Source organism: Hetaerina americana, unplaced genomic scaffold, assembly GCF_022747635.1.
Source record: "Hetaerina americana unplaced genomic scaffold, ioHetAmer1.1.p SCAF_1, whole genome shotgun sequence".
Classification (NCBI taxonomy): Eukaryota; Metazoa; Arthropoda; class Insecta; order Odonata; family Calopterygidae; genus Hetaerina; species Hetaerina americana.
In genome coordinates, this window is record NW_027286069.1 from 42,977,105 (window position 1) to 43,038,052 (window position 60,948).

Sequence of the window (60,948 nt, forward strand, 5' to 3'; positions counted from 1 at the left end):
TAAGATGCTCTTTATTGATAATATAGCGTATGGTTTAAATCAATGTTTATTTTGACTATTTCTATAATTAGCTCTGAAGAGTATTTTCAGTCATCGTGTGTTTATTTACACGGTAGGGGTATGTTTTATTTCATCCTTGGGTTCATTTTTAGTCCATAAATTACGAATGAAGTTTTAAGCAGATTTTTTTATCTAGTTCAATTGAAAATTCCTCGAAATAGCATTTAGTAACGTTGTTCTTTTAATATAACTTATGATTAAGATTTTTAGTCATAGTTTTTATGCATTGCCATATAGTCGTTATAGGTATTATGAGGCATGATATCTATTTTACCATACGCAGTAATCGATAGAGCACAATTACAAGTATTGTAATAAATTATGTTTACGGCTTTTAGTGCCTGATTATAGTCTTTTAAACAATTGCTCTTTGCCTTCAGAGTAAAATGACTTGAAATATCAATTTTATATCTCAAGTATTTTTTACCATCCATTAACTAATGATTCAAATGTTGGAATATATATATTCCTAGTTGATTTTGCATTTAAACACTATTCATATATTCTTTGCTTAGCATATTTTGTACAGCATGCCCACAGAATTTAACCCTACATTTGCATGTTTTGTGATAATTATATATTTTTACCTAGCATCAACCGAATTTATCAAATAAAATCCCTCCTCTTCACCAATTCCAAAGACCAGAAAGAGAATAACAAAATTCAAAAAGCTAGAAGAACCACTGAAAAGCCCCACACCTGATATAATTCTCAATGGATATCATCAGTTGAAGGATATCTTTCTATCGCAATGATTTGAGTTTGTGCGTATTGCCTACCAAAGACCACGGACGGAATGTTAGAGCATGCCGTCCATGCTGTAACAACTCTCTCCTAGATGACATAAAAAAACTCTCCATCCACAACAAAATTTAAGTGAGCACTTCACAAGTTAATTTTCCTCAGTTACAAAACTTAACCAGTATACCCTCCCTCATTTCACTCAGCTGCTAAACTGATCAACGTTTCTTCTTTTTCTTTTGCCATCTAAAGCAGTAGGATTTTGCATCACTATGTTTAGTTTATGTTGTGTTTCTCATTTCGCCTCATGTGTGGTTAATGTAATTAATTTCTTCATTTCAATTTCGGTATCATAATAAAATCTATACTATAGGAAAAAAAATGTTGAAAAATGGACATGTATCTATTCTCTGATTCACAGTATTTTCGCAGGTTTTTTACACCCCTCTCCTCTTCGTGAGTGTTTACCCACGTGGGTTTGTACTAGGCGAGCAATGCCACGCTCCCCATAGCTTTTCCCACTAACTTCATTCTATGCTTAGAATTTCTCTATTTTATTGTTGCCTTTCTTCACTGAGTGCGCGTGTAGGTGTAAATTTATATATGTACATATATAAATATATATATATATATGCATGTGTATATACAGGACATATATGTATATATATATATATAACCATTGTCCGGAAAAACTCATACGAGCGGCACAATAATGGGCTGACACAACATAACACAAATAGAAAAGAATAGACACATATAAAAGAACACACGGTAAATTGTTCGAGCTTTCGGCCCTCTCAGGGGCCTTCTTCAAGAGAGACTCTATATATATATATATATATATATATATATATATATATATATATATATATATATATATATATATATATATATACATATATATATATATATACATATATATATATATATACGATATATGTATGTATATATATATATATGTATGTATATATATATACATACATCCTCGTATATATATATATATACGAGGATGGTCTGAAAAGTTTCCTACCTCAAAAATTTCAGAAAAAATGACTTGTATCTTTGTTAGGTTGGAAATTTTTCTGACCACCTACACACACACACACACACACATATATATATATATATATATATATATATATATATATATATATATATATATATATATATATACATATATATATATATATATATATAAGTGTGTGTGTATGTATATATATTCTTTTCTTTTTTGTCGATGTGCAAATCTGTGCATAATGTATGTATGTCTATATGTACTGATGTTGATTCCTGTAATAGACTAATATAATATGTATACGACGATATGTTAATGGAAGAAGGAACCATTTTGTCTCAATTTCGTTCAAATAAAGACCACTATCTATCTATCTATTACTAATGATTTCGGCGGATGGTGACAAAGGCTTATTGCTACTATATATAATTTAATGTTTAGTTATAACTACTTGGAAAAATGGTTTGAATAATAAGAGGTAAGTATACACGTCAAAGAGAGCCACGTCAAAGGGCACCTTTTTATTGATAAAGACAATCTGTGATGTTCTCCTTTTTAATTTGAAAATTAGATTTTTGATGATTACCCCAAAGTAGAAGCCAAAATCGAATATAAAAAAACTATTTTGTGCAAATCCCACGCAATTTTTCTATTTAATATGGTTGTGGACTTAAATAAAATAATAGGACTCGAAATAGCAGTTATACAAATAAATCCATCGCAGGGATAGATATAATCCTTATTAAAGGGGAAAAAAGAATGCCTCGCCTTAATAAGTAGTCGATCTAGATCTAGAAAACCTCTTAGGCAGGAAATTTTCTCATGAACTAAAGTTATATTCTTTTTCCAACAAAATAAATTGAAAGTAACGCTAAATTTGTAATTAATCGCAATAATATACTGACCACAATAAAGCCTGCCGTATATAATTTTATAATCAGGGAACAACAGGTAAGGAAAATTCGTGTTGGACAAATGATATTAGTTTCGAACTTAATTAAAGCGAAAAATAGTCCCTAGGGTGGGTACACGGTTCTCCTCCCCCCTTTGGGAAAGCCCCTTCCTCTAACAGCAAGATTCAACTGGCGACTTAACAAGAAGCGAGTCTTACCTACTCTAGAGTTTGCCAACTCTTCACTAATATACTCTTCTATCTTTTGAGTTAACCTTACCAGGGAAGGCTTCCTCGTTATATGTTAGCAAGGCCCGACCTTATTGTTGGTTGTTAAAGCAAGAGGTCGGCCAGCTGGGTCAAGTAGACTCGCTAGCTGAGTTGGGGAAAATTAGACTGACTTGAGGGTAAAATAATTTCGGCTGAGCCTGCAAGATTTTCTTCGTCACTTTCTATAATCACAGTTCCCATTGCCTACTTATTCTCATATTTCAATTTTGGCCATCCACCGAGTTTTCCCAACTAGTGTTGCTTTTATAACTGCCCTGAGGAAACGTTTATGCTTCTTCATGGGGTTTCAGATTTTTTTCTCATAATATTCAAAGGTTGGTGGTGATTCCTTTCCTTCCTTCATTTTCTTTATCATTATATTTATATTCATTCCGATATCTTCCCTGAATTTCCTAATATCTGCATGTATACCTGACTCATAGATAGCTATGCTTCCAATAAATATTTTTATATGACAATATACTAATGTATGAATGATTAAATTATTATAATACACGTACATTTTTAATGAAGTCAGAGTTTAATTTTCAGGAAACAAGCTTATTTCATCTGACCCAGTTTTTGCTACCCTAGTTAAATATTGGCATGTTCTCCTTGTCTTCTTCTTATGATGAATTATTTCGGGTAATGAATATTTATCTCTCAACCGCATTTCTCACATTATCTTCTCAATGGAGATCAAGGTCTTTGTCAGATATTTTCTCTTCTCTAGTAAAACTCATTGTTCATCAGCAAAGTGCAGCATTCTGATGTCCCAAGATAAAGATTTTATTGTACTCCTTCTATTTCTAAATTTCTCTAAGCATTATTTCAAAACATCTCGCTTTATATTTGTAATATGTTTAATGTTGTCTTTTTCTCTTTATTAGCATCTTAAAGTTATACAGAAAGTATTAGCTGTGTCAACCTTTATCTGTCACTAATTAACTTGTAGTTCTTTTCGTATTTTTCATTTACCTTCCCTGGCCCTCCTTCCTTTTTGTCTAACTATATTCTTGTTCATTTTGTTAATCTTTGTCCTTCATAGGTTCAGGTATATTTTATATTTTTCTCATTAGATTGAATTCTTCTTCTGTAACACACGCTCTCTATCCCGCTTTAACTTCTGGGATTTTGTTTTCATATTATTCTTCGGCATTTTCACCAAACTTATTAGTCATTTGGGTGATTATTATTATTTAGCATTCCATTTAAGGTTGGTTTTGGATAGATAGAGGCTGAATAACGATAAATACCTTGTAATTTCCTAATTAAACACGACCTAGGACTGAAATAAACCCTTATTCAATTCCGCATACTTGTCTCCTCACTTCATTCTATCAAGGATGCCTCTCATATTCGTACCCCTTCCTCACTTATCATTGTCTCCCATGTATCACCGTATTCAACAATCCATAACCAATCAAAATGCTCTGTTTCCATTTTTCTGCCCCTGAATTTCTACAAACAATATATTCTCCTCCCCCATCACTAGCATACCCTTATTTCTTTTTTGTCCATTTAACCTTTCCCAGCCTTCTCCACGCTCATGTTTCGAAAGCTTCCATCCTACGTCTATCATCTTGCCTCAATTACTATGTCTCCTTGCCGTACAAAAACTACGCTCCATATCAAAGAATTGACGAGTCATTCCTAAACATCCTTATTCAACGTGCCTGTCGTCCATTTTCTCCTCCTTGTAGAAGTTTCTGTGGCTAACACAATTCTTCTTTTTATGTCCAGAGTATTCGAATAGTTTCGAGTAGTCGATTCAAGTTTATTCGAGTAGTTTCATCATCTTGACTCAAAACACTGCTCAGTTAGGTAAACAACTCAAAGGGCTCTATTTTTTACCCTCCCTTTTTTAAAGGCCGGGTGGTAATGAACACCCTTGTCTCACTTCACTGGCTAGCACTACCCATTCCGAATTTTCATCCGTCACTTGTATTAGAATAGTCTCATTCGAATGCAACTCGGATATAAACAGCCTGTTTTTGGGCAAATGAAAATTGTCCAAGGCTTAACCTTAGTCTAAATTAATTCATCTAGATTGAGAATGAATCACTTTTTGCAAATTACAAGTTGAATTTTGTTAATAAACACCTACTTAGCTATGTTATATTTCCTTACGTTATTTCGCTTAAAGGTTGTTTATAATTTTTCACTTGCGGATTCTGTCAAACACAAATTTAATGAGCCAACAATATTATTAACTATTATATTTTTCAATCTATTGATAATATGAAATGAACGATAACTTCACGCTTCCTTTCGAAGCTATGATGCAACCTCCGGGGAGCTGGCGTAGGTATTAATATACGTTCATATATGGTTCATTTCAGTCACATAGGCGTAGTATATTTTTTCTTTAATTATATAAAGTAGACTCGGAGGAGATATTTTAGTAATATATGGTCATATTAGTACAGAAATAAACAAACCGTGTAATACGTGCCTACCATGTCACGGGGCGTTTTCCTTGCGTGGATGGTTCAAAAACTGAACACCGAAAGATATCAAATTCGAGTTGGATAACCTTATGGCACACATCTGCTCCTGTGTTTTAGGCTGTTTAGAATTGGGTAAAGGAGTCAAAATGTTGCCCTTCATCCTTAAATGATAGACATTGTTCGGAACGTCCATTGCAAGTAACTACCGCCGAAATGTCTTAAAAAATCCACGATATGATTTTGAGTGATGGACGAATCAAAGTTGATGCAACAGTCATATCACACGGTAATTTTTCAATTTTGCACGAAAAAATTGGTGCTCAAAAATCTCGGCCTGATGGTCAGTGCGTTTGTTATTAGTAGAGAATAAGCGCAGTCTATACGACAGTCGACTCGCAGGGTCGGTTTGACGATTTTCCGTCGCAATCCTGACGAGGTATAGCTGTGAATGAAATATGGATGCACTCTACACTCCATAGATAAAAGAACAGTCGCTAAACAGTAGCTTTCAAGAGGTGTTCCAGCTTCAAAGAAGGCGAAGACGGTTAAATTGGCCGACAAGGAAATGGCCACAGTTTTGGGGGATGCACGCGGGATCATCTGCATCGATGACTTGCAAGAAGGAAAAACGATAGTCAACGGAGAGTATTTTGTTTCATTATTGCACCGGTTGAGCAAGAAAATTAAGAAAAAATGTCCTCATTTTGCAAAGAAAAAAAATCTCTTTCGCCAAGACAATACACGATGTGCACACTTGCGCCATTTTAGTGGTGAAGAGTATGAAATAAAAGTTCTTATTATTATAAAATTCACCATATTCACTACATTTGGCCCCCAGAGACTTTTCAATTCCTAAAACTTGAAAAACTGACACTGTGGAAAACAATTCACATAGAACGAGGCCATCACCAACGCAGATGCCTATTTCGAGGACCTTCCAAAAGCCTACTTTTTGAGTGGATTAAAAAAGTTGATTAAACTCTAGGAAAAAATATCGTGGTAAAAAGAGAATATATTGAAAAAGAAAAAAAATTTCCCAAAATAATTTATATTTCTGTTTTTCCTAAGGACTTAAACTATGGAATACACTAGAGTTATTAGGTACAACTGGCTTGTACTCACTTTGATATATCCCGCACAAAGAACCGAATGTAGAATTGTTTGTTTTGGAATATGTTACCAGCATTCAGAGTCATACAATTCAAGATACCGCACTTCTCCCTTTTAAAAATATGCACATGGACTTGTGTGGAAATTGCATGAGAATCGTACCTGAGGTGGCTTAGAAAGAGTTTGGAGAAGGCTCTATTTTACCGAATGATTTCAATTAACTACCTATTAGAAGTGAGCATGTGGTATGATTGTTAATCATGTCTTCTGTTCGAACGATTCTCAAGGGGAAATGGGTGGCTATGATACACAAACATAAATAAAAGCTGGAATAAGGACGCCACAGAAATTTTGTATCCACCTCCTAACGAGGGAAGAATACCCATGCCTTTAAGCTGCATATATTTCAATAAGCCTTTCCGTCACCTCACAAAAATTCCTCGGAGATATTTCCTAGACGAAACGGTGCGTTAAAACTTGTCTCGTATGTCACGGCCTTGAGAGAGAATGCTATCAAGTATTCCGTTCAATCGACGCAAGTGAAAAAATGTGGCAAAAACCTTTCATTGATCGTGAAAATATTGTATTGTTCTTGTTTCCACCCTTATCACAGTACTGCTGCTGCTAAAGTAATTTTTATCGTGGCCGCAATAAAATGAGCGTTACCGCATCGATTACTTCTTCACTCATATGAAGAAAGACTGCTACCCACCCCCGCCGGATTATTGACGGAGGTCACTCTTCAAGTCACGCCACCATTATAGAGTTTAGAGGTATTTTTAGGTCGCATTACCCAAGGATAGACATCGACGCCCTCCGAGTTTTGCCGGTTATTGCCCATGACTGTTTATTCGCACAGTGCACGCCCTCGCTTATTTCGCAGTTAACCTTCAAGTCTAGATATTGACCCACACCCCCGTAGCCCAGCGAATGCACTTAGCAACTTTAAGCATAACTCTTTGGGAATAGACGCATATCAAAGTGCGCACTTTAAGTTTACAGTGGAGTTTTTAAAAATCTTCTTCTGTATTACAAAACGTTATTGCAGATGTAGGCCGTTAATACATTCCTGCAAAAAGCAGCGTTTATGGATATTTTGGAGCCGTAAGATGTATTATTTCAAGCCACGTCAAGTCTTTCACCTGATCTCGATAAAAAATATCTTCCCGAAAGCGAATTCATTGACTTTCAAATGATAGCTAAACAAACTCTATCTCGTGATGCATGCTATACTTTAATGACAGTGAGAATAGTATTCTTGCTACCCAGTCAAAGAGTTAAAACTATTATCAAGAAAAATTCCATTGGGCTAGGGAAAAATTGTTACTAGATTTGATTATCTTAAACAAAAAGAAATGAAATGTTGAGACTTCTGTCTCAACATTCCAGTTCTTTTCGTTTAGCATTTAATTGGGTACGGCAGAGGATATGCATAACTACAACGACTATGCTATCTATCTACTATGAGGAAATGCTATGAGTATGGACAATAGGGGCAGCAGAGAAAAGAATAATAATAAAAATAAAATAGAGATACAGAATAACCAACAGGAAAGGTACTTTGACCAAAGAAACCGATGGTGGAACCGGAGGGAAATTAATTGGAATCATCGTGAGTAAACTGAAGAATGAAGAATTTCTGTGTTATCATTGAAGAAGTAATATAAATACCATGTCAAACAAAATTTAGGTCCATGCATTACACTAAGTTTGTGATCAAGGTAACGTTCATTTGAATGCATAACTGAAGCCATGCAGTAATTCTTAACCAGCATGGTACATCTATCAAATTTAAAAAAGGTAAAATAATTTAGTACAGAATTCTCGGTTACTTCAGGAAACAATTTTTATCTGACTGACACCAGTAAAATACGGCCCTTATTTTTGTCGATCGAGATATAAACAAAACTTTTTCTCCCTATGAAAAGTCAGACTCGAATCCTGTGCTTATACCTTAACTTTTCTTGCTACTTTTTATTGAATAATTGCTAACTGATAACAGTCCTTAATACAATGAATGTTAGTGCCCAGTCGTAAAGAGAAAAACTGACATTCACTGGTTGATGTCAGAGGTTCATGTTTGCATTAGTAAAAGAGTGTACTATACAAGAGCTAAAAATTACTTGCAACTTATACCCGATGAATTCCGTCATTTATAAACAAAATTCAAAGATATATAGGCATAAATTTTGCGCATGAACGCCCGATGGGTAACGCAGAGGAGCTCAAAATACCGAGTGCTAAGCACCTGCCACTACCTCGGTAAAACTTGGGAGACCAAAGCCTTCCGGGGAAAAGGCTCTTCAAGGTGAAAAGTGGACTGTGAAGGGGGAATTGACACAAAGAAACACGAGGTGGCGCTTGTTTCTTAGGTGAGGGGCGGCTACCAAATGCGTCCGTCTCCGGTGTCAAGGGCGTCCTAAACAAAAACGGAAGGCAACTGGAAACCACTGCCGAAATTTCCCCAGAGAAATGTGTTACGAGGCTTCGGGATAAACACTATGGATTTCTGGAATGCTAAATCCACAGACGAAGGTAAAAATCCATTCGGATCTTTGTATAGGAGAGGGAGTGTGAGGAGATGCCATGGTAGGAAAAAAAGGAACAGACAGTGACAAGGTTAAGATAAGAAACTTGGAATGTAAGGAGTGTTTTTGAAGAATGAAAAAGCCAGGAAGCCTTAGGTAAGAGATGATTAAAAATAACACGGGTGTGATAAGAGTAAGCGGAGTATGATGGGAGGCTTCTTGCTAAGACGCCACATTTTCCTTCTACAGTTGCGAAAGATGAAATATTGATGTAGTTTCTTTTGTTAATTAATTAATGTTTTTTACTCTTTTGTTAATTGACCTTAAGGCTGGTGTTATCAAAGGTATATATGACTGCTATAGATTGCTATCTGAAGATATTTACGGAATAATAAAGATCATCTAGCGATCCAATATCCATTAATGGCTATAAGCGTCACAATTTGAGAGACTAGAGGAAGTAATGAAAGAAAAAATCCGGGTATTCTTTAAGCACGTGATGGGTTCTCGAATTTGAGTTTAGAAGAGAAAGTGAGAGTATTTGCGGAGCAATACGTTGTACCATAATGAGCCAAGAGAAAGAGGTAGTTGTAGTCTCAAAAGGAAACAAATGTGATCATTACTAATACCTAATTTTAAAATCATAAAACAGAAGTATGCACCAAAATGTGATTCGGTATGAAGAAATTCAAAATAGAATATGGACTGCATGGTAAATATGTGTGATCTTGCTTTTCTTTAGCAGAATTGGAGGTTAAAATGAGAAGAGTAAAGAGGGAAAATGGTGTCCGGAGATACTTTTTGAATTAATCAAGAAGGAAATCACGGGAAATAATAATAAAAGTCAATGGGATTAACTTGGTGAGAAAAAGCAAGCAACAAACTTTTCGAGCAACTTTGGAGGTTAAGAGGCAGAAAAATGCATTAATTTCTAGCATTTTCTACCCCGAAACCTTGATAAAATAAACCCCATACTAAATGATCATCATCATCCCCAGACGAATAGCTAAGTTTGCATTAAAAATAGCGATAAACGTATCCCCATAAACCTTTGTGAATAGAAATTTGATATGCTTAAGGTCATAAAATGTAACCACCAATGAAGTAACACCGTCATAATCAGCCCACATTCTGAAGTGCATAGCCTTTAGTAATTCGACAGCCGTTTTTACGTTCTAAAAATTCTTTTTCTTTCTATTTTGTCGTATCTATCTTGCTTGCTCTCTTTACCGATCTTTTCTTAATAGTTCATATGACCTCCGTTCGCCCCTCATCGCCGCCGCAAGCCCTAGATTGCCGTCACTACCTCCTCACCTTTATGCTTCCCTTCTTCCCCCGCTCCTTCAATCGCCTGCCTCCCATTGATTATCTTCGCCCACGAACCGTTCAACTCCTGCTTCCTGCCCCGTTCCCACCTCAGCTTGCAAGTACATATATTCCACTGTTCTCATGTCCGCCGGATTCTGATAAAACGACCCACTCCTCCCCTAACCCAGATAAAATTCAAGTGATTTGCAAAGTCAAAGCAGTTATCCTACTCATTTCTGGGGGAACTGTGTAAAGATATGACCTTAAGTGTGCCCGGTAGCTCTTTTTTTTATCTTGGACAGCTTGCTATTCATACCACGCCCCGAGAATAAAGGCGTCGTAAAATTGTTCCCAACTTCATTTTGAATTCTCTTCAACAGTTTAACTGCTCATTCAATGTTTTTCTCCCCCAAAAGATTCAGAGACTAACATAGCCACTCAAAACAAAATTGAACTTAGAACTTAGATTTTCAGATCGCATTTTACAGTTTATACGATTAAATGTGGGAATTCAGATTCAATGATTAGCTTATAATTGTTTGAATTTGTAGTCTCGATGATGAATATGTACCATTTGGCTATTTTTTCCCGAGAAAATTGAGTAGTGATTCTTAGTAATATTAGTATTAGCTGGAGAAAAAAACTGCCTCTATAAAAATTTGGAATAAGCTCTTCAGCCGTTTTGGGATCATAATTCCAATGGGATACGGTGCCTCACTTTTGGCCACTGGAAAGCTCATTTCAAAAAAGAATCGTATCTAGGCAGATTTTATAAGTACTGTGAAAATTTTTGCTTGGATATTTAGAATTATACCACGTGGATGATTGCTGCAAAGCCATACTTTGCATGACACCCGTGACTTATTTTAAATTGTACATTATTTGAATTATTGTTATTATTGAAAAATTGTAGATTATTTGCCAAACTAAGACAAAAATGTCCACCCGGGAAGGACTTGAGTAAAATGGTGGTAATAGAAGAGGTAAGAAAAGAGGCCGATCTCCTCGAAACTTGTGCAAGTATTTCATTGTTATTCCCAAAATAAGTTATTATCGCAATAATGTCGAGTTCAAGGATACTATGAAGCCCACTTTTTAACCAAATATATCGTTCAAATTCCTTTGATCGGATAAAGCATAAAAATTATTAAATGAGTAATGAAAATGTAATTTGTAACGAAAGTGAACCACAAAAACGCATGAAAAAGTAATTAGTCAATTTAATCTATAAAAATGTCAATTAAGCATTTTAGTAGAACATTAAAAATCACGACCAAAGTTTTTGGTAGCCTACGCCAAGCAGAGAAATTCAATATCTGATGTGGGCAATAGAAATGCTGACCCAGGAAAAGTCATCGTGCTTTCTGGCTTGATTCTAGAGGGAATATACTAGGTTTTCAAATTCAGCAATAGAAAAGAAAATATTTTTCCTTCGTCCTCCGAAAATATATACATATACCTTGATCAAAAAGTTTCCGGAATAACCACCGTGTGGCGCTCCCATCGTTCCGATTTGAGTTCTGTTTTTTTTGTTTAATTGGTACATCTGTTGTTGATATTCCCTTTAAATCTTAGTGTCATAACTTGACATTTGCAAAAGTTACGTAGCCAAGAGTACATCTATCTCTGTGTGTGTTGGCGATTTTTTACAATTGCAGAAATGGATTTAAATTTGCAACAACGAACTTGTATTAAATTTTGCGTAAAAACGGATTTAGTGGCGCACGGACGTTGGAAATGTTGGAAAAGTGTTTCGGCAACGATTCTCTAAAAAAAACGGTCGTTTACCAGTGGCACGAGCGGTTCAGAAGTGGTCGTGAGTCAATCGAAGATGATGAACGCAGTGGCAGACCATCGACATCGAAAGTCGGTGAAAAATTTGATAAAGTAAAAGAAATGTTGGTCAATAACCGCAAATTAACCATCAGAGAAATAGCGGAGGACTTGAACATTGCCTATGGATCCGCCCAAGACATTGTGGTTAATGATTTGGGTTTCCGTCGTGTAGCATGCCAAAAGACCTCAATTTCATGCAAAAAAGAGACCGTGTTGACGTCGCAAAAGACATGATTTGCGAGGCTGAATCCGATCCCACATTCATCAAAAGGATCATTACTGGAGACGAGACGTGGGTTTATGAGTACGACACGCAATCCAGACATCAGGCAAGTGAATGGCGTTCACCAAATGAGCCGAGACCAAAAAAACCACGTCGTTTTCAGTCAAAAAAGAAGGCAATGCTGACGGTTTTCATGGATAACAACCAACGGTGTAGTGCATCATGAATTTTTGCCAGAAGGCCAGACAGTAAACAAAGAGTATTATTTGGGCGTTATGAGACGTTTGCGTGAAGCAATTCGCCGAAAGAGACCAGAAATGTGGGCAGAAAACTCGTGGATTTTGCACCATGATAACGCACCGTCGCACAGTGCTATCATTATTCGTAATTTTTTGACGAAAAATGCAACAAATACCATCCAACAGCCACCGAATTCACCTGATTTGGCTCCCTGTGACTTCTTTCTGTTCAATCGAGTTAAAAAACCATTACGGGGAACGCGTTTTAGCAGCCGAGAGGAAGTAATGGAAAAATCGCAGGAAGCACTGATGGACATACCGAAAACCGAATATAAAAAATGTTTCGAGGATTGGATCAAGCGCTGGCATAAGTGTGTTGCAGTCGATTGGGATTACTTTGAAGGGGACAATATAGATTTAGATGAATAAACTTGTATTTTTAATTTTCTGAATAAATTCCGGGAAATTTTTGATCAAGGTAGTATATCTTCTTATCCCTTTTCCTTATATCTGTTTCTATATAAATGAGTATTTGTTCGCTGTTTGGCCGATATATATATATATATATATATATATATATATGTACATACACCCCTGTACAAATATATATATACATATTTATTTATATAGAATGTATTTCATAAATATATTGAATTTACCATGGTGGGCATGTATAAAAAAAGCACACGAAAAAACAATCAAATGACTTTGATTCAATTCCCCCGAGTTCCTCATGGAAGACTTCATGAGATGGTTATGCCTCTTTCCCCTACCGTAGTCCTCTTCCCATCCTCTCGCACACTTTATGTGTGTGCTTCTCGCTCTTAACCTGTCCACCCATGATGATACCCCCGCTCGCACCTCTGTTCCCCCATCCACATGCAGTTCCGCCACATCTCACTTGTAACCCGCTCGCACGTCGTGAAAATCACCTCGCAAAGAATGTCAGCCGTCTTTCTTTCCCGCCCTTGTTATGTGATCCCGCAACGCTAGCAGAGATACATCATTTGCATAATGCGCATTTAGATCTGAGTGCCCATCCCTTCCTTCACTCATGAGCTCCATCCCTAGATCAGATGAAATTAATATGACCGTTGCGCACAGTTTATTCGTTCCCATGTGTCAGACGAAAAAATTCTGTAGCGTTTCCCGGGTTACTTTATGTTTTTGAAATCCATTCGGAGCATATCGTGAAAACGATGATGCTCAAAACTGTGGTTGACACCCTTCTTCAAATGAAATTTTGAATTATAAATTATCCTTGAGACTTAAGTATCAAAACTCCAACGTGTTATCAACTGTAGGTGAGTTTACTGGGAATACTTGGATAGCTATCGGATCAACCGAAAATTCGAATAGAATGATGGATTCGGCTCCTACGATATTACTTCTACACTCAAACCTAAGATTTTTCGAGGATAACCCAGGATCCGAGAAACTTTAAGGTACGTGATTTCTCTTTGGAGAAGAAAGAAGAATTTTTCTATGCCTTTGAAGAGCATAATAAATTGCAAAAGGAAGAGAACAGGTGTGTTGGACTGTGAAAAGGAAATTAGGAAATGTAAGAAATTAATGACCTCTTGAGAGTCAATTCTCTAGAATATTGAATGATTCACATTACTCTTCTCAATTTCCTTGTAATGGATGACGAAACGAATGAAAGGATTGCTGAATGAAGAATGTTATTGATTTCAGCAACGGGATAGAGGAGAACGAATCTGTGCCCCCAATTCTTTATGGATGTGTATGAAACGAAATGGAAGTGCTTGGGTACACCAACCCTCATCCAAGGCAAGACATCCCAATATCAATGAGATCGAACAACAAGTTTGGCGAGTATCATTTAAAAAAGTGGTCCTTGGAGACCATGCATTTGGGAAAAAGAGGAAGGCTTCTCCATTGCTCTTACCCTCTTTCCGCGATTTCAAACAGGCATTTACCACCTGAAACATCCTTAACAAAGAACCGTGAAGCAAGAATGGAACAGAGAGGGGAGAAAGGAAAAAATAACGAGTAAAAAAGGGAGGTTAACGAGGAAGAGGGAATGAACGAGAAAGATGAAGGGGAGAAGAAACACCTCCACGACATCCAACAACATCTTCAGACACGCCGCCATGAATTTTAATGGCGCAATTGACGTGGTCGTCGGCCCACGGTCGGACGAACTGCTAGCAGGACGCGGGACGCGCGACAAACTGGGAGAGATGAGCCGTGGGAGGATGGAGGAGACGAAGAGAGAAGGAAGAGAGAGGGAGAGACGAAAAAAAATTTCAAAAGTCGGTCCTCACAAAAATTTTATGATTGGTGGCCACCATTTCGCACGGAAGCACATCCGACAGAATCTCTTACCATTAAGACGGGAGGATCTGCCCCGGCGGGCAGGGGCGGACGGTTAGAGGGGACGCAGAGAAGAGGGCAGAGGGAGACAGGGCTCAAGAATGTGAGGCTTTACGTGGGGAATGAGAAAGAAAAAGAGGCAGGAAGGGTGCGGCTGTGGGTGTGGGATGACCCATGACAAGGAGTGGAGCAGGGATATCCGACTGTCGTCCCGGAAGAAGGGAGAGGAGAGAGGAAAAGGAAGGAAGGAAAGAGGTTAAATCGTCTTGACGACCAAAAAAATCTCGGGTAATGAAAATATCGTTAACCTCCTTCAACCTCTCCAGTCTGCCTCTTCATCTATCTCCCTTTCATTCTCCCTCTCTCTCTCGTCTTCGAGAAAATTTGCATTTTTCCACCCTGAGAAGCGGCTAGATGTAGAAGTTAAAAAACGTTGCTTGTACGCTTGCGTAAGATTTCATGAGACATTCTATGCTTTCGAGGAAATTCTCATTCCCCTCCAGCGGATTTAGGTTCTTGAAATACTAGAGCTTAAGAAGGGAAGGAACAACAAAAACTTCTACCAGAGGGAACTTGAACAGAGTGGAGAATCAGGAGCAGAGAAATTTTCACGCCAAAAGCATTGTTACAGCAAGAGTTATTCGCTCATTCTCCATAAAAAGACAAGAGTCCTCATTTTATCTCAAGAAAATTACACATGGATATAAGTATGCATGCCGAAATGTTAAGGAGTGAAATATTTTTCAACAGAAAAAATTATTCTCTTTTCCCTCAAAACTACACCCACCCCATGAAGTAATTTAGCAACGTCTACCAAATTCTTTCTGCATGGAAAGAGGCAGTTACTCTGCATTGCTACGTGGAAGATTGCATTTATCAGTATTTCCATTGAACTCACGAATATGAAGTGATATGCACGTCATGACAACTCGAGGACTGCCCTGAATTCTTGAAACTTTCTGAAAACCAGTTTTCTTTTCCATGAATATTATTTTAATCCCAGAAACCAAGAGCATAAAAAGAGCCTGCTCTGGTAAAACTAGAGCCGACAAAGACGATACTAGATTTTAAGAGGAAGCAAAACTTTGACCCAAACCCAAGTTTCGTTCACTATTTTTAGAACCTTTACAGATTTTTCAGTGAAAAAATAAGAAGGTTCCCATCTCCTATTCCTCAATTTGTCTTGCCTGAGATAAATGCACTGGGCTTATCTATTTATAATTATCAGATGTAACAAATTAACGCGACGAGTATGACGCAGATCACAATGAAACGATGAAAAATTCAATCCTTAGGAAATATAAATAGTTTAATGGGTTCATTCGGATTACGTTCTACTCCCACCAATACATTGGTTCAAAATATATTCCTTCACATTTTCCATTAACTTTTTACATTAATGTTGCCAATACAGGCTGTTTTTAGCGACGCATATTTTATAATGAAACCACGATTATACGCACGAGGGAAGCAAAAGACCAAGCTTTATTTTAAATGACCGATCTCTACTTAAATTGATGAAAGGAGATGACTGCAAACAGCCCAAAACAAGTCGGTGAATCATTTCGAGCGATACTGTGCACGACTATTCAATCACTTCCCTCGCTCAAAGAACGTGATCCATCCCTCGGGTAAAACATCTCCCGGACGAAGCATTTTCACTATTTTTTTGGCGAGATAAAAGCGAGAATGCCTGTTGGCGCCGTCAGAAAAGAAAAAGAGCAAAGGGGTGCGGGGGAAGGGAAAGGAAGGGTGCGTGGGTGTTACCTCGGTCGTTTGGCCGCGTCTACCGCCCACTCGCCCACAAACATTATGTCCGCTCACGCTAATGGCGCCGTCCCGGGGCGATCCCACCCGCCACCGCCATCCCACCCGTTTGCTGTTAACTACGTTCGTTTCCTCACACCGCCAGCGGACATCGGTCAGGCCAGCATGGGAAGGGGCGCAACTGCTCAAATGTCGCAAGCCCCTGAGCGAAAATGCGAGTCAGGCGTAGGGGATCACTTCACTTTGGAGTCCGACAGGGGTTCAAAATGTCACCAGAGTCGACAGTTGGATTTGAGCTGAAATGTCGTGGGTTCAAATCTCAGGGCCAGGGAGGCTATTGAGACGAGTCGGAAAGGAAAATCAATCTCTTCCAGGGGGAGAATCAGTTTTGGTCCAACAGAGTTTTTTTTTTACTGGCGGTGCTGGAGATCATTTCCATTTCTCGGACACATCTATCCTATGCCTGGCGAGATACCAGGAAATCGTATGGCAAGAGGCGTTATGACACCTGGAGGTGAAAATATAAATGCCCGACGACCTGTAAATCGGATGTTGGTATTAATTTGTCACTGAATCGTTCATTGTCTTGTAATCGTGAATTACGTTCAAGTGAAAAATGATACCTTAAAACCATCTTGAATATTCAAAAGACAATCTCTCTAATATTTTCACTGTCAGACAACCTGTCTTTTCGAGGTATGTCCAACTACGCGAACTGAGGCCATAAAAACGTTATTTTGCAAAATTTAGTCTACATCCATTTTGTCCCCTCCTAAGGACTCTCCATTCATTGCAATAGACTTATTCAATCTTCCTTTCCACTGTTTAAAGGACCCTTGGAAGTCCTCGGCAGTTAGGCTTTTTAGTTTTCTAATCGATTCTTGCTTTATAGTGTCAACATCTTCCCAGTGATGTCTTCTCATCACATTTTCGCATTTTGGGAATAGAAAAAAGTTGCAGTGGGTGAGATCTGGCGAATAAGGAAAATGATCAAGGATGGTGTTAGCATTTATTGCCGAAAACTGGCGAACAATCAATGCTGAATGTGCAGGTGCATTGTCATGGTGAATGATCCAACCATCGCCTTGAGTCAAATTTGGTCGCACACGACGCACGCGATCTCTCAAACGCTTGAGAATTGAAAGGTAGAACTCAGCATTTACTGTTTATCCTTCAGGAAGAAATTCATGATGAAAAACCTTCGACATCAAAGAAAACCGGGAGCATGACTTTGATTTTCAATCGGCTTTTTCTTGATTTTTTTGATTTGATTAAATCCACTTGAAAACGGATATTTCTTCAGAGTATTATCACTGTAAACACCTGTCAACATTTCAGTGATTTCTTGAGAAATTTTACTGCACTTCATCAAAAAAATGTATGTTGATTCATTGCTCCGTTATTTCGTCAATTTCCATTTTGACTAACAGTAAAAACAAGGACAACAGAAACTGGCTGGCAACATGCACAGATCTCGCCTATCCGCTAAGCACAGACGACTCATTGGGTCTAATAAAACTAGCGCCACAAGTGTGTGGGGCTATAGTCCGCTTCATGGCAGCCAGATTGCACAAATTCACGTATTTATTGAATATTCCTTGTATAGTGAGATATTTTAATTATTTTCTTGATGAAAATGTAAGTAAAATCCCTATACTGATGCATTTATATCAAGTTTACTACAGCACTGGACTATCAAATCATTATGGCAGGTTAAAGAACTTTCAAATACAAATCAATAAGCTTTGAATAAAACTCTGTCTTCCACCAGAACCTGTAATGTTATCTAGAATCTGAATCGCTATTATCTTAGCCACCACATCTTACGAGGGCGATTCGAAAAGTAAGGTCTCCTTTTTTTCATGAAAAATCAAATTTATTGTCAACTTTGCGTGCATCGTAGGAAAGGCTGAACATTTAGCTATTTTTCTATCTAGTTGCCATGACGATCAATGACTTTTTGCATCCTTAGAACCAGCTTTTCAATACCGGTGACGTGCCTTCCTCCCGCCGCGTCACGAAGCCAACTGACGACTGCATCTTCGACTTCCTCGTCTTACTTGAATTTCTGTCCTCCAAGGCGTTTTTTGAGAGCGGTAAATAAATGGTAGCCACTGGGGGTAACGTCTGGGCTGTAAGGAGGGTGGTCGATGATATCCCAGCCGAGTTCATTGGGTAAAGTGGCCGTTTGATGTGACACGTGCATGTTGGTGTGGACGTGCATTGTCATGATGCAAACACACTCCTTTGGTGAGACACCTTGTTGTAACCGAGGACCTACGACACAATATTCTGCACGGAGAAGTAGCCACTCTCTACATTAAGGCCTTCTTTTATCTCATGAAGGGTAATTCTCCGGTTATTGTGCACCATCTCCTCAATTGGAGCCATCGTTGATTCCGGCAAACTCGGCAGCCCCGACCGCTGCTCATCGTGGACGTTTTCCCGGCCATCAAAAAACTCCCTGCACCACTTTCGCTCGTTTTTGATGTCCATACACTTCTCATCTTACACTTCCACCGAATGGCGATGAATTTATATCAGAGAAGCAGTCGTCAGTTGGCTTCGCGACGCGGCGGGAGAAAGCTACGACGCTGGCATTACAAAGCTGCTTAAAAGGATGCAAAAAGTGATTCATCGTCAAGGCGACTATGTAGAAAATTAGCTAAATCCTCAGCCTTTCCAACGATGTACGAAAAGTTGAGAATAAATTTGATTTTTCATGAAAAAAAGTAGGAGACCTTAATTTTCGAATCGCCCTAATTGCCAGCAAAATTGTAAAATGGAATAATGAAAAGTGTATCCACCCAAAATAGGTAACATTGCAAGTAAGTGATCACAGGGTGCTGTATATTCGGATACCTCACTGGATCGTATAACTGACTTTGATCATTCTGAAAGCTATGCTGGTGAACAGAGTAAAGCATACCTAATGCGTCTTGGCCACCGATATAACTTAAATAAAATAAAAGTTTCTACGAAAGATCATGTCACATCCCCAAAAACTTTTAGTTACATGCCACAGCAATCATGCGATGATATGGTGAAGATTGAATGTCATACATAATTAATGAAGATTATCTCAAATATTATCTCTCACACCCCATTGGTGACTTTAGGATGAGGTGATGACTGTCGAAGGCCATGGATGATATCCTCCTGGATATCATATTTCTGACCTTCTAAACATCTTCTCGAGAAAGAAAAATTGCCCCTAAGGATCAAGGTGTTGAAATTTTAAGTAATATGGTATTAACTGATGAAATTATTTTTATGCATCTCCAAATATCATATCGATGAGCAATAAAGCCAAAAGGCTGAAATCACTGGCAATACTTTAGACACATTAGCTGCGTATACAGCATTTTTAATTCTTCGGATATCAGCTACATTTTCCAGTCGGAACAACCGTATAACGCCCTAGCAGTAATAGCAAAGCATCGACTTTAAACACGCCATGGTAACTGAAAAAAGCATAATATTATCAAGAAAGATAATACGGGCACTGGAAAAAAATGTATATATACATACCTACTAATATGTATTGATACTAATATTCTCGGAAGAAACGATAGTACCGCCTGCTGGTAAAGGGGAGGTGAGGAATGCGGTATATATATATATATATATATATATATATATATATATATATATCCTATGTATATCCTATATATATCATATATATATAGATATATATAATCATATTTATATATATATATATATATATGCATATAGTATTTTCATTAAGAAAAATACCCTATTATCCAACAACGGAAAAAAATCGCTTATTGAAACGAGAAAAAAATAAATGGCAGTCAAGGATTGAAGATAAACGATCGGGCTAATTAAAGCGCATTGGACTAGGACCTAAATGTCTATTGAAACAATATGTAACCTTTCACGCTAAGAAGCTGACTGAAACTACATTTAATGATTCAAATCAGAAATGCAGATTAAAACCCATTATGACTACCTTTCCATCAACAGTACGAATCCTTCGAGAGCTTCATAGTTGGGATAACACATATATAGGATAATGAGTTATACAATAAGCTACAAGTGCATGTTAATATTCAGTCTATATAATTGGAAACATTCAACTTCGAACCTACAAACCGAATTCGTTTCACGCTATTTTAATTTTTTAAATTTCAACTATCTCGCACAAAGACCGGTTGGTCAGATCGGAACACACTTTTGTGTCATTTGAGTAACGCCAAATACATAAAAATATTATATACGATTGGAAAAAAATTGGACCAGAGACGAAGTAAAAAACATGTATTTAAGACCCTTTAAAGGTTTGCACAGGTTTTTTATCGAAAATTTAAAGGAAACCCTTGTATATATTTTTTCGCAAATATAATATGGACTTATCATTGCAAAAAATTGACCGTGGAACCTTGGAACCGGACCAACTTCATAGATTATTTTTCCATATTTAAAGAAAAAACGAGTTAATAGACTCATTCGAGTTTTATTTTATGTATTTTTTTGTTTCCCCATTAAAATCATTGCAATTATTGAGTACAGAATAGTTAATTTCACCAAAATATCTTTTCCTATATGCACATTGTCGGAGAACCTTATGTTTTCATACAGTAACCGTTGAATCGGTGAGTTTTTATTGCGTTCTGAACGCTTCTAGTGCCTAGTGTAGCCCCAGTTTTCAAATAAGTCAATTTTGGTTTTGCCCGAACTCCCCAGGGTTCAAGCTACCAGAGTCTGCACAAGATCCATACCAGACGTGGGTTTCGATCCGTCGGACTCGGGAGCTATCAGGTGGGACGCGACATCCGGCAGAATGACCCGGCCGGAAAGAAATGGCGTTTTTTAATTTCTCAGAACATGCGCTTAAGCACACAATTTGTTCAGCTGCTTCATATTCCTTTTGGTTATGCTTTCTGAGATATTCGCCTACCATCTAAAAAAAAAAGAAAATGTCATCATAAAGATGGTCCATAGTCTAGAAGAGCTCCTGAAGGTAATTCATCCGTTCAATTTCAAACCATGAATACGGCGTAAAATGCAAATAGTTTGATTCAGTTTACATGAGCCCGGGCATCTTCATTAGTTTTAAAAATTGTTTCTGCTATGGTGCTTAGTCATTTTGAATTCCCATTTTCCGTATCCACTTTCCGACCGTTCTCAGGATTACTTCCAATCTCCCTTCGATCCTGTGGGCTTTAATAATGCATGCAGTTACCATGACTATAAAACAAAATCCCACATAAAATCACACAAGCCCCCAAGGAAGCCGTATATACGTGGAATAACTCACAGGTACTGAATTCAATCTTTAATCTTCTAATGACCCGGTAGTATCTCGCAGCGGTGGAAATAAAAACGAATTATCTCCTAAATGAAAGGCTTTTAGCGTGATGGTCACGTCCCCCAAAGAGCGATTGAGGTGGAAACGTGGAATTACGACAAAGATGTGAACGCATTGCGAAGTGGCGATCAGAAAATAGTCGCCTATCTCGAAAAGCCGAGCATTGCTCTGTTGCTCCTTTTCTCCTGCTTTAGTTTTACCATTTGGTCGTATTCTTTGGATGAGGCAATTCTCGGACACTTTTAAAGATCAGCAACAATGCCTCTTTAGGGGATTGAAATTTTTTCAATGCCATTTCCGAAGGCGTGGGCTGTATTGCCAAGTTCCTTCCCCGGTCCGTTTACACTTTTTATCACGTTCCCACCGTTAAATAGCGTGGTTAAGGGGTTTCCCCTAGGCGGTCAGTGGGCGCAAAGCCACTGTTTTCGAATGTAGACAATGCATGTATGACTCATCTCATATAATTCGCATTTGTCAAAGGGAATTTGCAAAAATAATAGTAGCAATATTCTGTACTACTTGCGCTGGATAAAATAAATACATTTTAAATCATATCTACGGATGTGCAGTCGTGGTAATATATATATATAGGTGTCATTTCCTATTCCCAGGTATGAAGTAAGGGACACATATTACTTGATTTATTTCCATACATACTTCGTCGCTTTCTGAAGACAGTGCTGGAAAGGGATGTGAACGAGTGCAGCTACAAAGAAAGACCCCGGATTAGATGCACGAATCAAATAATCGCATGCATGAAAGCGAAGAAATATTATAGTATGAAGAAATAAGTAGAGAGCTGCAACAAACCAATCTAAAGTTAGATCATGAATCTATTGTGGTTTTAGTTCTCAGCTGCTGGTTAGTGAATGAAAGCTTCTAGCAATGGGTATTCCCAAGTATTTTATCAAGGTAATTCCGGAGGTCTAATGGCTATGAGTGAAAGACAAGTAGGTGAGGGCTGCTAAGCACCCAAAGATGTGACAAATTACGCCTGGGGAATAAATACCGTGGCGAATTCCTCACATGGAGGAGATTCTCCATTCCACATCCATCACACTTGATGAGTGATGACCTGGAACTGTATCCTTGTCCGTATGCGGGGGGGGGGAGGAGGAAGATATAACAGTTTCAAATGAATAGACGGGCTGAGCAATGCGTATGGAAATTTCCATGAAGGATATGTCTCCAAACACTTCCCATGAACTGACGCATTCTTGCGAAATTCGGGCGGCTACAAGTAAAAAGTAATCTAAAGCCATTGGTTGAAGAACACTTCATAATTACACTGCTTTCCAATTCTAATAGATGAGCATTACTAGTACCATTGTAATTTGATTTAACCATCAATTTTAGCATGTAAAATATATTACAATAGCAATTTCATAAAATTCAGTGAAAAAAATATTCATTGCTTCTATTTAATATCACAAATCTGTTTATAAAGGCTGAAATAGTGGATTTATTGGTTTTTAGGTGATTTATCATCATTTTTAAGATTGTTTTGGTTTCGAATAATGACTCTTTTTAGAGTTTGTCCTTGGAGGATATTTAAATATGAATATTTTCAGGCAGCCTTAGGACCTTCAAACATTAAGCCTTTCAGATATTTTATTTTTATCAAGTGTTAAAATTACATTTATTGGTTGGTATTTAAATCAAAGACTGGACCGATAAACAAATAACTTAAATCATTCGTAATTGTTAGTGAAATGTAGCACTGAAAATCCCAAATACACTAAGAGTAAAATAGTGGACTAAGAGATAAATAGGTACTTGCAGCATCGTTGCCACTCTGTCGCTTAAGCAGCTATCTAAATAAAAAGCATCTGACTGTTAATACCAAAGAGTTTTTACATACCCCCTTTATAAAAGTAACCTACCCTGTTTCCATTAGTTCAAATTTCTGTGAAGTATTGTTATAGAATTAACGAAAATTATGAGCTTTTTTACCTAAAATATAAAATACAGGGAACATATGTGCATGTATGACATTGAAATTAGAGGACAATACATTACTGTGGCTATTTTTTCATGAACACCTTTGAAAAATATTGTTTTAAGAATGCCAAATGCACCAATAGTATTTGCCATATGTTAAGAGTGCCCAAATATTCAGAACTAGCCAAATAGGATCGTTTCATAAAAAGTGTAAACAGGCAAATAAAGTGTACAGTAAAGCAGTTTTATCATATAGATAGGCCGGCTCGTTTCGAAAATCCAAATAAGGATCAAAATAGTTTGTAAGACAGTACTTTTTATACAGTACTAGTGCCATATACGATTACGTGTATAATCAACTATAGTTGAATATACACGTCTCATTTTAAGGTTTGAATATTGAAAACATGAGACCTAAGGCTCAGATTAAATTTCCGGCTGTCGTTTAATTGGCTTAAAGTTCAAAAGCAAATTTTTCTTTATTATATTTTTACCAATATTTCACGTCAGTTGTGGATAGCAATTATAAAAAAATATGTGGTGATGTAAAATTTCAATAAAAATTTTGAATGACTTTCATTACTATATTTCAATTGCACAGCATTCATTCTCCTTCGGTCCCTTTTTTGCCATTTTATTGAACGCTTCTGCAGCCACAATTAAATATATACAAAACACCATAAGGTAACCTATAAAAAATGAATATATTTTCACGCTTTATAATATGCTCACACAGAAGGAATAAAACTTATTTTATTTTATTTCGTCTGAAGTCAAAATTCTTTGTCATTTGTTCACCTAAACAACGTCATACAACAAGAAAATACAGAAAATAAAGTCTTTCATGCCAAAAAAATGCATGAAATTAGCTCATCACCCTACCATCCTCTTTGGAAAGAAAATTATATTCTACAATTTTTAATATTCCTAAAGCAAACCTAAAAAAATTGGTTCAGTCACAATCAGAACTTAATTGAGAATGTGTGTCCAGAAGTACCGTATAATTCAATTTCTGTGATTTTCACACTGCAGTATATTTCTAACTCCATCCGTTTTGTTGCATTTTAATATAAACCTTTGGCTGGAATACTCCGATTTGACTCGTCCGTTCAATTTTAATATTATTTTCATTTGTATCATTATTTCATACCATAAACTAGCATTATAGGTAATATATTAAAATTGACTGCGATTCCCTCAATTACTTAACAGTCAATAACTACTTGCAGCACACAACTCAACAGGTTATCTTGATTTCCGATCAATCTTAAAGACCTAACACCCTTTGAATATTCGCACTGTAGGAAAATTACAATATACATGTATAGTTCATTTCATATTGCAGAAGTATATATTAATTATCCGTTTCACCTTCCAGTTTCACCGATCGTATAGCATTTGATTGCTTCTGTTACCTCTATACTGTTCAAGCATAAGCAATATCAGTAGACACCACCAATTACTAATAACTGTGAAATTAATATGAATTTACTTCTCTCATGTGATAATAAGTGCATACAGGCTTCTCATTATGTTAAAAAATCAGTTACTGTTTAAAGAAATCATCGACGACGTCTTAATCCCTCAAAAAATCTATGAAATTCACAAGATTCAATGTAAATGTTCAAAGTGTGTATTAAGGTGCAATGAGATGGATTTACACCCATAGGTTTATATAAAAATGCAAGCATAAATATCATACAAAAAGTTTGACCCTAAGTGAATCCTAATGAGCAGCGAGATAATCGGTTTTATTCGCGTTTAAGTAACCTAATCACCACAAAATGTTTATCAAATTGCATTTACAGATGTGAATTTTAAGTTTAAAATTTTCTCCTAAGTATCATACTATATATTTCACTACTACAGTAGAATGACATATTTGTTAGTTATTAGAACTATCCTAATCGGTAGAGAGCTTTATGGATCATACTTCCAGACTATGAATGTACGAGGCATGTTCATAAAGTAAGAGCCGTTTGGTAACAGGAAAAAATATACCCATATGAAACACATTTTATTGGTACTTTTAGTTAGCTACAAACTTACTTCACTTCTCTACATAATCACCGTTCACAGCATTTTTCCTACCGCTTTACCAGCTGTATCAGCTTCTTTAACCCCTCTACATAGAAGTTCGCCGCCTGAGAGTTGTTGAACCAATTGACAACGCCGTTCTTGAGTTTCTCTTCGGTTTCGGAACGTTGTCCACCGAGCCACTGTTTCAAGTGCAAGAAGAGGAAGTAGCTGCTAGGTGCAAGGTTAGGACTACGGTGGGTGGACAAAGTGTTCCCAACGGAAATCTTGAATTTTCTTATTGGTTTTGGCAACAGTGTGAGGACGCGCGTTATCGTGGAGGAGAATTACGCCAGATGACAGTTTACCGCGTCGTTTGTTTTGGATCGCACGTCTCCGTTTGCTGAGCATTTCGCAGTACACATCAGCTGTCATTGTTTTCCCACGTTCCATTGAATTCGCTAAAAGAACACCGTTTGTCCCAGTCCCATGTCCCAAAAAACGGTAGCCATCAATTTTCGACCCGTGTACGGAGTTTGTTTAAACTTTTTCGGTTTTGGTGAATATGAGTGTCGCCACTGCATCGAATGCTGTTTTGTTTCTGGATTGATATAAGATATCCACGTCTCGTCCCCGGTTACAATGCGAGAAAACAAGTCATCTCCATCTTGTTGGTAACAGCCCAAAAACTCTCGTCCACTGGACATTCTTTGCTCTTTGTGGTGGTCGGTGAGCATTTTCGGTACCCACCTTGCACACAATTTGTGGTATCTGAGTTTTTTCGCGACAATATTGTAGACAGTATTGCGTCCAAGTTGAGGAAATTGTTCAGCCAGGCTGCGATGTAATCGTCAATCGACGATCACATCGCAGTTTTTGTTCCACTTGCGAAACAATGTCATAGGTCAGAATACTGGGCCTGCCACTTCGCTCTTCGTCATGGACATTTGTTCGCCCATTTTTAAAATCACGGCACCATTAACTAGCCTTTCCTTCACTCATAACCTTAGGTCCATAAACTAGGCATAGCTCCCGATGAATTTAAGCAACCGACAATCCTTTTGCATACAAGAATCGAATGACAGAAAGCATTTCACAGCTGGTGGGATCAGCGATTGTCAAGGGCATTCTTGTTTGCATGCATGGACAAGCAAACGACTTCTGAAACAAAAAAAATGCTACTATAGCTTCTCAATGATTCCGTAGATGGCGCTGCAGGAGTAAAACTGTGTTCTGAAGCGCCAATATTTAAATATAAGTTAACGGCCCTTACTTTATGAATATGTCTCGTATTTCTATTTCATAAATATTTAGCAGTAAATATGTTTATAAAATAAAATATGAAGCTTTCATCAAGTCCGTGTTCAACGTGGTTAAAGTCGACGAGGCCAATGAAATCCGAAACTTCGTGCGCGTTTCATTAGTGGAAATGTAGTAACTCTAAAGCCGGGCTTTAGAAGGATTTCTAAAGCCCAGCTTTCATAATTAGCCAGTTATTTGCTCGTTCATTCTGTGCTTCCACTCTATAGGGCTCGCAAAATGTTTGAATTTGTTCTCATTGCGGAGAAGGACATCCAATAGAAAGGAGTAGTGAGCTCTTCCCTCGCAAATGAATTTTCTTCTACTACCCTCAGACCCGTCGGAACTGGTATGGGAGCTGTCTCTTGCCATGAAGGTGAATGTTTCTTTAAATTAAGTCAAGCGGTGAAAGTACTTTTTATGACTTCATGTTAAAAATTAAAAATTCAGAACAATTAGCTTCTCACGTAGCTACATGAGTTCTGCAGTAAAACGAATTATGGCATATGAATAATTCAAGTTCAGGATTGAATTCAATCACAAGATTATCAATTAAGACAATTTTACGAGCAATTTAAGTACATTTTCACAGTATATGCCATTGAAAGAATTTCATATATGTCCAAGATAATACATTTTTTAAGCCCGTATTTAAAAATATTTTGAAACTTTCCGAGAAAATATGCCCTTAATACGCTAGTTTTTGTACTTCACGGTGCATGGACTCCGACCCTGAAAAAGTAGTCTTCTTGAATAGCTATTCAATTCAGTTGTTTTTATCACTATCACTGCTGTATAAAAAACTAATTTTATTCTGCCAAATCATTTTCATTCATGATTATTCCATTCGTACTCACAGGAGTACTATGGTATGGGCTCAATGCTACCATTCTCAGAGCCAACTATGGACAAAGAGATCTTGTTCAATGACGCGATCTTGAGTGAAAACTGTGATTCTTTTTCGTAAGCCGAGTGTATACTATTATTTTAAGATACAATATTTAAGTGAAATTTGACATCGTTTTTAATGAATTTGGTATTAGTACGATCTGCTTCAAAATTAAAAAGGCACTCCGGCCATATAACCTTTCAAAGGGTGGGAATCAGAAAATCGCTTGCGAGATGTAGAAAAAAATCCTGCCCAGCAGCCGCTCCAAACAACCAGCCCTCTTCCCCCGTCCCGTCTCTTGAATTTTCACGCCAAGAGAAAAGGTCAACGCAGACGCAAATGAGTGAGTTTCCTCTCCCCCATCCTCCGCCCACTGCATTCTCGCATCCTTCTCCCTCCCCCTGATCCCATATCGTCGGCCCCTCCCCCTCCCCTTGTCCTCCCAAACGTCTCCCCTGTCCCTCCTCCACGGGATTTTCTCGGATAGCACACACCACTGCACCGTTCCATTTTCCATCCCTTATTCCCTCTTCCTAACTCACATCCCTCCCTCGTCCCCGTTCCCTCGACCAAACCCCCACCCCTCGCCCACAAATCACTCCCAGGCAGCACCTCCCTCCATTCGGGCCTTCTCGATTCTCCGAAAATCCTCCTTCGGATTTAATCAGTGTTCATAACGGACCCCTTTGTTTCATCAGCCGGGCTTTCCTTCTCGAGCTCGCTCCCCTCGTAATGTCTGGGATAGGTTTTCGAATGGTGCGGGGGGAGGGAGGGGAGAGGAGGAAATGGGTAAGAAGGAAGAGATGAGATTAAGGGGTTGCTCATAGGGGGATCTGAGGAGGAGGAGCAGGTGGGAAGGGTCGCTGAGGGGGTGCGTGTAAGGAGTAGAGGGTGGGGATAGAGTACCGGCCGGTGTGGTCGTGGGGGTGGTGGTGGAGGAGGAGGGCGATGGTAGCAGCCGAAAGGTGCTGGAGCGATCCCCGGGGCAGAGAGCAGTCGAGAGGTGAGAGTGGGACGGGGCGATAAGGACAAAAGGAGAGGTCGGGGGTCGCAGTGAGGGGGTGAGATTTCACGGAAAGTCCCTCGCGCCTCTTGATATAAGGTTGAATTCAAGACGTTCACGGTCAAACGATTTAAACGTTGCCAAATCCTTCGGCAAGGTGGAGTTACTTACGTTTAAACTCGGCGTGTAGGTTCGGAAGAGGCCTGAGGGTGACCGGGTTAAGTCGATGAAGGTTATACCCCGAATTCCTGGAAAATTTCTATTTACCCCTAAGGTTTAATTGCTTCCGCGGTGCGGCTCGTATAGTGGTCTTAAACACATCGTTCCTCAGAACAATGGCAAACGAGCCGACTTAGTTTAAAACCGATGAGCGATCTTTTAAGAACCGAAACTCATTAGTCAACGAAGTTTCTTGGATGATTAAACAAGAAGTTTTGCCATAATTTTAGAGGAAAAGCGTGCACCTGGGTAAATGGTTAAATAAACCCGAAAACGGCAAAAAGGGGAAACAGTCAAATGGATTAAGAAATAAATTAGAAAGCTGTCTTGATTAGTCAAAATCGAGCCCAATATTAATGAGCCATTTAGGTATCTATAATGTAACAAAGATTTATTCCATTGTTTATTTTCTAAATAAACAAATTTTGTTGCCCAAGTAAGAAGTATTTCATTGCAAGCCCAGATAATATTAATGCAACCTTATAACATGAGATTTCATGAAGAAAAGCAATATATCTTGTGAAAGGTAGGTTTTGCTGATTCGAAGTCATACAAAGGCCGATGCTTAGTACTATCGTCCAGGTTCACAAAAAACCGAAATATACATAAATTCCATTCATTCGATTGAATAACGAACATATTTGATGCGCCTAGTTTTGCCTGTTAAAATATTTTAATTGTTTTATTCCTAGAGGCCTCATTGCAAATGGAATAATAACAAATAAATATAGGACTTCCAAAGGCATTGGATATTTCTGTATGTTCAAGTGCACTACATAATATATAATGACATGTAATATTGTATTCGCGAGTATTTCGTGAACGTGGACATTTCTGATTACCATAGGAGGAACATTGACTTTTTCGAACTCAATGTCTAAGCAGAAATATCTAAGCACATAAACATCTAATCATGTAAGCTTAGCAAATAAGCTTACTAAGATTAGCGAGTAAGTTTAGAAAGACATTTCTGATTAACACTGTTCTTTAAAAACATATTTTTTTACGTAGAAAGTAATTTTTTTAGCCTTTCATAGCAGCGATCAATGCTACTATCCTTACATAGAATATATATTATCGACGAGACCGATGATTCTTCGTATTTGGTAAATTATCGTACATTTTCCATTGTGTCCTTCGAAAAGTCGCCAAAGGCCTCAATTTCGTAGGAAAAACTGAAATCCTGAAAGCGCTGAGACACTAGTCTCGTTTGTGTTTTATACCTTACTCTTGGGTCCCATACATTTCTTCAGATCGAGATGGTGACCAAATCCCAGAAGAGTGGCATTCTAGGAAAAGGTATCCCTAAATCTCCGTTCCGAAATCTCGAAGGAGTAAATCTGTCTGTTGATAGGCAAAAGATCGACGACAGTTTTTTTAACACGGTTAGAGGAGGAATTTCATGTAACTCCTCATTCAGAGACATTTTATGATCTTCTGAAAGCTCTATTACCGCACTCGAGACGTAATTATCATTAAAAAAATTGTCATTAAACCGTAACTAAAAATCAAAACTTCTTAGCGCTCACACAAAAGAGAAAGCATTGTAAGGACCTAAAATATTCTGTAGTTCCTGGGAATGTCGATATTTTTCAAAACAGATATTGAGCGAAGATTTCACAGAAATTTTGAAGCAATAAGTGAACTATAAAGCTTTTCATTCGCGTTGAAGAACCTACTATTTCACCACATGAAATGAGATAGAGAATGAATATAAATAAAACAAAAGTTATGCGGTTCTCCATAAAGAGAAAGGCTATGCTAAACGTTGGAATAGAAGGGCAAAAACTAGAGCATGTGAAATTGTTAACGTATCATGGAAGTCTCTTCGATCAAAATGATCAAAGTAGTGGGAACATTAGGGGAAGAATTGCGTCGGGCAAAGAAACATCCACGCGTAAGGAAAGAATTGATGACAGGGACGTCGAGTAAGGATGTTAACAAAAGGCTCGTTAAAACTTTAAAATTGAGCGTAGTCGTGTACAGCGCGGAAACATATTCATTGAAGCAGGATGATATGCGTAGATTGGAGGTTTTGAATGGTGGGTGTGGAGAAGGATGGAGAAGGGGAAGTGGACAGAAGGAAAAACAAGTGAGGAAGTACAAGTTATGGTGTGAGAGGAGAGGGGGTTGTTGGTAGGAATTCGAAGACGGCAGGAGGAGAGATGGATGTAAAGTATTTTGATTTGCAGTGGGAAGTTGAAGACTGTGATAAGAGGGGAGAATGTGAGGCGAACGAGGAAAGGGGAGGAATGGGATAAGGATGTAGAATGGAATTAAGGAAGGAAGGAAGTATATAGAGTTGATGTGGAGCTTATTAGGAGAGAAAAGAGAAATGTTTGGTAGCTTATGTCCATCTAATACCTACCTTAACCGGAGAATAACCTATAATAATATTACTGTGTTCATTAGCAATAGGGCTGCATTACATGCGTTAAAGAGTGTAACACCGATTATGGAAAACTGAAGAACTAAAATATAAATGTCCTCTGCTTCTGTCTGCAATTGTGTTTGCGTCGCATACCTCATTCCTTAAAGCGTCGGCATTTCTGAAATTGTTAACAACTATTCCAGGGAAAATATTAATTATATTCACTAACACTGAAATTAGTACTATGTCAAAGTTACGGAATCGATAAGTACCTGAAACCAAAAAACAACTCTACCTTATCAGAATGAATTTCTTGACCTCACGTCGTGTTTCTTCAACTCTAGAAATAATAATAAGGGGTTCAAGTAACTATATACATATTCCAATATAACTATGAAAAGCTTATTATCATTCAATTTACGCGCAATCACATTAATTTATTCTTTTTTCAAAATATCCTAAAGAGAACGACGCTTCAATTTCATTTTATTGCGCATTTTCAGGAAGGAGAATGATAAATAAGGAATCTTGTTTCCTAAAGTCTCAGATGCTTCTCTGTTAAATGTCATGGGTTATCTTGCCAGCATAACTCGCTTCCTTTGAAAAATTTCACTGCAAATTTCCCAGTAACAAAGGGAAAACTGTTCATGGCTGAGCTAAAAATTGCAAATAAATGGACAATACCACAAATGTCTTACTAATTATGATCTAGGTATCGCTTATTACAGTATCATCAGGTCTGACGTCATTTTTTTGTGATTTCTTAGTGATGTTTCGTTTCCACCCAATATCATCTGAATCTTCAGGTTTTGTTCAAAGCGTATATTAAGTAGGACAATTAATCAGATTAAATACAGCTGTTGCTACACTCCCATCAAGTGAACGAGTAGGGATATATCTATTATTTTTCAGTGGATGGATGAATGAAAGCATAAAAGATCAAAAACGATTAAAGGTGAAATTTTTTTACAGGTATATTCTCTCTGAATGATTCATGTGATTTTGAAGGAACCTGAACGCTTTTGTTTGGAAATAATTAGGAGATGCGATAGATAAACTGCAATGACTAAATCAATTACAAAAGAATAAATGATATTGAAACAAGAAATTGTGTCAGCAGTCCATTAGTAGTTAGAAATCCCCACGGCAAAAGGGAAAATTTCATGAATCCGGCAATCTCGAAACCGTGCCCTTGTTTGACCACTCTCACGTTTAGATCATCGAGACTCCTGCGCTAAGTACATCCACACACATGGTCAACAGTTTGCTATTCAGTGATTTTATAGACTCCATTGGCCAAAGAAGTCGTTATAAGAAAAAACGCAGTGTCTATATTCGTTAGGGTACATTAGCTGGGAATACACACTGAAAAATCACATCACCTTTATTAACAGAACGGCCGAATAATACACTTGTCAACTGGTGCTCCGTAGTTTTGGGAGAAAAATTGTTTATTCAAGCCCATTCGAGAGTTGGTGGAACTTTGAAAATATACCTTTCTAAACCCTGCTTCGAATCGGTGACATACAACAGGGATGTTGGTAGCACATTCAGAGATAAAATTGGAACTTTCAGAGAGAAATTTTCTATTGAGAGGTATGATCTGGTATATAAACAATAGATGGTGGCTTCCGAATATGATTTTAATGGTTACCTTTACCTAAATTTTTGTAATTTTTTGAGTGGTAGGTTAGCCATAAAAAATTTTAATGTTTGTTCGCTTCAAAATCTATTTTCACATTTACCTAAATTTAACGTATTATGTTTTACTATATCGTATTACAAGCAACATGGTTCTTCCAATATGATCCATCTAGTTCAGTGAATTACATAACAACTTGGAATATCTAAAAATCAGAAAAATAAAGTTCTTATGCCCACGCTTCCGAAGCACGGCATCAATCTTTCTTAAATATTATATCCGAATTTAATTACAATTTTTTAAACGGTAGAAGCAACCCTAAATATTTCAGGAAAGATTTTATTACTTCCTAAAATCATCCTTTGCGAGAATCGATAGGCATTAATAGCAAAAGCCTAGCGGGTTAGTGTAGGTTTTTGATGGACCCTGGCACTACTACACTGCAATTTTCCTTGTATGGTTACGTGACGACGGTACCTTTGCATTCGCTCTTCTTACGAGAAGTGGGTGTAAACTATTAGACAATGCCTAAAATTATGTGTTAATTCCTAAAAAAATCACAAATTTAAATACAGCATTAATTGTGCAAGAGTACCGAAATGACCCTCAAAGCGGCTCCCTAACACTTAACAAAAACTCGACTTCTTAAATTAATGGATACCTTTGATTAATAACAATAAACTATTTGTGCGAAAAAGGCGGTTTACAGTAAAATTTCCCTCGATGCCTGTAAATTTGATAAAAGATCTTCGAATATTGACTGACGATCTCTCTTTGCTTGGACTACGCACTTTCTTTTTCATTACCCGGGCGTGTGTGTGCATTATGACCACTTTCCAATATCTTAAGCACTCTTCCAAGGGTGACAACTCCATGTTATCATATTCAAAATATTTCGGATGCACGTATTAGTAGGGACCACCCCTCGATTATATCCTTTCTAACATTTCACGGTAATATCACGAAGAAACAACACCGTGGCTCACATGGAGAGTCGCCAGCGGTGACCCTTCTACTTGAGTCCACCAAAAACCATTTTAAGTATTTATGGCCAAATAACACTTCTTCGGAGCAAAAGCAAGAAAAAGATTTGCATTATCTAGAGGCTACTAATATCTTGGATGACCTCTCAGTGGATGGATCGAATGTTTAGCGCAATATTAGTATTTGGCTGAGTGATCGCACCAAAATAGTTGCTTGACCTGTCATGAAGTGCAAAACAATTCAATCTATTGTGCTTATTCTGCAAAAACCAGGGATTATTCCAATTAACTACAACTTTGAAGGATCTTTCAAATCTAAAAGAAACTTTGGGAAAAGATTGATCGCTTATGTATGATGTAACAGAGCGGAGTATCAAGCGGCAGTAGAGAAATGATGAGTGATTGAAAAGGGAGCTGAATAGTATAGAAGAAAAATGGATGCATATCAAAAAAGGATATAGAAAAGCCGCAAAGAAAACTATAGGAACAGTAAATAGGAAAATATGATAAAATTATGGATTGCATATAAGATAATTGGGAAGATAGACAAGATTAGAAATAGGAAAAATATAAATAATGAGTTAGGAAGGAAGTACAATCGAATCATAGACAGTATCGAATCTAATATGACGAAAGAGGCGTGGTACAATACGCAGTGCTAAGATACGGAAAGTTTTCAAATAAATAGTTAAATGGATACACCTCACAGGAAGGTTAAAGCACTTTCAAGAAGTAATACGGTTAAATCAATGCAAACAATCAAAGATTAGTATAGGTAAGGAAAATTATTAACTGAACCATTCAAGATAGATGGAAGGAATATAAACAGGATTCATACGGTAAAGATATCAGTGAAGCAAGTTAAGATATACAAAGAGAATATTACCTAGATGAGGATAGATTAGCTCCAGGTATACTTGATATTGACAGAAAGAAGGCAATAAGGAATTTCAAATAAGACCTTGGGGGAGGATGGCATTCCTAAGGAAATGCTTAAGAGTTTAGGAAAACGTGGAAAGAAGAGTTTTTATGGACTAATTCGTAGCACATATAAGGTAGGAACTTACGCTGGAAGATATATACAGGACAGGGGTACTTAATAACGTGGTGGGTGGGCAGACAAGAGGTAGTTATCTATGACATCTTATCGAAATAAGATACATAAATTCAGTCTCTCTTTCTCTCTCTCTCTATGTATGCATATATATATATATATATATATATATATATATATATATATATATATATATATATATATATATATATGCATATATATATATAATATTTATTTATTCAGAATATATATATATATATATGTATAAACATATATAAACACACACACGCTCTCATTCAATGTGAAATTAACCTGAGAAATTCATTGCAGCTAACTATTCGGCATTCATGCGTGCGTGCATTCAATGTGATTTTTTCCTCTAAAAGATAAAAATATATTTTTAACGCTAAGATTTTTGATTGATCCGATAATGTCATTATGCCGTTGGTTCTTGTTTTTTAGGAAAGAGTTTGTTTTGGATTGTCCAAGATTATTCAATTTCAAAAATGCCTCTAATTCAGCACATTTAACCAAAATGTTAACTTAACCAATTTAGTTTAGCTAGTTAAGCGGAATTCAATTCAATCTCAAGTTTAAAACGTGTATTCGTACAAACGAGACAAACACTAGAATTACATTATAAAAAGTTGTTTGCCGATGGAGCAGCACTTTTATCTCCAATGATTGAATTTAAAGGGTTTTATTTCCGAATGAACTACAGGGCGAAAAAGGGTGGACGCTGAAATGAAACGCTGACTTGGAGGGAAGCACCTGTAGTTGGTAATGGGAAAAGTCTAGAATTCGTGGGAATGGCGGAAATGGCCGGGCTCGAGGGAGTATCCAGGTGCGGGGGTAAATTGTAAGAGAAATTACCGAAGCGGGTCGACTAAAAAGGAATGAAAACATTTTCGTGAGACTCGAAAAATAATTGCATTCTTCGACCTTTTGGATGAGAATTAAACCGAATAGCTGCGGTAGTGAAGAGTAATTGATGCGCAATCAAAATAATGATATTGATGAATTTTCATTGAAATTCTCCATTCAAGGTCAATGAATCATAATGACAACTCTTAATATGGGCATGCTAAGTTATTCTTTCAAGATCGATTAAAAAGCTGATTAACTCTACCCATAGCTACAAGTGATGAATTATTCATCGAAATTTTAACCAATTTCCCTTTATCTTAAGTATACAATTTACCGTCTTAAGGTGAAGGTTCTCGAATTTTATTTCCCATCTAACTAATCTATCCGCTTATATCCTCCGATTCTATTACTAACCATTTCAGATTTAAATGAGAATTAATGCTTTATGATTCTTATTGAAGTGATAATAAACAAAATTGGTACTTTTTGGTATTATTAATTATAACAAAGTTAATTTGTGGAAAATCATTATCAATATGAGTTTAAATATATAGTCAAGTAATACTTACAAAATTTCGCTCCTCAATACAACTTTCATGGCCCATAGGTACACTGTTAATATCAGCGAAATGAAATTGGCGTCGCGCGTACTGCTGGGAAAATAAACTTAGGTACATCAGTTTAATAAATCAATAGAACATTTAAATTTCCGTAAGATGCCAACAGCTGAGTGATTAAGTAACACAAGAGTTAAAATTGGAGTAGAATGACTTTCCACGTCGAGGACCCGTGCACAAACACTGGCGGAGACGTGTATTCCGACGGTGCTATGCCGACATCTAGGTTCAGCTCGAAGAAAACTTGAAAAATTGAGAACCAAGTTGGACGGGACGTTAAAACTATGTACCTCTTGGCTACTTTTATCGATAAATATGTCACTATTTCCTCGTCCTTCGTCCTCGCCCCAAAATCCTACATACTGCGAATGTTTATCTAGCAACTACTGCTAAATATAATAATTATTCCACATTAAATTATGCAAATTATTCTCCAAGCCAAAATACGAAAGCATGACAGACATTTGGTCAACGGCCATAAGGATAATTAGTAATTGTATCCTGCAGGGGAATTGGAAAATTTTTATTTTCGAGTATTTCAAATGGTTGCACGTGTTTTATTTTAATGTTGTGGCCATGAACTGTAGGAGGGTAATGGGAATTTGAAATGAAGCTTTAAAGTTTTAACAACCGTCACTATGCAATTTCTGTACCCTATGCATATACTTATTTTATTTTTTTTCGAGTCGATATTTCGCACACCGCACAAAAATTCTTGCCAGTGTGGATGAATTAATTACATAACATTCTGGTAGTTTAAAACGCTTGAAACAGGATTTTATTCGAATCACTTTAACGCTCAGAAAAATTCTGGCTCGTTATGTCAAGTTGGATGCAAATCACCAGTGTTCTGACACCTGTCCTTCACAGATACGCTGAAGCGCATTTGCCTCTCCGCTATCTCCTCGAGAAAAAACTCCTAACTCGGGGAAAGAGGGGAAAGGTGAAGTACACCAGCCGGAAGATAGCAGGGGTCGTACGTGGGTGGATGTGCACACCGAAATATGGAAAAGGAGCGGTTACACGTGGGATGTGGTTCGGAGAAGCAAAGACAATTCATGTGGGAATGGAGACGAGGAATCAACATGAGGATCGCAAGGAATAAGGACCAGGAGTGACCCAACTAAATGGTTGTCCTCAAAAGAACAAAACGATCACCCATGGGTGTACACGACCACCCTTGGAGTTTCAGGAGAAAATATTTACGCTTTTATCTTATTAAATGGGAATAACTAAGGAGATCGGGCTGTTGCGGTTTATAGTGGATCTGGATCTCCACCCCGAAAACCCGGATTTGAATCACGGCGGTGGAAGCAGTATTTTCAGAGGTATCCTAATACCTTCTTGGGATACTATATGGAGAGCACTTCCAGTGGGAAACGTTGTCCGTCGGATGGGACGTTTAAGTGACGTGTTGCCTTGGTGTCTAGCGTTAAGAGTAGGAATAATGAGGACGTCTCTCCGCCCATTCCCTGATAATACTACCTCTACCGAATTACCCATCTTTCCCTAATGGCGCAAATGACCTTAGCATTCGCTTAACTTCTCCAATGACTAACACTTCAAACTCCTAGAAAAAACTACTTAACTAAGCAACTGTTACGCCACGTTTTATATTGATCGGTAAAAACTGTGCAGTCGCTGGTGACAAAACATGAAAATAACGACGGTGATCGATGGTAGATAACGATAAGAACGGCACTCTGGTTTATATGGAATGCCTGCTGTATATTTTTCCGGATATGAGGTCGTAGGCTCAAAAACTTATAGAGATAATCGGCTCACAAAACTGTGACTTAAGTCCTCCCGAGATATCTAAATGAGAATTATAGGACACACACTTGAAAGCTCCTCTGAATTTATGTGCCGGCCATGTAAGACTTCTATAAATTATATAATATAAGAAACTGAAAACAATAATTTCTTGAGGTATCAGCACTGACAAGGTGGCTCTCTCTTTCAAATTATCAAATATAAGTATGGTCGCCATTTGACATTAAATTACAAGTCGAATAGTAAATATTAAGCTCATTTTCAGCCAGGAACATCCAATATGCTAATTCATTTTGATGGGTACCCTGAGGACTAATATTTGGAAATTTAATAATGGTGAAGCAAAAATGTTCAAATATATCGCACTGATTGCCTTTATATTATACTTTTCCTTGGAAGATAGATATATAGGGGTAATTTAAGTATACTAATATGTAAAATAACAGTTAAAACGAAATCCTGAAATTATAAGTTGTGGTCTACCGGGATAGGGTAGGTTTTCGTTGGGTCCAGGAAAACTTAAAAAAAAATTAAAAAGACACTGCCCTACTTTGAGTTCCAGACTAACTTGATGTAATATATCCTTAAACTCAATACATAATTGCAAAACGCTTTCTTTCGCACCTCATAATTTACACCTACCTTAGCACCATGTTCCCCCTTCTCTTTGCCTAGGTTTCAAAACATTTTCCTTCCATCACCCTCTTCGCCATCTTATTGTTTCTCGGTATAACCAGCATCCACTTTTCCTGCCCTCATCGAATGTCTCCCAACAACCTTCTCTATTTCACTATCATCCATAGAACTTCATTGTCTGTTTTCCTTTCTGGCCTTGTTATCTTCGTCATTCTTCTCCATACCCACATCTCTAAAGCCGCCACTCTACGTTTATCATCTTTCTCCAGCAACCAAGTTTCCCAGCCTTACAAAATTACCCTCAATATAGAATTTTTCAGTAGTCTTCTCGTTATAGATTTACTCATGGGGCCCGTCATCAACTCCGGCCTCATAGTAAACACTTTTCTACCTAAATAAATTCGTCTTATAATGCTCTCACTTATTTCCCTACATTCTACTAACATACTCCATTAATATGTAAACTGTTCTACCTGTTCTTGTTTATCAATCCCAAATTCAATGTTTAACTTAGCTCTTTTATTTCTTGATAATCTCATGAAATTCGCTTTCTTTACGATTAATTCTCATCTCATGCCCACCATACTGATTCTGCAATGCTCCAAGTATTGGTGGTAAACTTTTGGCTGACTGGATAACTGATTGATGTTTGATCATCCACAAATCTAACTAATTTGATGAGTTTCCCACTTACTTACACTCCTCCATCCAGCCGCGATCCCATGCCATTTCTTCCTGAGATCTGGAAAAACACTGGTGATAATGGACAGCCCTATGTTATCCCCTTGCTCGTTACTCCTCATCCCCACTCTCCATCTGCTATCCACGCTTACGCAGTGTAAGGTGCAGGCTCCAAATAAGCCATCTATCCGCCCAGGCTACTCCTATTAATCTTAAGCAAAACGTTAATTAATTTTTCCCAATTTACCGAAAGCTTTTCCAAAATACACGCTGCATTTAGTTATATCTTAGAAATACTTTTATCATATTTCTATAAGTGACCTCACTACTGCTATGACATCCTGCATACCCACCGCACTTTTTCCAACCCTATGCAATCATATGCTATCTTATCGGTCCTTCTGTTGGTGATCCTAAGTACCACCTTTGAAGCGTAGAAAATCAAATTTATCATCCTATAATTCTCGAATAATGCCAACTACTTATTTCTGCATGGTAATTTATAATCATCAATCTACCCATAAAGTTTTTCGACCATAATCCTCCATCATAAATGTTCAAATGAGCCCATGATGCCTCCACTCTTTGCCGGCGAGCACACCTGGATTTTGACTAAAAGGAAAGAAGTATCATTTTTGCTATGAACAACGTTATTGACAGTAATGGCATTTGGCAACACAGCACAGTCGTTTATGAATTCAAGGAAAAATGATAAGTTTACTGCGGTTTACGGACAACACAGCTATACTTGTTGAGAAGAAAGAAGACTTGAAAATTAAAAAGAAGACTTAAAAATTAACTATCCAACATATATGTAGATAGAATGAGAAATTACAATCCAAAGATTGAAACTTAGGTATTGTTCGGCAGTCGAAGTAAGGAACAAAATATATAATTCAAAGTTTACCAGAACAAGTGTAAGAGTTTTGCTAATTAGGGAGCAAGATCACTAACGATGGGAGAAGCAAACGTGATACACGAAATAAGCAGAATAGGAATGGCAAAGAAGGTTTCCTATCAGAAGAAACAACTATTTACGTCTTATAATATTAGCGTAGGCATGAGGAAGCGATTTGCTTAGACTTATACATGTAGTCTACTTTTCTACAGATGTGAAACATGGACAACAGAGGTGGCAGGGATGCACAATTTGGAGGTGATGGCATTGTGGTACTACGGAAGAATGATGAGAATGCAGTGGATGGATAGAGTAACAAATAAATGTTTCAAAGAGAGGGTGAAGAGAGAAGTTAGTGGCGAACACTTAAAAGAAGAGGGCATATAATCAGGCACGGTAGTTGTTGGGAAGACTACTAAGGAATAATTACCGAAGAAAGCCAAAAATGAAATACTTTCATATGAGACAAGTAATGTAAAATTTCGGTGAAAGGAGCTGTGAGAAAATTTTAAATACAAGTAGGATAAAAAGGATAATTTGAAGAGCTGCAAGCATCTAATCCTCGGTTTGATAGCTTGTGATGATGGTTGATAGCATCGTACCTTATCGCATACACATATTCAATTTGAACATTAATCCTCATTTAAACTCCGTCTCCGTGTTTCTCCCACGAAAAAAATCATAGTTGAAAGACTTTGAAACACATTGGAAAACTATAAAAATAGAAAAAATCGCATCATTAAATTGATGTCACGGAAAAATGTACAACATGACTTATGCCGAAGACGCACCATTATGAAGACTAGGTACAAGAGATGTCTATAATTTTATGAACTTCAACATGCATGTAATGAGTCTGAAATTTTCCAGTTATTCTTCTATAAAAGGAAGAAAAATGTTGATCCTTGGGAGTGAAATGCTGGACCAACTATTTATCTCCGCTCTTACATGCCCGGACCTCATTCTCGACGAATTTCTCATCGTACTGCGTATAGTATGGTAATTTAAAACCATTGTGTGAATAAGATGGCTATTTATATCCTCCAGAAGGCGGATATCGTAAATATTTTCCTTCGATTTTTTTATCAACATTTCAGGGAGGGTAAATCGAACCTTATTTTGCTCGTTCAATTGGCAAAAAGAAATCGCTGCATTTCCTGGCACGATCGAAGGTCCTCAATTGGCCTTTAAAAGAAATTTCTACCCAAAAATGGGCAATCGCCAACCTTGCAGGTTTTCCAGTGATAATTGCCGCCTAATTCCCTTTCTAGCTACAAAAACGCTAAAGATATATCGGCATTAATACCTAACATTTTTTGATTGAATAATTTTAACGTTGTCTGCTAAAACTTTGGTCAGCCCTTGAGTTGGAAGTCTTTCGCCACAACTGTTGGATCCTCTTTTTCTTTATATTTAATATAGTTCCTGATTTAATAGTTCCTGACAATTAGCGTTCATTAAATCATTAATTACTTTTTGTTATACATACTAATTCCAATGCATAAAATATATAGTTGACAAACAAAAACTCAACTATGGTCTTACACTATTTCCTATAAAACCATATGTATCGAATAGCTGATTAACAATTTAATTTTTCGAATACGCATACGTCCTAGGTCACTAAAGGGTAATTTCGTAATCAAACTATTTTTTGCGCACCAGGGTACAGAAAAGTACTCCCTACTCCAACTACGCGCTGCTTAGTCTATCACGGGCTCCCTAGCAATTTGAATGACGTAATCAACCTTCCGCGACCACCAACAATCACAGCTAGCACAGCCGATATACGAAAACCAAGGTGCAAGGCCCTCTGTAGAACTTGGCCAATGCCTTCACGAGACCTCTCTCGCAAGGTCACTAGCGAGACGAAGTCCATACTCATGCTCTCTATTGTCCAAATACTAAACTACTGCGGTTTTCGTTTGTGATTTGTTCGTAACATGTGCTAGTGGTACTTCCACGTTTGTTTACAAACACTACAGAAGTCTTCTTTCTGTCGAAAAGGTGGTATGTTCCACTTTGTTTCATCGCTACTCTAAAACCTAGATGTACATTATTCCTTTTAATGTACCCTTTAATGTGATGTTGCGTTCGATGTATTTAATTCTGCTGTAGAGGATGCCAAAGCCACCTCCAGGTCCACTATACACATTAAAAGGAGATCCAAGTCCAGTACACAGTTTACATTTCTGGGAAAAATCAAGAAATGACAAATTATTTGCCGGCTGTCAATCAGGACAAGTTCAATTATGGAGTCTAAAGGTGAAAATCATGCGTGCATTTTTACGTTAAAACAGCGAAGGGGATGACAGGAAACAAGTTTTTATATTGGATCTCGTGAGCTACTTATGATTCATTATGCTCTAGATTGTAAAGTATGTATAACAAAATGTTTCAGAATTTTTCATGTTCCGAAGAAAGGTATCATTTTCCTAATAGTTAATGTTTAACAGTCGCATGAGCCAGTGGCGAAGTCATTTATCCTTAATATTTGTCAACTTTAAGATTTGTTAAAGCATTCATACTGAGATAGATAGCGGGCTCTTGGACAAACTTTTCGAATGGAATTGCACAATGCAAATGAATTTTGGTCTTTGTAACTGGTACCTCGCGCGGGTTCCAATATAAAAAATACACACAACTAATATACACTTCGGCCTTAATGTAATACTTTTTAAATCGTGACCAAGCATGAGATCACTTAATCAAGTGTATTGGATTTATTGTTTTCGTTGATATTCAATCTGAAAGTTCAATGTGTTTTATTAAATATGTTCGATTTATTTCTTCCGAGCTGATAATTTTCATTTTATTGCAACAGACTAACAGGAGTGTGGAGGGATTGCAAGCTCACTCTGGGCCATGCATCAACGTCGCTTGTTTCCGTGATAGTCTCATCACTCAAGGGAAAGGAGATGGGCATATTAAATTATGGCACTCCCTTGAAGGGGGTGGTTGGGCACCCTCATATACAATCTACACCAAGCATTCAATATTTTGCCGCTTTAGTATTTTGAAGACCGTAGAAGATGAGAATGCCATGATTGTATGTCCTGATGATGATCATTCAGTTGCTGTATACTCTTTGAACACAGGAGAACGATTTGCTCATTTGAACTTTGATAATTTCAGCAAAAATTCAAAGGTAAAGTAAATATAACTGAATTCTCTAACATTGCAACATAAGATAAGCTCTTAGTGAATTATACAAAGAGAGTAGAAGGTTTCTGGCTAAGGACCTTCTCTCCTTTGGCTAAAGGTGCCCAAAACCACTTTATGCTCATCCGCCCAAGTGGAATTAATTGATTCCGACTCTGTCAGTGTACTGTGGATATAAATATTTTAGCAATTTTAACTCTAAACTCAACCCCTACAGTTTATTGATAACTTTTGAATAGAACATAACCATCTACTACAGAATGATGAAAATTGTTTCTACAAATATAAGAATTTCTATTTAACAGTTTGCCATATCTTATTGATCCGGTAAATCAATTTTTTAAATGTTTTGGAGGAGATATTATGGCTGAGTCACTTAAATGCGTTATGTGGGAGTGATGAATTATGGTAGGAAGACAGGAAATGCGATACAATTTTATTCCATGTGGTCTGTTGGTGTCTTGTGGTTAAAGCATTTAATTTCTTCTCCGATAGCCCTTAGTTCAAACTGCTGTGATCTTTGTATTCTTAAGTTGTTTGCAAGGCTTCTGGAGAATTTCATAATGAAAGTCTTAGGTCTTTCCATTTATCTCCCAAAATGTTTATCTTCAGGTGATGTATATTATTCAAAGACACAATTTCAATGACTATCTTCAAAAGTTTCTCTGGCACTTTCTTAATTTCCAATCTTATAATAGTTTGAGCTTATAATTAGCAATTATTTTGTCTTCTGGAGGTAAGCTGGAGTGATTTTACTATTTTTGCTTGCCTCTGTTCTTCTCATGTTCATTTTTTTACCCCAAAGATTCAAAGTAATAGTAATGCCTGTTTGAGAACTTTTTGGACAACCTTTTAGTGTTCTGATATCACATTTTTAAAAAGCACGCATCTTAAAGTTTACCTCTAGTTCTGATGTCCTGTTTTGTGATCTGATCATTCTATTTTTATTATGTAGTTTCTCCTTTAAACTGTTCACTATGTCTTGAAGTTATTTTAGTATTTTTATATTTTCACAGAGCTCATCGTATTTTCAGGCAGACCAAGGTTTAATTGTTGTTTGCCATGCAGGAATGCACTCTTCTGGTAGTGCTCTTTAACTATATTTAGTAAAAATAATTATCGCATTACAATTATATTGTAGCAATTATTTTAGAGAAAATAAATTCTATCCTTCAATAGGACATGGTAGTCCAAGGGTAGAGCATTAGACTACTGACTGAAGGGCCCAGCTTCGATTCCTGGGCGCATCCCTCTGGGCACCTTTAGTTCCACCCTAGCTGTATGATTTTTTGAGTAATATATCTTCCTGGGAAATCATAGCCGCCACAGGGAAACAAACTGGCCCCCCTATCCTGATGTGTGAATTTTACATGCCACCAGGCTTAGTGAAGCGTGAACTCTGCCAACACCTACCAAACCAACCTTCGGGTTGATTACTGTATGTATGGTTTTTTTATGTAGTTTAATATAAAACATATGAATATAATCTGAAAAAGCACATAGCAGCATGGAATAAAAGCAAGAAAAATGCCAAATGTTGCATGAGTTTATAAAAGAACGCTCTATTATATACAAAAAAAGAACGCAAACAGTATTCATACTAGATCTGCATGAATACCTCATCATCCACCAAAAATGTGTGTAGTAGGGGTGTAAGCACCAGGTGGGATAGGTAAGGGATACGGGAGAGAAAGAGAAAAGGGAAAAACCATTCAATGGAAAAAACTCCAAAAAATGTGCATATTTAATCATAAATGGCGGCAAAAACTTAGTTCAAAAGAACTGGCAATTTCACACAACAGTTTTTTGTTATGCCAAAAAAAGGGGATAAAAATGAACCACACCCATTTATACGACAGATCATCACCATACCAAGGCAGGTCATGCAGAACTGGGAAGTAAGAAGATGAAATTCTACTATTCCATGGACATGCAACAATGGTCCCGATCCCTAAAGTCACAGCTAGAGAATATGTCAGCCTGCTGTTGGCAGTGGATGGAGTGAGGCATCACCTCCTCAGAGAGGGACAAGGGATGGAAGAGAGAGTTTGAAAAATAGCTTTAAAGGGAAGGGGATATTGTAATGGCCCAACATTCATTATATTACAGTCCCATGCAGGAAGGTATTTGCCAACAAAACACTCAAGATAGTGAAAGTTCATGTATTTATGTTCAACTAATTATTCCCAAGATGCTGTGGGTGGCAAGTGATATCTCTAGCCCTACCGTTACTATAATGTATAGTGCGTGGGACGGAGTTCTTGAGTCTGCTAGTTCTGGCATCTATTCCTCAAATCTTTTATTGATGATATAAGTGACCTATGTATGCTGGATTTCAAATAATTAACAGACTTTGGCACTGAAGCCAGCAGCTCTAAATTATTTAATAACTTCAACCCAGCATTGCCCTTCATTGAACCTCCTGAATATCATAAATGAGACCTTTTTCAGTCGGATCCCATGCACCGCATGCATATTAAGCATGCACCTGAGTCATATATCAATAGATAACAACAGTGAAAAAGTGTTTCAGCAAAAAAGAAAAGTACAATAATTGTCAAATGATTACATATTAACATTGTGGTCATTGTCACATCTTGGGTGCAGTGCTTTGTCACATCTCACACCTTAAATTCTTAACCTGATTTTTATACCAGTTTGATCACTCCTTACACAATGTTTGCTTTCTGGAAGAATCTTTATGATCTCTTTGCGCGAGAGACCTGGTTGATCTTATTGATTGCGGGATTTGTTAACACCACCTCTTAACTTCTTATTCTGTTATTCTTTGGCAAACTTTTCTATTATAGAGTTGTTGAAGTCCAATTGAGATATTGGTTTGTTCCCACCTAAAACATTTTATAAATAATATGTGCATTGAGAAGTATTCTTGATAATGCATTGATCACAACCTTTTTAAATACTTTTAGGTGTTCTTCTTTCATCCAAATACACATTAAGCATCACATCAGACATATATATTCCCACCATATATCAGCTGTATTCCACTAATATACATGTATCTCGCTTGGAAAAGGGTATCATATTTCTTTTTGATGCTATGTTTTACACAGTTGGATCTGAATTAGAACTAAGGAGCAATGCATGCTTTCTTTGAGATTTCTGTTTCCTACCCAGTGTCTGCACCCAGTAACAGGAAGGCATTTCTAAAAAAATCTAAGCTCTCGCACATAGAACTTTTGTGAAATCTGGTAAGGGAGAATTTTTTATTTCTACATAGTGTTCCTGTAGTGTATGTCCTTGCTGATTAGAGGTACCTAGCCAAAGGAATTCAATGTTGTCACAGAAGAGGTGGCAAACATATTAGTTACTATAGTATAAGCCAAACCATTTTGTTTTACATAATCTTTGTCTGAATTACTTTTTGCTCCAAGTTAAGCATAGAACACAGTAGAGTAATCAGAGATGGCATCATACACTATTCAAAAATTTACTCCCCAGTGATGATGGTGTTTATTTGGTTATTGCTGCAATAATCTGTGGTGACTTAGCAACTTGTTATTACTGCAGAGAGGGTGAACCCAAGGGTGAGACTGCAAATAGCTGTTTCCTACTAATTCATATTTGAAGCCCCTCCCCTTTCATAGGCTTATTTTAATGACCTGAGCAGACCCTGGCGTCAATCTGAAATCCAGGCCATCACAGCTCTATGCCACTATAATTTCCATTTTATAGAATAGTGTGATCAAGTTATACTATGTTTTATTTGAGGATATGGCTTGACCTAAGTGACTGCGTGTGGCATCAGCCCTTTATGTTGACTCCCTTGCTAATTCTTATCTTGATCTAGATGCATTTCTTAGAATTAAATTCTCTTTTAATATCTCTTGGAGCTGTGTTATCTTTGATTTAATTTTTTTTTAGTATTTGTTTCCCTTCTGAGAGCTATTACGAGTGAAGTGCGTAGCATTTGATCTTTTACTGTCATGAAAGATTAGGTAGAGGTTAACTTCACCAAACCTTTATTTATCCTATATTTGCTTTATTTTTCAGAGCTATGGATACATTATGGCACTTAAGGCTTTTAATGATCCATACACTCAGCATCCCATGCTTTTGGTCGCACATGAAGCAGGTCAGCTTAGTTTGAAAGATCTTTCAAATGGAGGGAAGGAGATTTGCTGTCTTAATGTCGGTGAACCAATCCTGTGCTTGGATTTTGACCCAAATGAAGGAACTGGAATATATGGCTCACCAGAGGGTGCTCAAATAAAAAAATTTAGCATTGACACTCAAACCGGAAACTGTCAACTAGGAAGCCTTACTGCCATTACAAACCCAGGAATCTCTAGCATTGAAATTCGTCCAGATTTCAAGCTTGTTGCTACAGGAGGTTGGGATGGAAGGCTGAGAATTTTTTCATGGCAGCGAAGAAAGAAAGAAACAAGTGATGTTAATTTAGTAGAGGAAAAGAATGAATGTGCTCATACCCTGTCAATTTCACAAGATAGTACATTAAATCTAATGGCTCCAAAAAGTTCCTTTCAACCTTTAGAAAAGGGTGCCCTAATAGCTACTGGACCAGCTGAAGATAGAGGGAGTATTAGTAGTGAAAAATGCATCTCATCGAAAGGGACCAATAATGAACATGTGCCAGCTTATAGGAAACCAATGAAACCTCTGGCTGTGTTAAATCATCACACCAAAGCAATCCAAAGTGTTGTTTTCTCAGTTGGCCCAGTGGAGTCATGGGAAAGCTCATGTCTGTTAGCAGCAGGTTCTCATGATGGTGGAATATCTTTATGGGATTTATATAATTGATTTGTGTCATTTCTATGAAATAAGACCATGCTTAGCACATTTTTGTGAAATTTCATAAATTAACAACAGTTATCTCAAATTTGAGCATAATGAATAAATATATTTTAATTTAGTGATACTGCATCCAGTTAATGTACTGGGAGAGTCATTTGAGAAGTAAAAAATATTCTCTTTATTTAGTTTGCTGCTATTGTTGAAATAAAATATTAACCCACCCTTGAGAGGTAAATTATTTTGTATTAAAGAATGAAATCAAGTAAAATGTTTATCCATTAATGAGTATGTAAAAAAATATGATAATTATATTTTTAATTATATTCATAGTTTGAGCCTAACTGTACAGAACTTTGCATTGGGGATTAGTAAAATTCTGACTGATTTTCTCCCACTTACTTCTGACTAGCATAATACTCACTTCTTAAATAAATCTCCTTTTACTTGAATTTAACCAATAAATTTGTTCATTCTACACCATGAGAGGCATATGACATGCAGAAATATGGTTGCATCAAAATGAAGAGGAATTAGGAAAATAATTGGTTTTTTTATTCATTGATAAAGGTAAAGTTTCATCCACAATAAATGTATGGCATAGACTAACTCAGATTACAATTATTTCTCAAAGTGTCTAATTTCACCCGACATTGTAGACAAATTAAATTGTTTTAAAGATAGGAAAACAGATAATATACTGTTAATTGTGAAAGCACGCAACTCTTTCAGTGAGGAAAACAAATATTTTTATATATATCAGAGTTAACTTCAGAGAAATCATTTTAAATCAAATATAGAATGAGATTAATATTCAAGAGAGCAGCCTTCTCTTTATAATGCAACGGTATGTAACTACGTCTATACTTCTGCAGAAAATTAGCTTTGGTTGGGGGAAAGGAGCACAATGCATTGAAAATTGAATTTGGTAACTTTATGTTGAAGGAACTTTATTTTCCTCAATTACATAGGGAGTGTATTCATCATATAGTATTAAATGGAAATGTGCTGTGTGATATCGTTAATTATTTAGCCTGCACTGATTTGGTAAGCAATTCCTAATTGAAAAGGACATTCTGGCCTCGTGAAGTCTTCAAATCACGGTAATGGGTGGTAGACCTTCCATAGCTTTTTTCAATCATTTATAGATCAATTTAATTTTATTAACCCAATATTTAAGAAAATGAGACACTTACTCTATTTATCCTTGGTGCAACTGATTCATGTGCCTTTTAGTCTTCTAATCTAATGACCTTATTTGGAATTGTCTAAAAAGAGGAGCAGGAAATGGAAAATCATGTGGCACGATTATATAGGAATTAATAATGAACACAATGCTTACCAAAACCTTGGAGATATTGTTCATATCCTGTACTTTTGAAAACCATAGGAGCTATTACATATTATTAAAATTTTCCAATTTAAATAGAATTTAGCGATCGAGAGTGAATTAGTTGACAATTCATATGTTAAGCGTTGAATACCATCGCGACTTTTTTTAACCAGAGATAGGAGAGTATCCAGTCGTAGGGTCACTTTGCCGATCCTGTTTTCCTCAGCTTTTAATAGAATGGTATTGAGAATAATAGCACCATCTGGTAGGTGCATTTTAATGAGTTCAAGGCAGCCACTGATGTCATTAAAATCGGGCGAAGTTTTTACCTGAGTTATTTAACCAAAAATATTATCGTATGTTACTCCAGGCTTGTACCCTCATATTTTCTCTCTTCTTCATGGTTGGCTCCAGTTTTCAACTTTTCCATTTACTTCGTTTACATTCTTTTTCGTTTCCCATTTGCAATTGTTTCGCCAACTTTCTGACAAGCTTGACTAATAGATGTAAAGATACAACCAATGTGACAATTGCTAATAGAATGCAAATCATCTTTCAAAAATATAGATTTTGAAAATGATGATTTTTAAATTGTAAAATAGGCCTAAAGAAAGGAGATGAGTCTTATCTCCACGAATTTCGATATTAACAGCATATAACGAACTTCACTAAGTGAGTAAATCAAGGTAAAGACATATGAAAGTATAACGTCACCGAAATGTTTGCAAATAAATTCCCCACTGTACATGAACTACATGACGTTGATGAAGCAGTGTATTTTCGTGATGTTCGAATTACCCTCTCAGACACGCACTCCGATTGTCTCAAGTTTCAAAAGGAATTCGTTTTAAGCGATATATCGCTCGCCAACTTCGACATGAAAAAGATTATTAATGAAAATCGACCTTGGTCAACGTTATGGTGAACTGCGCACGCGAGATTTATTCTTGAAAATGAAAGTGTATGCTCAAACGTAATTGACGCGTACGTGTTCGTACGTACAATTTCATCATGTCGATCTGTCGCAGATTAAAACGCGGGGAAAAAGCCAACTGGAGTCCCTTTTGTGACTGTGGTGCTAATATTGGACGTCATTCCATATTAAAGTGTTCTTGTGGTGAAGAAGACGAAGGTGCTTATCAAGTATTTAACTAAATTAGATTCCTTGCGATAATAACACTTACTTAAATCGGTAATGTAAGTAAATTCCCTCATTAAAGTATTCAGCTAATTTTGTTGACGATGTTATTGAACGAGGGTGTAGCAATTGAGATTGATGCTAAGGGTCATCCTGCTTCGTTAGTCTACCCCAGTTGACAACCAAAGTTGCCCACGGCTTTGAAATCCATCCTATATTATTGTTTCTCTGTTTGAACAATATTGCCAAGTTTCTTATTTTATTGTAATTTTAACTGCTTCTAGATACTAAATTAGTACAATCGACTACATTTATTACTTTGAAGAACTTCCCATGTTTTGTTCGCTGTAATTTATATCATTTCTTCAAAATGAAAAATTCATTTCTCATTGTTAATCCCATAACTCTATTTTTCATCAGGTTGGGTGGAATGGGCTTGGGATCCAGGCGATCCAGGTTCACCTGTCACTAATCCACATGGCACAGCATTTATTGGACGTGGATTCGGTCGTCCACCATTCCTTGGTTCCCCAATACAACTCATGTCAGATAATAGACAGGTTAGGATTAGCCTATTGTTCCAAAGGTTTAATAATACCAATTTGAAGACATTGGTGGTAATGTTCCTTGAATAACTCACACTGATTTGCGATCTATATAATTTCTAGTCATTCCTTTATGAATTCATGTATTCACCCTAAGTATGTCAATGAATGTTGTATTCTAGGTGATGTTTCACCCTAGCTACAGCTCTGGAACAGTAGCTGTGAGAGGGCAACACCCATTAGAGCCTGGTATGCATCACTATTGGGAAGTAAAGATTTTAACGTCCCTCTATGGAACAGATATGGTGAGTGTCTACATTGTTTAGCAGTTGTCGCCTTGTCCAAGTTGTTATCTCATAGGCCAAGAAAGTCCAAGCAAGCTAGAAAAAATGTCACAATATATTGGAACAAAATCATTGCTATGGATATGATTTATTTATTCATTATATGATTATATATATTTGATATGTTTAAAAAATACTGCTGCCACCATGCATGCATTAACTTAGTATGATTCGTTTCTGTAAATATCTGTTGACCTTCATGTACAAGTATTCATATTTTTTGTTAAAGTCTTGAATTGTTATTTATCTGTGTTTGATTTTGTAATTAGTTCATAGATAGAAAAATTTCCCCTGACATTTCCTTCAGCGATCACGCCTTTCTGTGTTTTGAATTTGGAAAGAATTTTGAGTCGGACTCATACTCCATGGGCACAATTAATATTATTTTATTTTTTATTCAAGGACTTAGTTAATGACTGCAATAGGGACCCTGCAACCCATTTCATCGTTTCTTACCCGTTAACAATGGGAAAGATTATTTTAGGACTATTTTTGCAAAAACTTTGTTCTTTTAAGGTGTGAATTCGAAAAAATTCGATTGGTTCCCAGATAATGTTTACTTATTTCCAATTACAAAATTTAAGTGGTATGTGACATTCAGAAATAGCTTTCAGTTCTGACTTACAACCTGATAAACAAAATGATTACCTAGTGTTTGACCAGCATCGTTATCCACTCAAGAATTATTTAATTTATAAATATGGGTCATGATGTTATAATCAGGTTAACCAGAGAAATATTTGTCAAAATTATGCCTTTGATGGTCCCTATATTTAAACCATGTTAGCTGCTGAATTTCGTATTTTCAAATTTTTGTTGGACCTATGTCAATGTTTCTATGTTAACTATAAGGCATCTCTTATTTTTGAATTTACAATGAAGTAGTCCTTTCAAATGAAACTACTGAAAATTGATAGTAAATTCCTTTTTATGAATTTTTCTGTCTCCATTTCAAATGGTCACGAACTGTATAATTTAACAATATTTTAACTATACTTTTTTGTATGTAGATGGTTGGTGTTGGAACTGCCGAAGTGGACTTGCATAAAGACATATTTAAATACTGCAGCCTTCTCGGTGAAGACAATGAATCTTGGGGATACTCCTACAATGGTCTGTTTTAATTAATATTTTCCAGTGATTTTGTGTATAATTTTTGCTCACTTTAACAATTCTCACACAATTTATCATCAGTGTATACAGGTGCTCAGTATGGTATATATGAGAAATTGGGTATGTATAAGGAAACCATAAATGTAACACTTTTCTGTGTCCCTCAATTTTCTGTTCAGCTCTAAGAAATGAAATGTTTTATTATTTTAGCATGCATAAATAAGGTTTGGAATCCAGCCATGCATCGACAATCAAACAAGTTTTTTTTCTCTTTCTCCGTCCCCACTAAAGTATAGAGATGTTTTTCTCATGTTTCTTTGAAAACAAAGCTGAACAGTATGAATGTGTGCCTATCAGATTGAGTAGGAACTGGTAAAATTGTGTCCAACTTCCAGCTTGATTCTGTTTCTTTGGTTTGATCAACTCAATTAACAATTATATCTCAGAGATAATGCCTAATGGCATTTCCCTGTAAAGAGCAGACGACATACTTACCCTGCTGCTAGGTTAACATATAAATATGTATCAGTTTAAATTTGACTGTATTCCTGTTTTTTTCTGTAAAAGATTGACTTTGTTTATTTTACTAGTTAATTTTTGCTCTATCATATTAATAATTTATTTAATTATTGATTAATTACAATGTTTTGTACTGAGCATTGACATGTCCAGTTGTTGGTTTTTATAAAACCGTAGACTCAGCAATCAACCCAAAGGTCAGTTTGGTAGGTGATGCTCGAGTAGTAGTAGTTTTGAGGGGAGGCGACCGACAGCTAAGGTCATTTGCGCCATAGGGGATGGATAGGAAAGGATGAAGGGTGGAGAGAAACCCGGCGTCGGCATTAGCCTACTCTTTACGAAAGGCGCCAAGGGGTCCGCAGTTTAACATCCCATCCGACGGACGGCGTACTCACTCAAAGTGCCCTCCACAAAGCACCTCAAGTAGGGATCGAGATACCTCTGAAAAATATTCAACACCGCCGGGATTTGAACCCGCGCCCTCATGGTGGGAGGCCAGTACGTTAGCCCCCGCACCATCTCGATCCCCCGTGATGCTCGAGTTCTCCCAGTACTAAGCCTGACAGTATAGGAAATTCACACATCAGGGGGTGGGGGGGAAGTTCCTTTACCTGTGCTGGTTTTGATTTCCCTGGTAGATTTGGTTCCCAAATAATCACATTGCTTGTGTGGATGAGGATGCCCAGAGAGGCATGCCCTGTAAGCAAGCCTGAGCCCCTTAATTAGTGGTCCTATGCTCCTCTACCCGCTCCGTTACCCCTTAACTACTGCAACTCGTTCACATGCATGTAACATTAAAGCTTCAACATTTTGCACCAATTTTCGACGTGGGGGCCACATTTTGTGCATATTCGAATTGTTTCATGCCAACATTATAATTGTGGTTTTAATTCAGAAATGCAAACATTCTCTCTTATGAAAAACCTCAGGGTAAAACAAAATGAATTGAAAAGAAATTGTCTTCATTGCTAGGAATCTTTAACCCACTTTCAGATATCATTAAATGATAGTAAGTTGAAGTGGTTCATGGTTCTTAATTTTCACAATCAGTCATCGATGCGAAATGCTAGCATATTTGCAGCTGTTATCATAAGAAATTTTATCTGGAGTTCAGAATTGAATCAGGAGTCAAGAATAAAATTAAAAAATTACTAGACTACGGGCCCTATAAAAGTTGAGCCCACCATTACACATGCAAAATCTTCTAGTTGACAGAAAATACCACTAGAACAAACATTCATTAATTATTTCTGTGCAGAATTCGCTTTGCTGCTTGGGTAGTTAGTTGTCTTAAGAATTACTTACCATGCATTAAAGCTCTAATACAAGATTAATTGACATCCTCTGCATTAACTTCCTCATCGTGCTCAACATTTTTGTGTGAGACCTTAAATGTAAAGCGACTTGGACTTCAAATGCATGAAGGTTCTCCTCTTTCTTGTTGGCACAGATAATCTAATGACTTTTTTCACCCCACATCATCCACAAGTTTGTGAGACATGTCTGCAGTTACCCATCTGAGGCTCTGCTTTTTCAACTTCTACCCCCCACATTCAAGTGAGATTTGGAGTGGACCATCCTAATATTCTTCCTTGGTCCATCTCATCACAGCAGAACAGCACTATAAATTTTTTCAGGGGACTTTCATTCCAAATATGGTATGCAATCCATATTACTGTGATTGGAAAATTCATGGTTCTGTGAATGGCCTGGTGGATATACTGTTAGAATTGTACTGGTTATATTGGAGGTCCTATAAATAAGCACGGTTTATGTAATCTAATGTAAAATTTCATCAATCAAATTTCCAAGAAGTGTAATATTTTATGGTTTTCATTTGTGGCCAAATTTTTGAAGGGTGGTATTACAAATTACACAATTTTCGAAAAGATATTTAGATTCATAATTTTCATTTTAAATTACTTTCTATTTTCTTTTTTGCTCAATAGAAGTATATGATTGTATGTTTGCCCTGGGATCCAGATAATCCACTCTTGGCTTTTTCTCAGGATCCCCAGAGGCTGAATTCACAACACCCATGAAATCCGTAGAACTTGTACGTTCAACCTTAGCATAAGCAGGCAAGCATGCTACCCATGGTACTGAACTGGCCAGCTTAGTAAAGGAATTTTAATTAATAAAATAACCATCTACTTTATGGTAATGTGAAGCCAAGATTCCTTAAAATGTCTTGATTATCCTAACCAAAAGTCATAGTTCAATTTCTGTCTTTTAGTGAGAAGTTGTGCTGTCACATAATTTTTTTCTGGAGAGAAGTTGATGATATGGTATGGTCATCTGACCACCTAAGCCATCAGAGCACCTTAAAGCCAAACCATCGTTATTGATCAATTTTTAATTTGTGCTTCTAAAATAACTGGTAATTGAAAATCAATTAAATCTAAAATGTTATTCGCTTTCTTTTGATAATACTCTTGATAAATCTTTGTATGTTAACAAATTTTTATATAAATGTACACACGTTGTTCTTTGTTTCCAATGTTGGATGAAAGAAAACTAGTGCTGATTTTATTAACTCAACATTTACTCCTTCATAGGCAATTTGCAACATGGTGGTGAGAAAACTTATAATGGATATCCATTTGGATTGGGCAGTATAATAGGTGTACACGTGGATCTTTGGCATGGCAAACTGGAATTTTTTCTCAACAGAAAACCATTAGGTAATTTTTGCTTTTAGTATTTAAGTTATTTGTTTGTGTGTATGTTAGTAGAAATCATGTACTCACTGATAAAAGTAGTTCTTGGCAAGAATTTGTTAGTTTGGTCCTAGTAGTGGGGGTCCTAGCACTATGGTAGTGAATGTTTGGTTACAATGAGGATTCCATTGTTTTCACTCTTTGTGTAGCCATAAAATTGCCTTCTGGTTCTAAAACCATGATGAAATGCATTTCATTGTCATCCTGGGAAAAGTTTGAGATATTGAGAACAGAGAGATAGAACTATGTATCTTTTATAAATACGTCTGCAATGAAATTAAAGTCTTAAAAGTATTTTGGGGAGGGAAGAATATTACTGCAACTGTGGCCACCATAGGCCATTTTTACTATTAGAGATAGGTGTACAATTGACCATGGGTAATTGACGCTGCTGGGATATGAGCCATAGCACATGGGTTTGTTTGTAGAAACTTGTCCATAGTGGAAATTTAGCATTTGAATATAAGTAAAGACATCACTTTGCGGTTCTGAATCTCTTAGGAGATAAATATTAACTTATTTAATAGTCACCATTAAACGACACTGATTTTTAAATGGTTGACAACTTTAACATCTACCAACTATGCATGTGAATAAAAGTTTAAAAAATGATGCTGTCAATGCATTCAAACCTGGCGGTAAATCAGGCAAAGCATGCTTTTCACAAATTTATTGTGCCATTTATGTTCCATATGTGTTCCATTTGTGTGTCATAGAATTCTTTAAGATTTTTATGTGTAATTCTCATGTGTGTGTTAAGAATTATAATAATATTGTGCATGTGCTCATGTGCCATTCTCTTCTACAGGGGTGGCATTTAGCAACCTCCATGGGAAAACTCTTTATCCAATGGCATCTTCTACTGCTGCCAAAAGTGGCATTCGACTCATCCATGCATCATCACATCCACACACACTGCTTTTGTCTTGTACACGTGCTCTTGGCATTGCATCTGAAGCTGCCTTGTATGAAAACCATCCAAATAAACCGAGTAAAAGGCATTGTGTAGATGGCAGTGGCACTGATGCAGTGTGGGGATCATCCATAACGAAGGGCACAAATGATGCAGCGAGCTGTCACAGGGGAGGTGCACCAGCAGAAGTTTTATCTTGTAGAAGCCTTTCAAAGGTGCTTGATGGGCATTCTTGTTCAACACTGCCAGCATCTTCCATCAACTCAGGAAGGGGTACATTTTGTATCTCAAATAACCTGGGTGATGGAGCATTAGCCAAAGGACTGCTCTATTCCAAGAATTGTGATAAAATGCCATGCTCTCACTCGGTAGAAAATGGCTCAAAATCGGAAAACAGTCATGTAGTTTGCAAAAATTGTGAATACTCGGAGTCTGTTGTTGAAAGTAAAACTGTGATGCCAGCGGGCAAATTGCCTCAGTCAGGTCATTGGTTCCGAGCTACTTTGAATGCTGAACAACGTCCTACAAAAGAACCACATGTACAGTTAGGAATGAGCAGTTCACCCTCCACTGGCACTGCAGATGCAAGTCTTCCCAAACCCAGAAGTGGCACCTCTTCCTCAGAAGTGAAGCCCAAAGAGCATATTAACATGCTGGCATGGCTGCAGGAAGAAAAAGTGGATCCAACCCCTAAGCTTGACATTCGGATGTGCCCTCGAAAGAGGAAGCAGCATTCCAACTGCGATTTTGTGGAGTGCATCTGGTCAATTCCAGGTCTGAGAGCCAAAGTTGAAGGCTCCTTCTGGTGGTTGCTAGGCACAAGGAAGGGGAAGGGTGTACTGGTGGCCTGTGGGGATGCAAGCCTAGCTTACCCATCATTGATAATTGTGGATGAGGATGAGTGGGCTACTGGAGGGGAAATGGTGAAAAGTGGCCAGGGTGAGAGGATGCGCCATCAGGCATCAGAGGACAGTGTGAGCAGGCGGTGTCACGAGAGACTGTGTCTCATGTGCCATCCAGTGATCTGAAGGATTATGCCATGCATGTATGTCCATATAGAATTTTGTGAAGTAGAAGAGTTGGACTGACCAGATGTGTGTTTGGTTTATGCGACTGTTTGGTCAAATTCTTTCACCTTATTGGTGGCAAAATGAAATGGATTTCAGATATTTTGATTGCATATGATTGGTGAAGCTTTAATGTCATAATGAACGTACCTAAAGGTGAAATTGATCTTTGTGCCAAGTTACCTGTTAAGTTAAATGTATTGCCAGAAGTGATTAATAGGGATAATTTTACCAGTTGTTGGAATATTAATTAACAGTTGCAATTTTTCCATGTAATGTGTTGAAAGAGGATCTGAGCCATGGAAGGTGTATTTACTGTCAACTGTCCCACCTCTGCCTCTCCACCCCTAAATCCCTTACATTATTTATTTTAGAAGTTAGTGTAAGCTTCAACAGTTGAGCCTGTAAGAATCAAATGAATAAGGTAATTGAGAAAAATTTAGCTCGACTCGTTTCAGGGTTATCATTTTACTAACGTTTCCTGTGTAAACCAAAATCCTAAGACTTTCTTTTTTGATAAATATTTCTTGTTTGTGGAAGTGATTTTGTAAACTGTCTTCCTTAAATTTGTTTGTAATGATGATAAGTAATGATTATCAATGACTTGGGTTAACCTTTTTTACTCTTCTATAGCTGAAACTACATATGTATATATTGTTGTAACCTTTACTTTTGTACAGATTCATGTTTACTAATGCAGATGTTTTGAAAAATAAGGAAGCAGTAATTTGAATTTTCCCATTGTAGTGTCTCATCAGTCAGTTTGATAGTGTGAAGTATCAAAGACCTCATGCCAAAAACCTAGGATGTAACTGGGTTATATCATAATGCATGCATATTTCCTTTTATGTCCTATAATGAGATATATAATTGACTGATATTGCTTTTTATGAATAAACTCTTCTCATTTATAAATCTATTAAGTAAGTCAATTTGTACAGCTCCTTCACCAAATATTATTAACGCCAGAATTGCTTGATGTCTTTATTTGGGCAAATTTGAGACCAAATGGTCCCTTCTGCCACTTCTGCTTGAATGATAGGAGATGCTTGGTTGCAATTGGTAGAAGGAAAGTCTGAATATGCAGTTTAGGGTGAGGGGTAAGGGATCAATTATCACCTGTGCTGTTCGACATCCATATGGATGAAATACATGAGTAGTTAAAGAGACATGGGAAGAACTCTAGATAGGAATGAAAGTCTGTGAGGAAACCATAACATCTGATAGGTATGTGGGTGATCAAATTTTATTTAGCCAGTCAGCCAAGGGGTTACAAATATTGCTGAACACTTAGGAAAGCCAGTGTGATAGGTATGGGATGAGAATAAATATATACCAAACAAAGGTTATACACAGTTTAAAAAAAGAGGAATGCTACGTTAAATATTAAAGTAGGCATTCATAAACTGGAGCAGGTGGAACAGTTAACCTTTTTCCAAAGTTTAATGGATGAAAATGTTCTAAGTGGTTGGGATATAAGAAGACTTGTATTTGGTAAAGAAACTTTGACGAGGAAGGAAAGAATTGATGACATGGATGTCGAGTCAAGATTTTAAGGAAAGGCTTATTTAAAATTTGAATAAAACATGGTTATGTACAATGCGGAAACATGGTAATTGAAGCAGGATGATAGGCATTGATAGGAGGCTTTTGATATGTGGAGAAGGCAAAGTGGACAAAAAGGAAAACAAATGAGAAAATGCTAGGCATGGTTGGCGGAGAAGAGGGGTGGTTGGGAGAAATCATAGGGAGACAGGTAAAATGGATGAAGGGCTTATTGATCAGCAGTGGGATGTTGAAGACTAATAGAGGGGAGAAATTTAGGCAAACAAGGAAAGGGCAAGAACAGGATAGGGATGTTCGATCGGAGGAAGGAATAATTCATAATTGAAGAGAGGTTTGCTGTAGTGCTAAATGTAGTGTTTTGTTGGGAGGCAAGGAAATGTATAGTTTTCCATTCAAAATCTACCTTAACTTGTAAAATAATATTGAGAGATGTTAACAACTCGTCTGTGACCACTATCCTCAGCTATAACACTGGTCAACATTATTTTTGGCGCACACAAATGAGAGCCTAAAACTACTTTTCATGATGAATTCAAATATTAGGGATGAGTATAGTTACATCATTATGGATTTTGAAGAGTATAGGACCAAGTTTTAACTTATCAAATCATACTGAAAAAAATCATTAACATATTCCAAAACTGATGAAATCATGCAAACCAACTTAATGCCAATTTCTTATTCTATGACAAATAGTAATTGTGCCAGTGTTTGCACATATGTAATACAAATCAAGCAAGGGTGGTTGTGATCCATGA

At 37.1% G+C, this 60,948-nt stretch overlaps 2 protein-coding genes across 2 annotated transcripts; both read left to right on the plus strand.

Annotated features, from left to right (window-relative positions):
- The first annotated feature begins 42,959 nt into the window (after positions 1–42,959).
- Positions 42,960–49,053, plus strand: LOC139701168 (guanine nucleotide-binding protein subunit beta-like protein 1). Its single transcript, XM_071599741.1, has 4 exons — positions 42,960–43,007; positions 43,116–43,262; positions 43,822–44,145; positions 48,174–49,053. The coding sequence occupies exons 2-4, from the start codon at positions 43,119–43,121 to the stop codon at positions 48,939–48,941; spliced, it is 1,236 nt and encodes a 411-aa protein (XP_071455842.1). The 5' UTR covers positions 42,960–43,007; positions 43,116–43,118; the 3' UTR covers positions 48,942–49,053.
- Positions 49,054–51,180: 2,127 nt separating this feature from the next.
- Positions 51,181–59,537, plus strand: LOC139691236 (uncharacterized). The gene is made up of 6 exons (XM_071588982.1): positions 51,181–51,397; positions 51,824–51,963; positions 52,131–52,253; positions 53,303–53,405; positions 56,483–56,608; positions 57,453–59,537. The coding sequence occupies exons 1-6, from the start codon at positions 51,277–51,279 to the stop codon at positions 58,583–58,585; spliced, it is 1,746 nt and encodes a 581-aa protein (XP_071445083.1). The 5' UTR covers positions 51,181–51,276; the 3' UTR covers positions 58,586–59,537.
- Positions 59,538–60,948: the final 1,411 nt, after the last annotated feature.

What these genes read in the sequence shown, in the direction of transcription:
- LOC139691236 (XM_071588982.1), top strand. Translation starts at nt 51,277, where the DNA reads ATGTCGATCTGTCGCAGATTAAAACGCGGGGAAAAAGCCAACTGGAGT. An exon ending in TTGGGGATACTCCTACAATG is followed by an intron (nt 53,406 to 56,482) that starts GTCTGTTTTAAT and finishes ACTCCTTCATAG; the next exon opens with GCAATTTGCAACATGGTGGT. An exon ending in TCTCAACAGAAAACCATTAG is followed by an intron (nt 56,609 to 57,452) that starts GTAATTTTTGCT and finishes TCTCTTCTACAG; the next exon opens with GGGTGGCATTTAGCAACCTC.
- LOC139701168 (XM_071599741.1), top strand. Translation starts at nt 43,119, where the DNA reads ATGCCAAAGCCACCTCCAGGTCCACTATACACATTAAAAGGAGATCCA. An exon ending in TTCAATTATGGAGTCTAAAG is followed by an intron (nt 43,263 to 43,821) that starts GTGAAAATCATG and finishes TTATTGCAACAG; the next exon opens with ACTAACAGGAGTGTGGAGGG. An exon ending in ATTTCAGCAAAAATTCAAAG is followed by an intron (nt 44,146 to 48,173) that starts GTAAAGTAAATA and finishes TTTATTTTTCAG; the next exon opens with AGCTATGGATACATTATGGC.